This window comes from Rutidosis leptorrhynchoides, chromosome 4, assembly GCF_046630445.1.
Source record: "Rutidosis leptorrhynchoides isolate AG116_Rl617_1_P2 chromosome 4, CSIRO_AGI_Rlap_v1, whole genome shotgun sequence".
In the NCBI taxonomy this organism is placed as follows: Eukaryota; Viridiplantae; Streptophyta; class Magnoliopsida; order Asterales; family Asteraceae; genus Rutidosis; species Rutidosis leptorrhynchoides.
Window position 1 is genome coordinate 588,068,620 of NC_092336.1, and position 72,089 is coordinate 588,140,708.

The 72,089-nt window shown below is 32.8% G+C and overlaps 2 protein-coding genes across 3 annotated transcripts; one reads left to right on the forward strand and one right to left on the reverse strand.

Annotated features, from left to right (window-relative positions):
- The first annotated feature begins 3,054 nt into the window (after positions 1-3,054).
- Positions 3,055-42,966, forward strand: LOC139842896 (beta-glucuronosyltransferase GlcAT14A-like). The gene is made up of 6 exons (XM_071832993.1): positions 3,055-3,441; positions 12,171-12,336; positions 12,429-12,504; positions 12,583-12,620; positions 28,917-28,994; positions 42,467-42,966. The coding sequence occupies exons 1-6, from the start codon at positions 3,055-3,057 to the stop codon at positions 42,964-42,966; spliced, it is 1,245 nt and encodes a 414-aa protein (XP_071689094.1).
- A 167-nt stretch (positions 42,967-43,133) lies between these two features.
- On the reverse strand, positions 43,134-47,716 carry LOC139839749 (protein SPA1-RELATED 4-like). 2 transcript variants are annotated; one of them, XM_071829896.1, is made up of 7 exons: positions 46,642-47,716; positions 46,311-46,468; positions 44,907-45,678; positions 44,036-44,179; positions 43,634-43,945; positions 43,475-43,534; positions 43,134-43,331 (listed from the first exon to the last, which is right to left on the reverse strand). In XM_071829896.1, the coding sequence occupies exons 1-7, from the start codon at positions 47,176-47,178 to the stop codon at positions 43,143-43,145; spliced, it is 2,172 nt and encodes a 723-aa protein (XP_071685997.1). In that variant the 5' UTR covers positions 47,179-47,716; the 3' UTR covers positions 43,134-43,142. The 2 variants fall into 2 exon arrangements, with proteins under 2 accessions (XP_071685997.1, XP_071685998.1); XM_071829897.1 differs by having other exon boundaries at positions 46,311-46,451; positions 46,642-46,783.
- Positions 47,717-72,089: the final 24,373 nt, after the last annotated feature.

A 72,089-nucleotide genomic window follows, 5' to 3' on the forward strand; every position in this document is an offset into this window, starting at 1 on the left:
ATTAATTTCAGTTTCTAGTATTTCAGTTTCAGTATTAGTTTGTAGTTTCATAATTAATTTCAGTTTCTAGTATTTCAGTTTCTACTATTTCAATGCATCTTCATGGTTGATATTGACGCCAGCCTTCCATCATCTAATCCACCACCACCCCATTCATGACCAAATTTGAATGCTTAAATTGTAACCGTGATGTTGTTTTAATAAAAGTGACGTTAAAAAAAATAGTGATTTATATTTGTAATAGTATGAAAAATTTAATAAGGTCTTAATAAATTACATAATCAACAATACACCATAACAATACACCGACACATGCATAACACTGTTACAATACACCGTTACATAACAACGTTACAATCACACTTTATTTCGGGTACAATAATTGGATCATATATTTCCGATACAATAATTGGATCATATATTTCCGGACGACATTGGGTCGTCCGGGAAAACTTTGTGGATCTACTTAAAGAGTAGCCATACACACTCTTTTCATCCATATCCACCCATTCAAGTCTCTCTATCTCTATCTCTACAATCACACTATGAATCAACCAACAAATAATAGACCTATTAGTGAAGGTCGACAAGTCAGACTACAAGATTTTCCAGAGATCGATCGTGAATTCAGAAGAATGGGTTGGCTTCCTTTACTTTTGCTTGATAAGTTTTTTTTCCTGCTGTCGTGCATCAATTCTATTCCAACTTTGAATTCACTAATGAACAATTGGTGAGGTTTCAAATCTATGACAGGCAACACGAGTATACTCTTGAACAATTTGGTATGCTATTGGGCGTACCATTTGAAGGTAAAAATATCTATTTTCCCAGTGAAGACCTCGAAGCTCTTCCTCCGGATATTCCAAAATATGACATGGCTATACTTGTGTGTCGTATTACGGTTCCATTCAGAACCATAGAACGTTCAGGCATCCTTGACGAATACCTTCGTCCGGGAAATATTGCTATAAGAAATGCACTTATTAGGAGTAACATGTGCCACCGCGAACCAAACGTCACTCGATTGTCAATGACCGGAGCATGTCTTCACTGGTGCATAACTCACAACATCCAAGTAAATATTGCTCATTTGGTCGCTTCCCGAATGAATCAACTTCGTTATGCAGAAACAAGACCTCATCTTCTGTACGCAGCATTTCTGAACCGTCTATTTACTAGTATTGGTGCGGTTGAAGGTCTGGTGGGACGACGTCCGATAGCCACGTTACCTATCGACCGGACCTTCATTTCTGAAACATCGGCAGCATCGAGCTCAGGTTCTGAAAGTTCGTCCACTAAATTGGATGCTCGTAGTCATCCTCGGCGTCGTTATTAGTGTGTTTCAATACTAGTAACTTTGTAGTCGTGTGCTTGAAGTGTGTTTAATTCAGTAAGTGTGTTTAAATTTAGTAAGTGTGTTTAATTTTAGTCATGTGCTTGAAGGATATGTAGGACAACGTCTGATAACTAAGTGTATGTTTATTCTAGTAAGTGAGTTTAATTCAGTAAGTGTGTTTAATTCAGTAACTTTGTATTATATTAATTTAATGTTTGTCGTTTGTTGTGTTTAATTCAAAAAAATTCGTTTGTCTACTTAAATATTGCTCTTTATATATAATAACCGATTTATCTACTTACAATCCGTTTTCATTCAAAACAAATGACAACAACATAACAATTTCATTCAACTGAACTAATACAACCGATACAAATACAAACGAGACACAAATACAAATGATACAAATACAAACGATACAATTACAAACGATACAAATCCACCCAAGTTAACTAACTAACTTAACGGAAAGTTAAAAAGTGTTTTCGTCTTCCAAAACCAAATAAAGAGAAATGCGATCAGAACGCCAACTTAGGGTTTCTTTTATACCATTCCACTGATCGTCGGTACGGAGATATGTGGCGGACAATTCCGGAACATAGTCATCTTCACAAAACAAGACGTCCGTGTGTTCGAACAGAACATTTTCTTTCAAAAAGGTTAAAATCTCATCTAAACCAACGTCGCGAACGTCAATGTTTTTGAACGTAGCTTTTGAACCACGCGTATAATCGTAAACTTTCATTTCATTACGGAATTCACTTCCGTAATACACTTCGATTGAGACAATCATCGGCGAAAGGGTCACCATTTTGAGTTTGGAAGTGTGATAGTGCAGTTTAAGTATTGGATGTGTGTTAGATACGTGTTCAATATGTGTTGAGGACGAAGTATAAGTAGGAAAAATCGACCGTCGTCCCTAAAGGGTTTTCCAGACGACAAGTCATCCCCAAAGGTTTTCCAAATGATAAATCGTCCGGGAAAAAAAGCCCGCGAAAACTTTCTTCTTTTTGGAGCCAATTTTTTACGGTACAATAATTGGAGCTTATCTTTCCGGACGACATTCGGTCATCCGGGAAAAGCTGGTCAAACATTCAGGAAAAAGCGAGAAGAAAAAGCAGAAATTTTTGTCGGTATGTGACTTTTTGCAGGAAACTTAAAGTCGTCCGGGAAACCCCTGTCCAGAAAAATCGTTTTTCTTGTAGTGACACGTTACTCACAAGAACCCTTCGTGAAACGAGTGTAAAATATGGGGACCCCGCACGTTACTCACACGAACCCTTTGTGAAATGAGTGAAAATACGATGAGCCATCATGTGAAAAAAAAAAGTTTAGGGACGCTGCATGAAATCTGAGTTAAAACACATGAACGGCTCATGCAGTTTTCTATGTATATTGTAAAACATATTAAATTCTAAGAGATATCACCTAATTGTTTTTTTTTTAATTATAAAAATTGACTCTTAAAACCCAAGCGTTAATCATCACACAATCAACTTTCAATTTCACACTTCGCCATCTTCTATGCATGAATTTGTCACTGCTTTTAGTTTTATGCATGTTTGTTAATGTAATTTAATTATACATTTGCTCTTATCTTTTAAATGAAATGAATGTGAAGGTTTATATGGATTGAACTGCATAATATCTGTTATTGTACTAGCTGGTATTACAAAATTTACAAGATAATTGATCAGTACACGAGTCGAAAAACAACGATGAAACGTCCAGCATCGAAGTTTCTTCCCTCAAAAAGACGATGGCCTTTTCTGATACTTAGAGCTTTAACTGTCACTCTTTTCCTATTTGCCGCATGTTTAAATTTGGGCACTTTATCTTCTTTATACAAGCTCAATTCGACTATATTTGATTCTCGAATTAGTCCATTTATTACACCCGTTGAAGAAAAGAATGAAGTTCCGCGTTTTGCTTATTTGATTTCGGGATCAAAAGGCGATTTAAATAAGTTATGGAGGACACTTAGAGCATTATATCATCCATGGAACTATTATGTTCTTCATCTTGATCTTGAATCATCACTCGAAGAACGAATGGAGCTTGCTTCGCGAGTTGAAAATGATCCCATTTTTGCTACTGTTGGGAATGTTTATATAACAACCCTCACTTTTTGACTTATGAAATTACTGAAATGACCCTAGGGTTTACTGTCTGACTATACGTATTAATTATTTAAGGGTTGTTATATACACAATCAATTTAACGTTGACCAAATAATAAACTTTTATTCAACACTCACTGCTAATTAAAATTTATGCATTTCAATAATATTATTTATAACTATTAATCTATAAGTAATAAATAAAAAGTGACATTTATATAAATAATAAAACAATTGGGAACTAAATAAAAATAAATACAAGTCATGAATTAGTAAAAAGAAAATAATACTTATCATGTAGTAAATGTAAAAATAATAATAAACATAATAATAATAATAATAGTAATAATAATGAGACTAAATAATCTTAAACAATTACATCCTTATGTTGACTAAAAATAAAGTATAAACTAGTACATCCTTATGTTGACTAATTATAAACTAGTACCACCTTTTGTTGATTAAAAATTATAAAACAAAATAAAATCATTAATTAGAACATCCTTATGTTGACTAACACTCTAATACTTGCACTATATAAACACTCCTAGACTCCTAGTTTCTCATTCACAAATCACACCAAAATCCTCTCTCAAAAACAATCTCTCCCTCTCCCTCTCTTGTGGTATTCGGATCTTCAAGCTTGTTCTTCGTGTTCTTCAAGAATCTTCAAGGAGTTCTTCAAGATTTTTAAGGCTTTGATCTTCCATCTTCATCGTGTTCATCTTTTCTTTGTTAATTATCTTGAATCTTCAAAGGTATAACATAAACCCTAAACTATTTACATAAACTTTAATCTTTGTTAATTCATATTCATATTATAAACTTGTTATTCATAAGTATATACATAAACACTCCTAGATTTATATATACATATATACATGTAAAAAAAAAAAAAAATTTATGTATATATACGAATTATATATACATATACATATTAAAACCTTAAACCCTAATACTACTTATACTAGTACTTAACATGTATACACTATTACTATTACTAGCACCTATAACGTACTACTTATATTGTAGCACAAAAACATTTTAGGATATGTATTAGAGATGTATAGATCTTCGAACTTTCTTGATGAATGGTTTCTACGAGATTCTAGGCAGAGGGTTTGGATTTCCGATTTAAAGGGTCCTATGGCTCAAGCCCCTAGATCTAAATTAGCCATTCGAAGGGAAAGGGGTGATTGGAAGCTTATCTAATACGGCAAGTATCCTAAAATGAAAAACACTCATAAAAGTAGAAACTCTCTAGTCATAGAAACTTAGTAAAATAAGAAACTTTCTAAAAATGGAAACTTTATAAAAATAGTAACTTACTAGGAATAGAAACTTAGTAAAACAAACTATACTTAAACACATACTTAAACTTAAACATGGGTAAAACACTTAACTACTCTTAAATGTCAATAGGTTGACTTTCCTGCTCACTCGTTCAACTCTTTATTCCGAGGAATAACTCTCTCTCTACTTACTAAGGTGAATTCATAGCCCCACTCTTTATTGCTAGCAAACTTATTTAATTTATTTGGGGTGAGACACATGCTGCTTTTACTATTTACAATTTAGACACAAGTACCAACTGCTAAAACTATGCTATACCCGGCTATGTCCGACTAAGTCCCTACAGTGATATTTTTAAGTGCTGCGGCATGCTTATTTATTGGGGGTAGGCCTATCGGGAGTAACGTCCCCGATACATTTGACCGCGATGTCTTTGTATTACTTAATAATGATTTAAACATGGTGATAAGGTACTGCCAACTTATCATCGGGGCAACAAAACGAACGTTTAGTCTAAATATCACGCACTGGCATAACTTTTTGATCCTGCGGGAGATCAACGTTACAAACTAAATCTTGTGGTCTAAAACAATGATAACTACTTTTGTTAAACCTATGAATTTCACTCAACCTTTTTGGTTGACACTTTAGCATGTTTTGTCTCAGGTGCTGTTTGATTCAAGCTTTCTTATCTACTACTTATGTGATGCTACTTGGACTTAGGATCAAGAGATATCGCATTTATTACCTCTGCATATGAACAATTACTTTATCGTTATTTCCATTATTGTAACGACATTTCATTTTCCGCTGCGTACTCAATAAAGTTAAATTTTCTCATTTAGTATTGTTCTCGTATTATAATATGTTGGTTTATTTGATATTAGTAACGTTTCTTCCAGACCCTATTGGGAGGACGTTACAGATTGGTATCAGAGCATAACCAGGCTGTTATAGAGAACCAGGATTGCATTTTTATGTGTGCCTTACTTGCTAGCTAGGGTGCTTTAGCAATCTAGGAAACTATAACCTTTCCTGCCTTAGACTTAAAGCATTTAGAATTGCCTTATAATCTTAACAATCATGCTTTACCAAACTTGACTTAAAGATTCTAATCAAAGTCTCTTTCCTAATGTAGGACTACAACTTTCCTTGACCATAGTGCCTTTAATTGTTGCATTTAACTGTTAAATGCTACACTATACTTTAGAAACTTTACTTATCTTAGAATGCCGAGCTAATCTAAGAACTCTGCTCACTTTCCTGAGTACTATCCAATTACACCACCGCATCTAAATGCGACACAATGATTTCAGAAATTCTTGACATTTATAAGTCATCTATCATGGTTATGTGTATTACATATGTATTACATGAAATATTATCCATGATTTTGAAATTCTTATAATTGTTACTACTCACACTCAAACGTATATAACTCTCTGTTATATCACGTACCTATATGCCTTATGCCTTTATGCATCGGTTTGCGAATTGAAAAATGTCATTGGGTTATCACAGTATACGAATTGAAAGTCTTTAATCAAAAGATTATTAGATTACATACTTATCACTTTATAATCTCGACACGTCATACTGCCATTATTAAAGTAAAGACACATCATATCTTATTATATCTTATCGTATCTATCCTAATAGATTTTGTCTAACACTTTTCCTAAATTCCCTCCATAAATTACGGAAATCTTTTTGCTATATACACGTATTCGAGGAGACGAATATATCATCCAGTATTCAAAACTAATCTCATATCAAAAACCCTAATTCCAAACACATAATATGGATTCCTCGAACTCTTCGAGCTCCAATGGCAGCGTAACCGGAATGAACCAACCAATCAGCCATCATCTATTTTGGATGAATTGGGGATGGGTTCGTAGTAAACTTAATCAATGGAGACAAGAAGAAGGTGATCCCTTCCACCAACCGAATTCACCTCTTGGTGAAGAACCTGAAGCACTTACTGGTGAACCCGTTCGGAACACTATTTTCACCCTCATTTCCAGGATATCCAGTCACGAATATATAATATCTAAAATTTTAGATCTTATTCATCCACTTGTCCGAACCGCCAATCATCCCGAAATAATAGAAGAAGTCAACGAGCTTCGCGCTCGAGTAGTGGCTCTGGAGAATATGGTGCGAAACCTACGAACACCAGCAGCAGCACCAGCAGCATAACCAGTACCACTAGTACCATCGGCATCACCACCAACATCACCAGCTTCACCAACGAAAACATCCGCATTCCACGCCTCAACATCACACTCAGTACCTCAAACATCAACATCATACGCCCCATAGATACCAAGGAATATTAGTAATAATGAGTTAAGATGTATTGACTCATTCTTCCTGAAGAATTACATATGTATACTTTATATATATGGATTGGAACAATAATAAATCTTTTCATACTAAGCTATTACGTGTGAATCTTAACTAGTATGTACTACTTGATTAATTCATATCATTAATATGCTATGATGTACATCCTTCGTTAATGACTTAACAATCGTTAATCACTGCTTCAACACAATAAACTCCATTTCATAATAAACCAAGTGTATTACTCAAATACATGATTGATTGTATACTTTCATTTTCGATGTACTCGAAACTTTCTAGAAAACATCACTCGTGCCTTATGAATTTCACAAGAATTCCACGAGCACCAACATCATATACTGAGGTATATCAATAACAATGAACGATGAAGTATTGATTCATAACTTCATTAGCGAAATATTTCGCGACAATTATGAAATCTCTAAGGTTTTGGAGATTATTTATTCTCGTTTCAACCGCAAATCAAATGAGTTTAATATTATATTAACTCATTAAATCTATATTATATCTGAAGAATACATATATGAACGTATATCTTCTCTTTTGTACAAACTGTTAATTGTGAAAATATTTTAATGGGTAGGTAATACCCGAGAAATATTTATATCTCACATTAATATGTTACATTGTACATTCTTCAAATTCTGATTCAATAATCAGTAACTATACTACTTACATCCACATATGTATCCGCGCACCAAACAACAACCATTTTCATTCAAATCAAATTACATATTCTGAATTTGACATATCAGAATTCAAGTAAAGCTATAGCAGATGTTATCTTCCTAAAGATCACTACATTCATGAATTATATTCATTCGTATTCTATGATGAATTATCACATCAAACCACCAAAATTATCATTCATTACTTTTGAAATCAACAACGCCTATTCGTCAACCATTAGATCCATTGACGATTACAATCAGCGTTTAATCATCTAAAAATAAAATTTCTTGAAACCATCTCGGGTTGTCAATCAATGATTCAGATTCGTTAACCTTGAGAATGCTGACGAAGCAGCAAATGCTATAGATGTTCTTAAGGGCTAACAGTTTGATAATAAAGAATGGTACGTTGGAAAAGCCCAAAAGAAAATTTGGAACTGAAAAACGGATTGAGCTAACCATGGAGGAGACCAAGGACAAACACAAGTGCCAAACCCTATATTCAAAGAATCCAGGTAATTTTGGATCCGGTGAAATCTTTAGAGAATATCTTGCTCCGAAGTCATGTTAAAAGCTTGCGGAAAATTTTTCTTCATCAACTTTCGAACTTAGAAATTCCAAAATATCATCATAAATATCCTCTATATTTTGAAAGATATCTTCATAACGATTCATGTCCGCAATTAAGTATCTCTTTGCGATATCTTTATAAAGGAAACTGTTTTAGTTTCTATATTCTGTAAAATTCGAGTTTAAATTATAAATGCTTTGAAGAAGTGTTGGGAATTGAAGCATGAGTTAGTATAATATAATGACGTCAGACCAACGTGATTATATTACAGTAAGTCATGCTAAGTTTTTAATGGAAGATGATGATTCATAGATTTTATAATCATCATTTTCCATGTTACACGACTCTTACATTCTATTTAACCTCTAAACATATCAAGAAAATATTTTTCTTGATGATTCGGTCTTTTCCGGATATTCTGGTAATATGACAAATCAAATCGTGCTATTACCTTTCCTTTCTACTTTATATATTATGATCATTCGAAACTTCATACCTATGAATTCTGGACCATTACTCGCTTGACTTGAAGTCGGGAAGAAGAAACAAAAGCATAAAGCTCCGACATATAAGGGAAAATATAAAGCCCGATAACGACTCCGAAATTACAAACCGTGCATATCAATGCGTATAGCAATATAAAGACACGGGATAATTAAAAACACTATAACCCCAAGAGCATAGTAGAAGTAAACAGATTCCTCTGGCGGTAAAAGAAAAAGAAGAATGACTGCATAGATGGTCAATATAATAACCAGGATCAGAACTGGATTAAGCATTTTCTTAATCTTTTGGAAGTTTGAATTGAGAAAGAAAGTATAGAAGTGGTGAAGATAATGAAACGAAAGAAGCTAATTTATAGCAAAATTCCAAACACATCAATCGAGGCAAATCACCGCATTTAATCAAACAAATCTCAAAATTTCGTAAATACCGGAGAATCAAATCTTATAGATTACGAAGATTTCCTTTAATTCCTTGAATTCTGGAAATCAATCGTGACTACGTCAAAAGTTAAGGCGAACATTTAATTTTCTCATTTCACTCTTTTATGATAGCTTCGTTTATACTCTTCCTATAAACAAATCGTTTTATCCATATTATTCAATAGTGATAAAACTTTATTTTTCAACTTATATTCATCATTAAAATATTCTTGTTGTAAATAATGAAGATCTCTATCAAATTTCATGACTGTGATTTTCACGAACTCCTCTCTGTTTGTCTGCCCTAATATTGTGGCATAAAATGCTCAAGGTTTTAAATGAGCTCAATACCATTCATAACACATTTCATGTATCCAATTTACTGAAATGACTTGTATAACATCATCATTTTGAATGATCTTCGCATTAATGATAAAATGCACTTCGTTGAAGAACCTATAGAAATCATGGAAGGAGAGGTCAAACAAACGCGTAAAAGCAACATACCTATCATTAAAGTCTGTTGGAATTCGCGTAGAGGCCCCGAATATACCTGGGAACGCAAAGACCATATGAAACGGAAATATCCCCATCTCTTCTCAACTGCTGATGCATCCGAGAAGTCTACCTAAAACTTCGGGACGAAGTTTTTATTAACGGGGAGGTACTATAACAACCCTCACTTTTTGACTTATGAAATTACTGAAATGACCCTAGGGTTTACTGTCTGACTATACGTATTAATTATTTAAGGGTTGTTATATACACAATCAATTTAACGTTGACCAAATAATAAACTTTTATTCAACACTCACTGCTAATTAAAATTTATGCATTTCAATAATATTATTTATAACTATTAATCTATAAGTAATAAATAAAAAGTGACATTTATATAAATAATAAAACAATTGGGAACTAAATAAAAATAAATACAAGTCATGAATTAGTAAAAAGAAAATAATACTTATCATGTAGTAAATGTAAAAATAATAATAAACATAATAATAATAATAATAGTAATAATAATGAGACTAAATAATCTTAAACAATTACATCCTTATGTTGACTAAAAATAAAGTATAAACTAGTACATCCTTATGTTGACTAATTATAAACTAGTACCACCTTTTGTTGATTAAAAATTATAAAACAAAATAAAATCATTAATTAGAACATCCTTATGTTGACTAACACTCTAATACTTGCACTATATAAACACTCCTAGACTCCTAGTTTCTCATTCACAAATCACACCAAAATCCTCTCTCAAAAACAATCTCTCCCTCTCCCTCTCTTGTGGTATTCGGATCTTCAAGCTTGTTCTTCGTGTTCTTCAAGAATCTTCAAGGAGTTCTTCAAGATTTTTAAGGCTTTGATCTTCCATCTTCATCGTGTTCATCTTTTCTTTGTTAATTATCTTGAATCTTCAAAGGTATAACATAAACCCTAAACTATTTACATAAACTTTAATCTTTGTTAATTCATATTCATATTATAAACTTGTTATTCATAAGTATATACATAAACACTCCTAGATTTATATATACATATATACATGTAAAAAAAAAAAAAATTTATGTATATATACGAATTATATATACATATACATATTAAAACCTTAAACCCTAATACTACTTATACTAGTACTTAACATGTATACACTATTACTATTACTAGCACCTATAACGTACTACTTATATTGTAGCACAAACACATTTTAGGATATGTATTAGAGATGTATAGATCTTCGAACTTTCTTGATGAATGGTTTCTACGAGATTCTAGGCAGAGGGTTTGGATTTCCGATTTAAAGGGTCCTATGGCTCAAGCCCCTAGATCTAAATTAGCCATTCGAAGGGAAAGGGGTGATTGGAAGCTTATCTAATACGGCAAGTATCCTAAAATGAAAAACACTCATAAAAGTAGAAACTCTCTAGTCATAGAAACTTAGTAAAATAAGAAACTTTCTAAAAATGGAAACTTTATAAAAATAGTAACTTACTAGGAATAGAAACTTAGTAAAACAAACTATACTTAAACACATACTTAAACTTAAACATGGGTAAAACACTTAACTACTCTTAAATGTCAATAGGTTGACTTTCCTGCTCACTCGTTCAACTCTTTATTCCGAGGAATAACTCTCTCTCTACTTACTAAGGTGAATTCATAGCCCCACTCTTTATTGCTAGCAAACTTATTTAATTTATTTGGGGTGAGACACATGCTGCTTTTACTATTTACAATTTAGACACAAGTACCAACTGCTAAAACTATGCTATACCCGGCTATGTCCGACTAAGTCCCTACAGTGATATTTTTAAGTGCTGCGGCATGCTTATTTATTGGGGGTAGGCCTATCGGGAGTAACGTCCCCGATACATTTGACCGCGATGTCTTTGTATTACTTAATAATGATTTAAACATGGTGATAAGGTACTGCCAACTTATCATCGGGGCAACAAAACGAACGTTTAGTCTAAATATCACGCACTGGCATAACTTTTTGATCCTGCGGGAGATCAACGTTACAAACTAAATCTTGTGGTCTAAAACAATGATAACTACTTTTGTTAAACCTATGAATTTCACTCAACCTTTTTGGTTGACACTTTAGCATGTTTTGTCTCAGGTGCTGTTTGATTCAAGCTTTCTTATCTACTACTTATGTGATGCTACTTGGACTTAGGATCAAGAGATATCGCATTTATTACCTCTGCATATGAACAATTACTTTATCGTTATTTCCATTATTGTAACGACATTTCATTTTCCGCTGCGTACTCAATAAAGTTAAATTTTCTCATTTAGTATTGTTCTCGTATTATAATATGTTGGTTTATTTGATATTAGTAACGTTTCTTCCAGACCCTATTGGGAGGACATTACAGTTTATGTGATCCCGAAAGCTAATATGGTTACCTACAGAGGGCCCACAATGGTAGCAAACACACTTCACGCGTGCGCCATCCTTCTAAAAAAATATAAAGATTGGGATTGGTTTATAAACTTAAGTGCATCGGATTATCCTTTAGTGACTCAAGATGGTCCGTTGTTTATCAGCATAATCAAATTATCATATCTGATCCGCTAATTTCGTGTCAATTATGATTAATTTTTTGAATACGTACGCTTGCAAACCTTCTTTTTACGTTTCGTGATTTGAATAGAGATCTGAATTTCATCGAGCATACCAGCCATTTAGAGTGGGTAGAGTAAGCACTGTGTATACTTATAGATTTCAAGACATAGCAACTTTTTTTCCTGTTTCAAGTCCCATTTTGTTGATGCAGGACTAAAAGAGCGATGCCATTGATAGTTGACCCTGGACTATACTGAAAGGACCCGTCCTAATCCATCCGGACGAAGTCCATATCGATTATAAATGATTCACAATAGTTGATTACATCGCGAGGTACTTGACCTCTATATGATACATTTTACAAACATTGCATTCGTTTTTAAAAAGACAATCTTTCATTACATCAAAAGTTGACGGCAGGCATACCATTTCATAATATATCTAACTATAATTAACTTAATAATAATCTTGATGAACGCAACGACTCGAATGCAACGTCTTTTGAAATATGCTATGAATGACTCCAAGTAATATCTATAAAATGAGCAAATGCACAGCGGAAGATTTCTTCGTACCTGAGAATAAACATGCTTTCAAGTGTCAACCAAAAGGTTGGTGAGTTCATTAGTTTAACATAAATAATCATTTCATAATTTTAATAGACCACAAGATTTCATATTTCCATTTCTCATAAACATACGTCCCATGCATAGAGACAAAAATATCATTCATATGGATTGAACACCTGGTAACCGACATTCACAAGATGCATATAAGAATATCCCCATCATTCCGAGATCCTCTTTCGGACATGATATAAATTTCGAAGTACTAAAGCATCCGGTACTTTGGATGGGGCTTGTTGGGCCCGATAGATCTATCTTTAGAGTTCGCGTCAATTAGGGTGTCTGTTCCCTAATTCTTAGATTACCAGACTTAATAAAAAGGGGCATATTCGATTTCAATAATTCAACCATATAATGTAGTTTCGATTACTTGTGTCTATTTCGTAAAACATTTATAAAAATTGCACATGTATTCTGAGCCCAAAAACATAAAAGGGTAAAAAGGCAAATGAAACTCACGCATATAAATATTGTAAAACAGTTAATAAAGCATTTGCATGTATTCTCAGTCCAAAAATGTAATGAGTAAAAAGGGAGCAAATGAACTCACCTAATGTATTTTGTAGTAAAAATACATACCATGACATTGAACAATGCAGGGTTGGCCTCGGATTCACGAACCTATATCATTTGTGTATTCATTAATATATATAATCGTAATCGAATAAATATCTTTATTATTGCTAGTGATATAATTTTTATATTAACAACATATATATATATCATTATTCAATTGAATGTATTCATTTTGTATATAAAAATATTATCATAGTTAAGTTATGTATATTAAATATACTTTTATGTAATTACTCTTTTGTTTACAAAAGACTGGTTATATTAACACTAGAATAATTATACTGATAATAATAATAATTTCATCGGACTAATAATATTTATGATAATATAAATAATAGTTTTTATAAACATATAGATTTAAAGTAACGATACTTTTGGTAATAATTATATTAATTTTCAATAATAATAGTACTTGTTATTGATATTCATGTTAACGAAAGTGGTAATATTAATAGTAATACTTTCGTCAATACTAATAATACTTATAATTTTAAAATGATACTAATACTAATACTAATTCTAGTACTTAATGATAATATTAATAACAAAAAATGATAAGTGTGATAATAACAATAATAATAATAATCATCATAATAATAATAGTAATAATACTTAAATGATAAAATTTACAATAATAACTATATCAATAATACTTATATGACTAATAATAATAATGATAATGGTGATATTACCTATTAATAACTAAAATAATAATAATACTCATACTATAAATTTTAATATAATAATATCAACAATTACTAATAATAATAATAATAATAATAATAATAATAATAATAATAATAATAATAATAATAATTAACATTAATAATAATAAAGTCACTACCTCATTAAAAGGGGATTTAAAAAGAATAGGTGCCAACGCCTAGATTTGAACCCGAGACCTCTCGTATACCTCAACATTCTCCCAACCATTTAACCAAGTCGTTTTTCCTGAACTTAACCCAAATGATATAATTATAACCCGTAGGTTCTGTTTCTTATCTCATCTTCTTCTTCTTCTAAAAAAAACAATCGACTACGGTTATCATTCACAACAAAAAAATAAGTATATCAAAGTAATAATAACGATTAAGTATCCAGTGTTTATAATTACTTAATTTAAAAAAATAATAATAATAACAGCTTAAAAGCTACTGCTGCTGTCACGAAGCTATAAAAAAAAATGGGTTTCACGATTTGATAATGTTTTAGACAAAATTTATAAAACGAAACTCATTACAAATTGATACTAGAAGCTATTGGAAACCTCAATTTAACTTAACTCGAAACAGAACAATCGAATTTGACTCAAGAACAAGAGTTGACTTTTTGAAAATAAAAGTGTGACTCACAAATTCGAACACAATTCGAGAAATTAGAAGATGAGACTTTACAGAAAGTTTATTTAGACGATTCCTAACGGAGCTGCATTTCTACATTTTAAAATTTCTTTGAAAATCAAACCAGTGTACCTTGAGTTCAATAACAGAGTACGGTTGAAGGTTCTTTGTTTATTTTCTGTTGAAAATTCGATTTTTGGGATATGAGATAGTAGTAATTGATGATAGGAGTTGATTGTATTTCATTCGGGTATTTGTAATTGGATTCGTTATATGACAGTGTAAGGGTCGACAGCTTTAATAACCCAGGTACAGAAAATATATAAAAATTAAAAGATGAAAATAACCCTTAACTGATTTTTGGATTGGTCTGCTGAAAAGGAAAAATAATTAGCAGATAGATACAAAAGTTCATATAGGATGATTGTGATATTATACTGAATCCACCATGAAATCCGTTGATTACTCTTTTAAATAAATAATTGTAATTATATTATTAATAATAATTTAAATAATAAAAAATAATACTGATAATAATATTTACTAATAATAATATTAATAATGATATTGATAATAATGATAAAGTTAATAACAACATAATAATAATATTAAGGATAATGATAATAAAATGAATGATAACAATAATCATAATATTTATGATTCTTAATAATAATTATACTTTCAATAATTATAATACAATTATAATAACTGATAATATTTAAATTACCATTATAATATATACATAAAACTATTATTGATAATGATAATATTTACTATAAAATGTATAATAATAATAGTAATAATAATAATAATAATAATAATAATACTATATCAACATATAGAAATTTTCATATATATATTATCTTTTGATAGTATTTATATATAACACTGATAATAATAATAAAAATATTAATTTTATTAAGGGTACTAATAATAATATTAGTTATAATATCATAAATTTTATTAATGATAATAATAATATTAATAATTTATACTTGTCATATTTCATATGTATATATATATATATATATATATATATATATATATATATATATATATATATATATATATATATATATATATATATATATATATATATATATATATATATATATATATATACTGATTTTTAATGATACAAATATTAATAATGAAAGTAATGTTAATAATATTAACATAAAATTTATCCCTTAACATGTATTTATATATTTATATATAAATACATATACATTTATATATATACATTTAATTACACATTAATTGTTCGTGAATCGTTGGAGTTTGGTCGAGGTTAAATGAATACATATCTATAGTGCAACATTTTTGAGATTCAACTTTGTGGACTTTGCTTATCGTGTCGAGATCAGATGAAGTTTAAGTTTAAATTTGGTCGGAAATTCCCGGGTCGTCACAGTACCTACCCGTTAAAGAAATTTCGTCCCGAAATTTAAGTGAGGTGGTCATGGCTAACAATAAAAATATTTTCATGACGAATATGAGTTGATAAATAGAGTTTTATCATTAATGAATAATACGGATAAAATAATTCGATTATTTGAAGAGCACGAATGAGGCTATCACAAAAGAGTGAAATGAATAAATAACGTTTCGTCTTAACTTTTGACGTAGTCAAGTTTGAATTTAGAAAATAAGATGCGTCAAATCTTTTGACGTTGTCTTGGTTGAATTCTGGAATTCAAGGGATTTAAAGAAAAATCTTCGAAATCTGAGAGATTTGATTCTTCGGCGAATAAGGAGATTTAAAATCTCTATAATTAAATACGGTGATCTGCCTCGATTACTCTGTCTGATATTTCCATTATAAATTAAACTCTTTCGTTCCATTAGTTTTCACCACTCCTACACCTTCTTTCTCAGTTCATATACCCAAAAGATTATAGTAATGCTTAATCCAGTTCTAATCCTTGTCCTTATTCTGTCTATCGTATTTGTCATTCTTCTTTTTCAACTCCCACCGGATGAATCTGTTTTCTTCTACTTCGCCCTTGGGGTTATAGTGTTTTTAATTCTCCCGTGTCTTTATGTTGCGATAAACATTGATATACACGGTTTGTAATTTCCGTGTTGTTATTAGGCTTTATATTTTCTTTTATATTTCGGAGCTCCATGCTCTTGTTTTCTCTTCCCGACTCCAAGTCAAGCGAATAATGGTCCAGAATTCATATGTATGAAATTTTGAATGATCATAATATACTAAGTAGAAGAATTGTAATAGCACGATTTGATTGGTTAAATTACCAGAATTACAGAAGATAGAACTATCAAGAATACATTTTCTTTGCTATGTTCGGAGGTTAAGTAGAATGAAAGAGTTATGTAACATGACACATGATGATGGTATGATCTACTGTGAACCATCATCACGTTTCATTAAAAACTCAGCATGACTTACTATAATATAATCACGTTGATCAAGTGTCATTATATTATACTAACTCATGCATCAGTTCCCTACATTACTTCAATACATTTATATTTTAGACTTGAAAGTTTACAGAATATAGAAACTAACAGTTTCTATATGATGTAACACTGATAGCACGAAGAGATTAATGATTTCAGATAAGAATAATTATAAAAATATCTTTAGAAATATGGAGGATATTTATAATGAAAGATACGATAATATCTTTGAATATCTAAGATCAGAGAATGATAGAGACTATTGTCTGCAAGGGTTTAGAGTAACAAGCAAGATATTCGCTAAAGACTTCAGCAGACATTGAATCATTTAGATTCTTTGAAGTCAAACTTATTCTTTGTAATTTGTCCACGGCTTTCTTCATAGTTTGGCATAATCTGCTTTTCGGTACTAAATTTTCTCTTGAATGTTTCCAATATAATGATACACAGGAAGCACGAAGAGGTATATAATTTCGGACTAGAATATTTTTGAAAATATCCTCAGAAATATCGAAGATATTGATGATGATATTTTGGAATTTTTAAGTTCAATGGTTGACGGAGAAAGATTTTCCGCAAGATTTTAACATGACTTTGGAGCAAGATAATCTCTAAAGATTTCATCGGATTCAGAACTACCTGGATTCTTTGAATATAGGGTTTGGTCCTTGTATTTGTCCTTGGTCTCCTTCATGGTTAACTCTATCCGTTTTCCAGTTCCAACGTTTCTGAGCTTTTTCAACATATTATTCTTTATCATCAAACTTCCAGCGACTAAAGTCGTTTACGGTTGCCTACAGTTTCTGCTGCTTCATTCAGTTTTTTTTTTCCAACATTCAGAGTATTGATTTGTAGATTGAGTGCTTTTCAGGATTTCAGAATAAGAGACCATAATTCTAAAAGATAAATGTTATACATATAACTGTTGATGTAGATATGCTGTGCGTTTTCGAAGTACTAATTGTTGATTCCCGATAATTGGCATGGCAGTTCTCGTTACAAGATGCGGATGAGTATATGATAAGGTTTCAATGAATAAATATAATGATTAATCGGAGAGATTTAAACCAAGAAGCAACGAGGTTGCTGGTACGTCTACTTGTAATATGGTAGAATATGAAAGGTTCCTTGGTAACAATAAAAGAGCACGCATATATATCAAGGTTATAATAAGGTTATTTCGAACGAAAAGTCGAAGTTGTCTTGCTGGAGCTGTGACAAAATTCGCTACTTTGAAAAGGGATTGCAAAGTTATTTTCGGTAATAACAACGCCAAAAGAGCTAGCACAGATACGTGTTAAACGTTTACTCAGGGTCCGAGTATTTTTCAGGTGCATAACTATATGCATAAATCTTTCTTCTTGTAGATGAAGTGTGGTTGGTTCATCCTCTCGATTGATGTATTTTCAAGAATCATGAAAGGTTTGAAAGCGGATTTAATCGTTAAGATATACAAATGAGGTTTAAGATGAAATTAAGTGGTAAACTTGAAGAATGTTTAGTTTCATATGTTATAATCGATATTTTAATTCATTTTAATTGTGCAATGTTATTAGTCCACAGTCGATAGTCCACAGTTAACGGTCCAATAATTTCATATATAGTTTATTTTATAATATTCAAATTAATTACTACATATCGTGACCCGTGTACATGTCTCAGACTCGATCACAACTCAAAGTATATATATTATTATAGAATCAACCTCAACCCTATATAGAGAACTCGATCATTACTACATATAGAGTGTCTATGGTGATTCCAAATAATATATATAGATGCGTCGATATGATATGTCAAAAACTTGTATACGTGTCCCGATATTTAAAGTGTGTAAAATAAATACAGAAATTAAATGACGATAAATAAAATGCGTAAAGTAAATAACAGAAATTAAATAACGATATATAAAATTGCAAGAATTAAAATTGCGATAAAATAAATTGCGATAATTAAATTGCGATAATTAAATTGCGATAAATAAAATGTAATATGGAATTAACAGTTAGCTAGGAACAGTTAGCTAGGATTTTGTTAGCGTGGTTTCTTAACAAAATTTCATATTGTCAATTAGTCTGTTTCTAATCAATTTTTATTGTGTCCATTATTTCTTCATTATGCCACTTGTTGGATTCTGATAAATCAAATCCAAATATGAAATTGGATGAATATGGTTATTCTGTGGTGAACGGATTTGTATATCGGTGAATGTAAGTAGGTTAGTAAACGACTGTTGAATCAGCTTCGAAGAATGTACAGTGTAATTTATTAATGTGAAATCTAAATATTCTTCGGGTATTACCTACCCGTTAAAATATTTTCACAATTAACACTTTGTACGAAAGTATTTTTAATTACAATCTTTATGAAAACATATATATTTTCTTCAGATGTAATCATGGATTCATTGAGTTAATATGATATTAAACTCATTTGATTTACCGTTAGAACTAGAATATATAATCTCTAAAACATTGAAGATTACATAATCGTCATGTCGAACGAAGATAAATGATGTAGAACGATTCGCAGATTTTTGATTAAGCTCGAGGTACATAATTAGATGTTGAGGTGTATGATGTGAACTTGAGTTGTTGGTGGTACTGGTATTGATGTTGGTGCTGGTAATGTTGCTGAAGCTGGTACATTTTGCACCATGTTTTCCAAATTGATTACTCGAGCGCGAAGTTCGTTGACTTCTTCTATTATTCCAGGATGATTGTCGGTCGGAACGAGTGAATGAATAAGATTCAGAATTTTGGATATCATATAGTCGTTGCGTGATATCCTGGAAATGAGGGTGAAGATAATGTTTCGAATGGGTTCGCCGGTGAGTGTTTCAGGTTCACCGCCAAGAGGGAAATTTGATTGATGGAAAGCATCGCCTTCTTCTCGTTTCCATTGATTAAGTCGACTACGAACTCATCAGATGAATTGGGGATAGATGATTGGTTGATTCATTCTGGTGACACTGCTTTCGGAGCTTAGGTGAAACTCCATATCGGGATAGTTGTCGGAATCCGAGGAATTCGAACTGGTTAAGGGATTCATCTCGTACGATCAGATAAAGGATTTTCGATAAGAAATAGATTATAGGATGTAGATTAGTACCCTGCAATACATAGTTTACATATGCATATATAATAATAAAATCTCATAAGTTACGGAGGAATATACGGAATCTGTCAGGCAAAGGTAACAATAACAGACACGCTAAGATATGAATTAGCAGATATGTTAAGATATGAATTTTGTCAATACACTAATCATGCAATCAATGCAATAGGATGTGTCTAGACTAAGGATGATAAGCAAGTGATTCTCTAAGAATGATAAGCACGTAATTTTCGACACGAAATGATAAGCAAAACTTTTCACATGCAGACACGGTCGAAGTCCAGACTCACTAATGCATCCTAACGACTATCAGTTAGACACACTAATGCAAGACCCGGTTCGCTAAGACCACCGATCTGATACCAACTGAAAGGACCCGTCCTAATCCATTCGGACGAAGTCCATATCGATTATAAACGATTCACAACAGTTGATTACATCGCGAGGTATTTGACCTCTATATGATACATTTTACAAACATTGCATTCGTTTTTGAAAAGATAATCTTTTATTACATCAAAAGTTGACGGCAGGCATACCATTTCATAATATATCTAACTATAATTATCTTAATAATAATCTTGATGAACGCAATGACTCGAATGCAACGTCTTTTGAAATATGCTATGAATGACTCCAAGTAATATCTATAAAATGAGCAAATGCACAGCGGAAGATTTCTTCGTACCTGAGAATAAACATGCTTTCAAGTGTCAACCAAAAGGTTGGTGAGTTCATTAGTTTAACATAAATAATAATTTCATAATTTTAATAGACTACAAGATTTCATATTTCCATTTATCATAAACATACGTCCCATGCATAGAGACAAAAATATCATTCATATGAATTGAACACCTGGTAACCGACATTCACAAGATGCATATAAGAATATCCCCATCATTCCGGGATCCTCCTTCGGACATGATATAAATTTCAAAGTACTAAAGCATCCGGTACTTTGGATGGGGCTTGTTGGGCCCGATAGATCTATCTTTAGAGTTCACGTCAATTAGGGTGTCTGTTCCCTAATTCTTAGATTACCAGACTTAATAAAAAGGGGCATATTCGATTTCAATAATTCAACCATATAATGTAGTTTCGATTACTTGTGTCTATTTCGTAAAACATTTATAAAAATTGCGCATGTATTCTGAGCCCAAAAACATAAAAGGGTAAAAAGGCAAATGAAACTCACGCACATAAATATTGTAAAACAGTTAATAAAGCATTTGCATGTATTCTCAGCCCAAAAATGTAATGAGTAAAAAGGGAGCAAATGAACTCACCTAATGTATTTTGTAGTAAAAATACATATCATGACATTGAACAATGCAGGGTTGGCCTCGGATTCACGAACCTATATCATTTGTGTATTCATTAATATATATAATTGTAATCGAATAAATATCTTTATTATTGCTAGTGATATAATTTTTATATTAACAACATATATATATGTCATTATTCAATTGAATGTATTCATTTTGTATATAAAAATATTATCATAGTTAAGTTATGTATATTAAATATACTTTTATGTAATTACTCTTTTGTTTGCAAAAGACTGGTTATATTAACACTAGAATAATTATACTGATAATAATAATAATTTCATCGGACTAATAATATTTATGATAATATAAATAATAGTTTTTATAAACATATAGATTTAAAGTAACGATACTTTTGGTAATAATTATATTAATTTTCAATAATAATAGTACTTGTTATTGATATTCATGTTAACGAAAGTGGTAATATTAATAGTAATACTTTCGTCAATACTAATAATACTTATAATTTTAAAATGATACTAATACTAATATTAATTCTAGTACTTAATGATAATAATAATAACAAAAAATGATAAGTGTGATAATAACAATAATAATAATCATCATCATAATAATAATAGTAATAATACTTAAATGATAAAATTTACAATAATAACTATATCAATAATACTTATATGACTAATAATAATAATGATAATGGTGATATTACCTATTAATAACTAAAATAATAATAATACTCATACTATAAATTTTAATATAATAATATCAACAATTACTAATAATAATAATAATAATAATAATAATAATAATAATAATAATAATAATAATAATAATAATAATAATAATAATAATAATAATAATAATAATTAACAATAATAATAATAAAGTCACTACCTCATTAAAAGGGGATTTAAAAAGAATAGGTCCCAACGCCTAGATTTGAACCCGAGACCTCTCGTATACCTCAACACTCTCCCAACCATTTAACCAAGTCATTTTTCCTGAACTTAACCCAAATGATATAATTATAACCCGTAGGTTCTGTTTCTTATCTCATCTTCTTCTTCTTCTAAAAAAAACAATCGACTACGTGTGACGACCCGAAAATTTCCGACCAAATTTAAACTTAATCCTTATATGGTTTCGACTTGATAAACAAAGTCTGTAATGTTGAGTCTCAAAAAGTTTGAACTGTTTCATATAATCATTTGACCTTCGACCAGTTCCGACGATTCACGAACAATTAATTGTAATTTAATATGTATATATATATATATATATATATATATATATATATATATATATATATATATATATAAATATATAAATAATAATTCGAAATATAATTTGAAGTATTATATGTTAATGTTTTTAAAAATTAATAAAATAAAAATAGGATATTATAATAAATAATTATTTAAAATATATCTATTATATTAAAAATAAATATTAAATGATTGTAATACTCGTTTCATGTTTGATTGATATTAAGCAAGTTAAATTCAAACTTATGTAATTTTAAAATAAACGGTGATACGAAAATGAGTTCTATAAACTTTAGGCTTATTAAAAATGTATTTAGGAACTACTTGTTAAATTTTAACACTTTTTATATTTCACCCATAAATGAGAGGGACAGTTGATGAAATTTTAATTTAATAAATTAATAACCAATTTCATACCATAATGATCAGGATAGATAATTATAACTAATATAAAATTTTAGAATTTTTCTGAGACTTTTATACGCCACTGATTATCAACGGAGCACGATTCAATACCCGAATTAAAAATGTTGGTAGAAATAGAGATGAATGCTATATTATTCGAAATTGTAACTGTGTTTGTTCATTTCATAGCCTACGTTTTATTTAGTTTAAAATTAGTCTAATATTTAATTATCACTACATCTTTACTAAATATAATATAATATATATACAGATGGTTAAGAGAATTCAACATTCACGAGATTGGGTACTGTGCATTTTGTTTGTTTCCACCATCAAACTCGTTTTTGAACATATATATATATATATTTACATATATAATATATATTATCAACCTATTGCCCACTTGCAACCATTATTGCTTCTTTTATGGTTGTTTCTGTCGAGCAAGGAATCAACCCAAAACCCCACCATTTAATTTACCTTGCTATTCTACTTTTACTTTTATGTATTTTGAGATATTGAGATGAGATTGAGAATCAACCCACCAGCTCTCTTTATCCCCTATCTATTTCTCTGTACATATTGATTATATTCCTTTTGAAGTTTACAATCTTGCATTCATAATCATACCCATATACATATACATGCATATGCTCGATCAACCCACTTCCCTCATCCATCACCGTCCCCATCTCCCTTCCACTCACTAACTCTCTTCGACAGTTGATACTTTTAGTTTCATCTTCATCAAATCACCACCTTTGGAGACTACAAGCGAGAACGACCATCGGCCAAACCATCCACACTCACCACTACCATCATAAACTAAATCACAACCGCCAACCCTCCAACCTGCAATCAGTCTCGAACTCAATCATCATCAACCCACCGAGCACCACTTTGCAAACCTTAAACAAACACCACCACCTCATTCTTTCTTTCTCTTCTTGACGACACCACACTAACCACCCTACAACAGTCGGTAACCGCCACCATCATAACCCATGATCTCTATAAACCACCTTCGTTAGAACAATAATCAAACCACCATCATAATAACCATCATCATATTTTCCTCGTTCGCAAAACCATCATTACTATCTTCAATATCTTGTTAACTGTTTATGACCAACACCTATCCTCTTTTTCTTGGCCGACAAAACAATATGTTCCACTTGCCAAAACAATTGCTAGTGGGTACATGAGGTGAATATTAGTAAAACAAATGAAACGAGAAGATAAACCGAAGGTTATTATATACCACTGTTACATCGCGATCTCATGATTTTATTTGGGCCACATGATCATATAGACTTTTGATGAGTTAAGAACTAACTCAAGAAACTTTTTGCTTCTGTTTTTATTTTCGAACGAACCCCATAAATCCAAGGATATACGACTGTAATTGTTTCTGGCACTTGAGCTGATACATTTTTTTCTCGGTTGCAAATTGACCAAACCCTCAGACCACTAAATCTGATGCTATACGGAATACCTGATGGTATATATTTTTTTTGGATCAAATCACAACCTATCGAAATGCCCGGTTATGAAACTATAAAATATTAGAATAGGATAAAAAGGATAGAATATGTTTAGTGCTGGCAACTTGATTGTAGGAATTGATAGTGGAACTAATGGATGGCCGACAAGGATTTTTATAAAGTGGCGAGTAATTATTTTTTTTTTGTTAAAGTATGATGATACCTACTACTACACGAATTCGTTGATGAAGATGACTCGATGATGATATGTTCGACGGCTACTACCAGTGGACGTTTGATTATTTTTTTTACTGGATCAATGATGGAGATAAATGTATCACTTAACAAAGTTGGGCTATAATATATGGTTGATTAAATGGGTTTCGTTTATTGGACCTGTTGGGCCGAATTAATCATGGACCGAAACAAGAACGCACTATATCTATTTTTACGGTAATGGTTAAATAAAATTGACCATGAGTTTTATAAGAAAAACAAATTTGATGGAATGGTTAGGAGTGTTATGGGTGAGCAAGAGGTCTCGAGTTCGAGTCCTGTTTGAAGTATTTATTTTTAAGAGGGTATAATCTTTTATTCCTATTTCCATTATTATTATGATTATTATTATCATTATTATTGTTATTGTTATTGTTATTATATGGTTATTAGTACTATTATCTTCTCTAATGAAAGTATAGTTACCATTAATAATTATTATTGAAATTTTGATTACAATGATATATATATTTGTTATTACAAAAATTAATATCATTACTAATATATGTATTATTATTATTATTATTATTATTAACATATTTAGGATTATTATTATTATCATTAATATGAAAACAATAAAATTATTATTATCTTTAATTTGTATCATTTTTATAATTATCATTATTAACGATATCATTATTATTATTAGTATTATCATTATTAATAAGGTTATTATTATTAGAAACTCATTAATATCAAAACTATCATCTTTAGCAAATAAGTATTTTGTATACAAAATGTATTTAGTACATATACTATAACGATATTAATATCTCATATAACTATATATTAACATTATATAGATAAATATTTATATGTATCAAACTATTGATTTTCAAACATAATAATAAATATGTATATATACATACATATATATATATATATATATATATATATATATATATATATATATATATATATATATATATATATATATATATATATATATATGAATATACATATTAATATTACTAAATGAATAGATATTAATTATTTTAAAATATATATACAAAATAAATATATAACATATAATTTGAAATATAATATAAATATTTGTTTTAAATAGAATCTAATATAAACCCTAAATAACTACAAACATATATAAATAATATATATTAATAAATAAAATTATGTGGTTTTCATTATATATTTTAATATATATACAAATGATATAGGTTCGTGAATCCGAGGCCAACCCTGCATTGTTCAATGTCGTCATATGTATTTTTACTACAAAATACAGTATAGTGAGTTTCATTAATCCCTTTTTAAATGCTTTTGCAATATATATTTTTGGGACTGAGAATACATGCGCTGTTTTTATAACTGTTTTACAAAATAGACACAAGTAATTGAAACTACATTATATGGTTGAATGATCGAAATCGGATATGCCCCTTTTTATTAAGTCTGGTAATTTAAGAATTAGGGAACAGACACCCTAATTGACGCGAACTCTAAAGATAGATCTATCGGGCCCAACAAGCCCCATCCAAAGTACCGGATGCTTTAGTACTTCGAAATTTATATCATGTCCGAAGGAGGATCCCGGAATGATGGGGATATTCTTATATGCATATTGTGAATGTCGGTTACCAGGTGTTCAATCCATATGAATGATTATTTTGTCTCTATGCATGAGACGTATGTTTATGAGAAATGGAAATATGAAATCTTGTGGTCTATTAAAATTATGAAATGGTTATTTATGATAAACTAATGAACTCACCAACCTTTTGGTTGACACTTTAAAGCATATTTATTCTCAGGTATGAAAGAAGTCTTCCACTGTGCGATTGTTCATTTTAAAGATATTACTTGGAGTCATTCATGACATATTTCAAAAGACGTTGCATTCGAGTCGTTGAGTTCATCAAGATTATTATTAAGTCAATTATAGTTAGATATATTAATAAATGGTATGCATGCCGTCAACTTTCGATGTAATGAAAGATTGTCTTTTCAAAAATGAATGCAATGCTTGTAAAATGTATCATATAGAGGTCAAGTACCTCGCGATGTAATCAACTGTTGTGAATCGTTTATAATCAATATGGATTTCGTCCGGATGGATTAGGACGGGTCTTTACACTACGGTTATCATTCACAACAAAAAAATAAGTATATCAAAGTAATAATAATGATTAAGTATCCAGTGTTTATAATTACTTAATTTAAAAAAAAAAATAACAGCTCAAAAGCTGCTGCTGCTGTCACGAAGCTAAAAAAAAATGGGTTTCACGATTTGATAATGTTTTAGACAAAATTTATAAAACGAAACTCATTACAAATTGATACTAGAAGCTATTGGAAACCTCAATTTAACTTAACTCGAAACAAAACAATCGAATTTGACTCAAGAACAAGAGTTGACTTTTTGAAAATAAAAGTTTGACTCACAAATTCGAACACAATTCGAGAAATTAGAAGATGAGACTTTACAGAAAGTTTATTTAGACAATTCCTAACGGAGCTGCATTTCTACATTTTAAAATTTCTTTGAAAATCAAACCAGTGTACCTTGAGTTCAATAACAGAGTACGGTTGAAGGTTCTTTGTTTATTTTCTGTTAAAAATTCGATTTTTGGGATATGAGATAGTAGTAATTGATGATAGGAGTTGATTGTATTTCATTCAGGTATTTGTAATTGGATTCGTTATATGACAGTGTAAGGGTCGACAGCTTTAATAACCCAGGTACAGAAAATATATAAAAATTAAAAGATGAAAATAACCCTTAACTGATTTTTGGATTGGTCTGCTGTAAAGGAAAAATAATTAGCAGATAGATACAAAAGTTCATATAGGATAATTGTGATATTATACTGAATCCACCATGAAATCCGTTGATTACTCTTTTAAATAAATAATTGTAATTATATTATTAATAATAATTTAAATAATAAAAAATAATACTGATAATAATATTTACTAATAATAATATTAATAATGATATTGATAATAATGATAAAGTTAATAACAACATAATGATAATATTAAGGATAATGATAATAAAATGAATGATAACAATAATCATAATATTTATGATTCTTAATAATAATTATACTTTCAATAATTATAATACAATTATAATAACTGATAATATTTAAATTACCATTATAATATATACATAAAACTATTATTGTTAATGATAATATTTACTATAAAATGTATAATAATAATAGTATTAATAATAATAATAATACTATATCAACATATAGAAATTTTCATATATATATTATCTTTTGATAGTATTTATATATATAACACTGATAATAATAATAAAAATATTAATTTTATTAAGGGTACTAATAATAATATTAGTTATAATATCATAAATTTTATTAATGATAATAATAATATTAGTTTTATATATATATATATATATATATATATATATATATATATATATATATATATATATATATATATATATATATATACTGATTTTTAATGATACAAATATTAATAATGAAAGTAATGTTAATAATATTAACATAAAATTTATCCCTTAACATGTACTTATATATTTATATATAAATACATATACATTTATATATATACATTTAATTACACATTAATTGTTCGTGAATCGTTGGAGTTTGGTCGAGGTTAAATGAATACATATCTATAGTGCAACATTTTTGAGATTCAACTTTGTGGACTTTTCTTATCGTGTCGAGATCAGATGAAGTTTAAGTTTAAATTTGGTCAGAAATTCCCAGGTCGTCAAATATACCAGAACAAAAAGTCGTATATCTTTTGGGTAGAACCAAAACGGGCTCTCCTAACTACGTTCAAGTTGTTCACAGGTTACGCAGACCTATAATCATCGTTAAGAATGCCAAATTGTAAAGGTTTCCAGCTTACAATTTAGAAGCCCACCTTCTAGATGTTCAAAGTAGCCTTCTTTGAACACCATGTGGAAGTAGCAAAGTTGAAAACGGTGTCGGCCGCCAACCTTCCACGTTCACACGTCACCTTCCTCGTTCAAACCTATCTACCGCTATAAGATCTTAGCTATAAATAGAGGTGCAAACCTCAGTTGTAAATCATCCAAAAATCACTTAGAGAAGTGTAATCACAACCTAGAGAGTGTGTGTGAGTTTGAGAGTTTTTTTTTAAGAGTTTTGTAATACTCTGTAAATCTATTCTTGTAAGTAATAGAGTTATTTTCTCTCAAATTTGTATCTCCCAACGTCCAAGCGATCATCTCTTCCTATCAAGTGGTATCAAGAGCTTGGTTAGAGACGTTGGTTGAGTTTTTGGGTCTTCCGAAGTTTCCTCAAAATCCAATTTTGAGTGTACCATTGGATTCGTCTCGTCGAACCGAGTCCAACGCAAAAAACGGTGACTTAAACGGAGTTATAACGAGCCCAGAAAAAGCGGTCAAAGTTTGGTCAACTCGCCGGAATCTCTCCGGAGAAGCAGTCCTGTAGCAGCTGGCGGCACTGTAGCAAGTTCCTGTAGTAGTACTGTAGCAATTCTGAAATTTTACAATTTGGTCCCTGAAATTTTCAGAATTTCATTTTTGGTCCCTGAAGTTTATAACAAATTATAATTTTGCCCCGTAAGTGAAATTTGAGCCGCAAAGTGTCTATTCCACCATTTTCAACCGTTCTGGACGTAACGGTGATATCTGTTTTCTTAAATTCAACCTCGTTAGTGTTGAAAAATCATTTGTAAGGTGATAATATCCACAGAAGAGTCAACATCATCTTCCGGAGCTATGATTATGCTCACAGACACAAACTACACGCTGTGGAAACCTCGGATGGAAGATCTCCTCAGCTGTAAAGATTTATTCGATCCTATTGAATTGAAGGGTATAAACCCTGATTCCGCCAAAGAGATAGATTGGAAGAAATCAAACCGAAAAACTATTGGTCAGATCCGTCAATGGATTGATCATGGTGTCTTCCACCATGTTGCACAAGAGACAGACGCATATGCCCTCTGGAAAAAGTTGGAGGACATGTACCAGGCCAAGACTGCTCGAAATAAAGCCTTGTTGATGAGGCGTTTAGTCAACATGAAGCTCAAAAGTGGAACTTCAGTTGCCGAGCATACCAGTGATTTTCAGAGCTTGGTCAACCAGTTATCGTCTGTAGAGATGCCTCTTGGCGATGAAGTTCAGGCACTGTTGCTATTTAGTTCTCTTCCTGATAGCTGGGAAACGCTGGTCGTAACACTCAGCAACTCAGCTCCGAATGGCAAACTTACCATGTCAATGGTCAAGGATGCCCTATTCAGTGAAGAGGCAAGGAGAAAGGACATGGGCACAGATCAGACCTATGCCTTTGTCACAGAGAATCGGGGGAGACAACGTATGAGTAGTAAAAACAAATGGAGAGGCAGAAGCAAGAGTAGAGGCGGGTCTGCTGATGACAGAAAACCATTATATAAATGTCATCATTGTGGATTAGAGGGACATATGAAGAAGAACTGCTACAAATTGAAAGAGGAACAACATCAGAGCAGTTCACAGCCGAAGAATAAGAGTGGAGAAACATTAGTGACTATCTCTGGTGAGGTAGCTTATTGTTCAACCCATGATGATACATGCCTTCACGTCTCACGAGAAGACACGAAATGGGTGGTAGATACTGCAGCTTCCTACCACGTGACTCCATAAAGGAATACTTCACAACATACAAAGCTGGTGACTTTGGAGCTGTGAAGATGGGAAATTCCAGTTCCGCTGAGATTGTCAGAATTGGTGATGTCAAGATAAAGACAAGTTCCGGGAGCACAATCACTTTGAAGGATGTCCGCCATGTGCCAGATCTTCGGCTGAATTTACTTTCTGGAGTAGCTCTAGATAAACAAGGCTATGATAGTCATTTCTATAAAGGCACATGGAAATTGTTAAGAGGCGCTATGATAGTCGCTCGAGGACACATTTGTGGCACACTATACAAAACTTATGTGAAGATCAGCACAGAGAGCCTTAATGTTGCAGAAAAGGAGGCTTCACAAAATTTATGGCACCAGAGACTCGGTCACATGAGTGAGAAAGGGTTGTCTACCCTAATAAAGAAGAAGCTTATCAATGTAGACAAGGACGCTGCACTAGATCCTTGCAATCATTGTCTGTTTGGTAAGCAGCATAGAGTCTCGTTTAATTCCTCTTCAATGAGAAAATCAGAGTTACTCAGTCTGGTACACTCTGATGTTTGCGGTCCCTTACAGGTTGAATCAATTGGTGGCAATCGTTATTTTCTGACGTTTATCGATGATACTTCTCGAAAGGTGTGGGTATATTTCTTGCGAACGAAGGACCAGGTGTTCGATTACTTCAAACAGTTCCATGTCATGGTAGAACGTGAGACAGGAAAGAAGTTAAAGTGTCTTCGATCCGACAACAGCGGTGAATACTCTTCCAGGCAGTTCGATGCCTATTGCAGATCATATGGCATCCGACATGAGAAGACAGTTCCACGTACCCCTGAACACAATGGTATAGCAGAAAGAATGAACCGAACAATCATGGAACGTGTTCGGAGTATGCTCAGTATGGCTAAGCTGCCAAAGCCATTCTGGGGAGAAGCAGTCAGAGCCGCATGTTACTTGATCAACCGATCTCCATCAGTACCACTGAATTTTGAAGTTCCGGAGAAACTTTGGTCTGGAAAGGATCCATCATACTCTCACTTAAGAATATTTGGATGTTTGGCATACGCACAAGTATCCAAGGAGCTCAGGCAGAAGCTGGATGCAAGGACCACTCCATGCATATTCATAGGCTATGGAGATGAAGAATTTGGATACAAATTATAGGATCCAAAGGAGAAAAATGTGATCAGAAGTAGGGACGTGGTACAAGAAGATTGACTCGTGCATGGTGAGTCAAGGGTATAAGAAAACTGCAGCAGATGAGTGTATCGACATTCAGAAGTTTTCTGAAGGAAATTTCGTTGCTCTTCTACTATATGTAGACGATATTTTGATATTAGGGAAAGACGCAACGAAGATCAACCAGCTGAAGAAGGAACTCTCGAAGTCTTTTGATATGAAAGACTTAAGACAGGCTCAACAGATTTTGGGAATGCAGATAACCCGAGATAGGAAGAATAAAAGGTTATGGCTATATCAGGAGAAGTATATTGAACGAGTGCTTTCACGTTTCAATATGAACAATGCCAAACCTGTTAGCATTCCATTAGCCAACCATTTCAAGTTAAGCAAGAGTTCTTGTCCCTCATCCAAGGAAGAGATCGGGGAGATGACTTCAGTACCATATTCTTCAGCAGTTGGAAGTTTGATGTATACGATGGTGTGTACAAGGCCCGATATTGCTCATGCAGTGGGAACGGTGAGTCGTTTTCTCTCCAACCCCGGGAAAGAGCATTGGAATGCAGTAAAATGGATTCTCAGATATCTTAAAGGTACAACGAATTTATGTCTTTGTTACGGGGGAGCTGATCCAATCTTGAAAGGCTATACAGATGCAGATATGACTAGAGATCCTGATAGTAGGAAATCTACTTCAGGATTCATTTACACTTTTGCAGGAGGAGCTGTTTCATGGCAGTCAAGACTACAAAAGTGTGTTGCATTATCCACAACTGAAGCAGAGTATATTGCTGCCGCAGAAGCTGGAAAAGAAATGTTGTGGTTAAAGCGTTATCTTCAAGAATTTGGAATCAAGCAAAAGGAGTACAAGGTACATTGTGACAGTCAGAGTGCGCTAGATTTGAGTAAGAACTCCGTGTACCATTCCCGTACAAAACATATTGATATTCACTATCATTGGATACGCGAGGTAATTGATCGACAACTGTTGAGACTAGTGAAGATCCATACAAAGGAGAATCTTGTGGATATGTTGACAAAGGTGGTGACTCGAGAGAAATTGGAGTTATACAGAGACATAACTAGAATGTTCGTGGATTCGACTGGAGGGGGAGAATTGAAGGTTTCCAGCCTACAATCTAGAAGCCCACCTTCTAGATGTTCAAAGTAGCCTTCTTTGAACACCATGTGGAAGTAGCAAAGTTGAAAACTGTAACAACCCTCACTTTTCGACTTCTAAATTACTGAATTAACCCTAGGGTTATATGTCTGACTATATGTATTAAGGGTTGTTATATACAATTAAATATTGACCGAATAGTAATTTTTAGTCAACAATGTACGCTTAAATAAATAATATATTATTAATTTATATAATTTGACATAATTTAACTAAGTATATAAACTTTGTATCACTTTTATTATTTAGTTAATGTATTATATATTTAACTATATAATAAATCCAATTATATATAAATGTAATAATATTTACAAACTTACTAAAACTATAGTTTAATAATTAAAATCATAATTATTATTAAAAATACAAAATACCGAATTATTTATTATTTTTATGCAAAATTTATATTTATTAATTAAATAAAACAAAAATAAAAATAAAATAAAAATAAAATATTATTGACAAATATTCTTGGAAAAATATTAAATAAATTTGTTTATTTACATAAAAAAAATCCTTAAAATAAATAAAAAATAAATAAATAAATAAATTACTTTTTAATTAAAAATTTTAATGGAAAAACTACTTTTATTATTTTATTTTGTGCATTATCCCATGACCTAACATTTAATACTTTTTAATTTTAAAATCCCATTAAGAATTAAATATTTCTTTTTCTTTTAATTATTTTATTCTTTTTACCTAATTTTTTCAAGTATAAATACCCCTCATTTCTCATTCAAACTCACACCAAAATTTCTCTCATTCTCTCTTTGAAGAATTACTACCAGTAAGTATTCTTTTCTTACTTTTTATTTTTTTTACTTTTTACTTTTTACTTCGGTTATTATTTTGACCGAAACATGTAAATAATGTTATAAATTATATGCAATTAAAAATAAAATAAATAACATGTATACACTATTACTATTACTAGCACCTATAACCTACTACTTATATTGTAACATAAAAACATTTTGGGATATGTATTAGAGATGTATAGATCTTCGAACTTTCTTGACGAATGGTTTCTATGAGATTCTAGGCAGAGGGTTTGGATTTCCGATTTAAAAGGTCCTATGGCTCAAGCCCCTAGATCTAAATTAGCCATTCGAAGGGAAAGGGGTGATTGGAAGCTTATCTAATACGACAAGTATCCTAAAATGGAAAACACTGATAAAAGTAGAAAATCTCTAGTCATAGAAACTTAGTAAAATAAGAAACTTTCTAAAAATGGAAACTTTATAAAAATAGTAACTTACTAGGAATAGAAACTTAGTAAAACAAACTATACTTAAACACATACTTAAACTTAAACATGGGCAAAACACTTAACTACTCTTAAATGTCAATAGGTTGACTTTCATGCTCACTCGTTCAACTCTTTATTCCGAGGAATAACTCTCTCTCTATTTACTAAGGTGAATTCATAGCCCCTCTTTATTGCTAGCAAACTTACTTACTTTACTTGGGGTGAGACACATGATGTTTTTACTTTTTACAATTTAGACACAAGTACCAAACTGTTAAACTATGCTATACCCGGCTATGTCCGACTAAGTCCCTACAGTGATATTTTTAATTGCTGCTGCATGCTTAATTATTGGGGGTAGGCCTATCGGGAGTAACGTCCCCGATACATTTGACTAAGTCTTTGTATTACTTAATAATAAAATTAAACCGACAAGGACAGACACAACTTGTCATGGGGCAAACTTGAACGTTTAGTCTAAATATCACGCATTGGCATAACTTTTTGATCCTGCGGGAGATCAACTTTACAAACTAAATCTTGTGGTCTAAAACAACGACAAACTTTTTGTTAAACCTATGAACTTCACTCAACCTTTTTGGTTGACACTTTAGCATGTTTTGTCTCAGGTGCTGTTTGATTCAAGCTCTTATACTTACTGCTTATGTGATGCTACTTGGATGTAGGATCAAGAGATATCGCATTTATTACTTCTGCATGTGAACATTTACGATATTGTTATTCCTGTCATTGTAACGATATTTCATTTTCTGCTGCGTACTCATTAAAGTTAAATTCATCATTTAGTATTGTTCTCGTTTATTATAATATGTTGGTATGTTTTGATATTAGTGACGTTCCTTCCAGACCCTATTGGGAGGACGTTACAGATTGGTATCAGAGCATAACCAGGCTGTTATAGAGAACCATGATTGCATTTTTATGTGTGTCTTACTTGTTAGCTAGGGTGCCTTAGCAATCTAGGAAACTATAACCTTTCCTGCCTTAGACTTTAAAGCACTTAGGATTGCCTTTTAATCTTAAAACATATGTCTTACAATCCTATCCTAAAACTGATCAAAATCTCCTTCCTAATGTTAGGATGTCTAATTATCATCAAACGACCAAAATGAATCTTTTCAAGCCAACCGAAAAAGATACTGAAAGGTCTTCCACAGAAAGACCAATCCAAAGTCCACCTTATGGCTTTGGTGGTCCCCCCTCACCAAATTATAGCCCAAATACTACTCTAAAGTTACATGGGTCTCCTGAATACTATCCAACCCCGAGGAATAAAGACAAGAGGTAATGTCTTGAAGAAACTGGGCCGTCAAAGAAAAGATCCCGATCTCCTTTCTACGATGAAGTTGATGCCAAGTACGAGCTCATGAATCTGCGAAAAACTACCGATGACCTAATTCGCCATATTGCAAGGATTGATTTTCAAATGAAGGAAAAAGACCTAGCGATCAAGAAGCTCATGGAGGAAAATGCTGAACTAAAGAAAGAGATAAAGTTGGTGAAGTATGAAGGTGATAGAAATACCCGATGGGGGAAGCAATCTCTCTCCTACCTAAGAGAAGATGTTGACCTGAAGATGGAGGAAAACAACGTGAATAATCAACTTTCTATAAGGGACCACAAGTACCATGTAATCAACAATGATGTTTCCAATCTTTATGATAACATCGAGTATCTTTATGAGGAACAAAAGGAGAAGAACGACAAGTTTGAGAAGTTTATGAAGGAGGTTGAGGACGAGAAGAAGAAATATGAAGACTACTTTAATCTTAATATTTCCTAGTTATTTTCTATCTATGCAAAGGCTAGGCCTTAAACTATTTCTATCCCCGAATCGTGTAATAAGAAGGCTTGTTTAAAGCCTTGTTCTTAATAAAATAAAGTGTTTCGTTTATATCATATTCATCTTTATTCCACTTAATTTTTTTTCAAACTTATGACCTATCAAGTTTATCAAACTTCTATATGTTATTGAAGATAACGGTTCGTCTACAAGCTCCTGCTACTACTTCAAACACTCACGTATCTTATGCCTTTATGCATCGGTTTGCGAACCGGAAAATATTATTGGGTTATCACAGTATACGAATTGAAATTCTTTAATCAATATCTGGTTACAAATCTCAACACGTCATACCACCATTATTACATAAATGGATGACACATCATATCTTATCATATATTATCATATCTATAAACTTTGTCTACCACTTATCCTAAATTTCCTCCGTAAATTACGAAAATCTTTTTGCTATAAATACGTATTCAAGGAGACGAATATATCATTCGGTATTCAATACCCATTTCATATCAAACCCTATTCCAAACATATAATGTGAATTTCTCAAACTCTTCAAGCTCCCACGGCAGTGTAACCAGAACAAACGAACCAATCAGCCATCATCTATTCTGGATGAATTGGGGATGGGTTCGTAGCCGACTCAATCAATGGAGACAAGAAGAAGGTGATCCCTTCCACCAACCGAATTCACCTCTTGGCGAAGAACCTGAAGCGCTTACCGGCGAACCAGTCTGAAACACCATTTTCTCTCTTCTTTCCAGGGTATCCCGTCACGAATATATAATATCGAAGATTCTAGATCTTATTCACCCCCTTGTTCCAACCACCAATCATCCCAGAATAATAGAAGAAGTCAACGAGCTTCGCGCTCGAGTAGTGGCTCTGGAAAATCTGGTGCGAAACCTACGAACACCAGCAGCAGCAGCAGCAGCATAACCAGCATCACCACCAGTACCATCAACATCACCACTAACAGCATCAGCTTCATCAACAACAACATTCGCATCCCCCGCCTCAACAACACACTCAGTACCTCAAACATCAACATGATACGCCCCATAGATACCAAGGAATATTAGCAATAAAGAGTTAAGATGTATTGACTCATTCTTCGTGAAGAATTATATATGTATACCTTATATATATATATGATTTGGAACAATAATAAATCTTGTCGTACTAAGCAATTACGTGAGAATCTCAACTAGTATGTACTACTTGGTTAATTCATATCACTAATATGCTATGATGTACACCCTTCGCTAATGACTTAACAATTGTTAATCACTGCTTCAGCACAATAAACTCCATTTCATAATAAATCAAGTATAACGATGAATGTATTGATTCATAACTTCATTAGCGAAATATTTCGCAACAATTATGAAATCTCTAAGATTTTGGAGATTATTTACTCTCGTTCCAAACCACAAATCAAATGAGTTTAATATATATTAACTCATTAAATCCATGATTATATCTGAAGAATACATATATGAACGTATATCTTCATAAAGATTGTAAAAACTGTTAATTGTGAAAATATTTTAACGGGTAGGTAATACCCGAGAAATATTTACATCTCACATAAATACACTGTACATTCTTCAATTTCGATTCATAAATCATTAATTATACTCACTGCCTTCACTGTGATACACAATAATTTTCATACAAATTTAATTACACATTCTGAAATTAACATACCAGAATTCAAGTAAAGCTTTAGCAGGTGTTATCTTCCTAAAGATCACTACATTCATGAATTATATTCATTCGTATTCTATGATGAATTATCACATCAAACCACCGAAATTATCATCAACAACGCCTATTTGTTAACCATTAGATCCGTTGACGATTACAATCAGCGTTTAATCATCTAAAAAAATAAAATTTCTTGAAACCATCTCGGATTGATAACCAATGATTCAGATATGGTAGCATTAAATGCAGAGGAAACAAAAGAATTTTCCTCGTCATTGGAACTTAGAAATTCTGAGATATCACTGTATCTTTCATTATAAATATCCTCTATATTTCTGAAGATATCTTTATAACGATTCTTGTCAGCAATTAATTATCTCTTTGCGATATCTTTATCACATCATAAAGGAAACTGTTTTAGTTTCTATATTCTGTAAAGTTCAAGTTTAAATTATGAATGATTTGAAGTAGTGTTGGGAATTGAAGCATGAGTTAGTATAATATAATGACGTCAGGCCAACGTGATTATATTACAGTAAGTCATGCTAAATTTTTAATGGAAGATGATGATTCATAGACTTTATAATCATCATTTGCCATGTTACACGACTCTTATCTATTTAAACTCTAAACATATCAAGAAAATATTTTTTTTGATAATTCGGTCTTTTCCGGATATTCTGGTAATATGACAAATCAAATCGTGCTATTACCTTTCCTTCTTCTTTGAATATCATGATCATTCGAAACTTCATACCTACGAATTCTGGACCGTTACTTGCTTTACAAAAGCATGAAGCTTCGACATATAAGGGAAAATATAAATTCCGATAACAACACTGAAATTACAAACCCTGTATATCAATGCGTATAGCAATATAAAGACACGGGAGAACTAAAAACACAATAAATTCTAGAGCATAGTAGAAATAAACAGACTCCTCTGGTGGGAGTTGGAAAAGAAGGATGATTGTGGCGATAACCAATATAATGTCAAAGACAAGAACTGGATTGAGCATATTAATAAAACTTTTGGAAGTATGAATTGAGAAAGAAAGTATATAAGTGGTGAAGATAATGAAACGGAAGAAGCTAATTTATAGCAAAAATTCCAGACACAGCAATCGAGGCAATTCACCGCCTTTAATTAAAGAAAATCCTAATTTCTGTAATTACCGGAAAATCAAATCTTATAAAGATTTCGAAGATTTCTTTAATTCCTTGAAATCCGGAAATCAATCGTAACTACGTCAAAAGTTAAGGCAAACATTTAATTTTCTCATTTACTCTTTTACGATAGCTTCGTTTATACTCTTTCTATAATCGAATTACTTTATCCATATTATTTAATGTCGATAAAACTCTAATTCATCATTCTTGTTATAAAGAATGACGATCTCTATCAAATTTCATGACTATGATTTTCATGAACTCCTCTCTGTTTTGTCTGCCTAATATTGCAGCATAAACGCTCAAGGTTTTAAATGAGCTCAATATTATTCATAACACATTTCATGTATCCAATTTACTGAAATGACTTGCATAACATCATCATTTTGAATGATCTCTGCATTAATCATAAAATGCACTTCGTAAAAGAACCTATAGAGATTATGGTTTGTATGACTTAAACGCTTGAAACAAAACAATATTCTATCCTTTGAAAAACACGCAAGGCCCCGAACATACCTGGGAACGTGAAGACCAAATGAAACAGAAATATCCCCATCTCTTCTCAACCGCTGATGCATCCGAGAAGTCTACCTAAAACTTCGGGACGAAGTTTTTATTAACGGGGAGGTACTGTAACAACCCTCACTTTTCGACTTCTAAATTACTGAATTAACCCTAGGGTTATATGTCTGACTATATGTATTAAGGGTTGTTATATACAATTAAATATTGACCGAATAGTAATTTTTAGTCAACAATGTACGCTTAAATAAATAATATATTATTAATTTATATAATTTGACATAATTTAACTAAGTATATAAACTTTGTATCACTTTTATTATTTAGTTAATGTATTATATATTTAACTATATAATAAATCCAATTATATATAATTGTAATAATATTTACAAACTTACTAAAACTATAGTTTAATAATTAAAATCATAATTATTATTAAAAATACAAAATACCGAATTATTTATTATTTTTATGCAAAATTTGTATTTATTAATTAAATAAAACAAAAATAAAAATAAAATAAAAATAAAATATTATTGACAAATATTCTTGGAAAAACATTAAATAAATTTGTTTATTTACATAAAAAAAATCCTTAAAATAAATAAAAAATAAATAAATAAATAAATAAATTACTTTTTAATTAAAAATTTTAATGGAAAAACTACTTTTATTATTTTATTTTGTGCATTATCCCATGACCTAACATTTAATACTTTTTAATTTTAAAATCCTATTAAGAATTAAATATTTCCTTTTCTTTTAATTATTTTATTCTTTTTACTTAATTTTTTCAAGTATAAATACCCCTCATTTCTCATTCAAACTCACACCAAAATTTCTCTCATTCTCTCTTTGAAGAATTACTACTAGTAAGTATTCTTTTTTTACTTTTTATTTTTTTTACTTTTTACTTTTTACTTTTTACTTTTTACTTTTTACTTTTTACTTTTTACTTCGGTTATTATTTTTACCGAAACATGTAAATAATGTTATAAATTATATGCAATTAAAAATAAAATAAATAACATGTATACACTATTACTATTACTAGCACCTATAACCTACTACTTATATTGTAACATAAAAACATTTTGGGATATGTATTAGAGATGTATAGATCTTCGAACTTTCTTGACGAATGGTTTCTATGAGATTCTAGGCAGAGGGTTTGGATTTCCGATTTAAAAGGTCCTATGGCTCAAGCCCCTAGATCTAAATTAGCCATTCGAAGGGAAAGGGGTGATTGGAAGCTTATCTAATACGACAAGTATCCTAAAATGGAAAACACTGATAAAAGTAGAAACTCTCTAGTCATAGAAACTTAGTAAAATAAGAAACTTTCTAAAAATGGAAACTTTATAAAAATAGTAACTTACTAGGAATAGAAACTTAGTAAAACAAACTATACTTAAACACATACTTAAACTTAAACATGGGCAAAACACTTAACTACTCTTAAATGTCAATAGGTTGACTTTCCTGCTCACTCGTTCAACTCTTTATTCCGAGGAATAACTCTCTCTCTATTTACTAAGGTGAATTCATAGCCCCTCTTTATTACTAGCAAACTTACTTACTTTACTTGGGGTGAGACACATGCTGTTTTTACTTTTTACAATTTAGACACAAGTACCAAACTGTTAAACTATGCTATACCCGGCTATGTCCGACTAAGTCCCTACAGTGATATTTTTAATTGCTGCTGCATGCTTAATTATTGGGGGTAGGCCTATCGGGAGTAACGTCCCCGATACATTTGACTAAGTCTTTGTATTACTTAATAATGAAATTAAACCGACAAGGACAGACACAACTTGTCATGGGGTAAACTTGAACGTTTAGTCTAAATATCACGCATTGGCATAACTTTTTGATCCTGCGGGAGATCAACTTTACAAACTAAATCTTGTGGTCTAAAACAACGACAAACTTTTTGTTAAACCTATGAACTTCACTCAACCTTTTTGGTTGACACTTTAGCATGTTTTGTCTCAGGTGCTGTTTGATTCAAGCTCTTATACTTACTGCTTATGTGATGCTACTTGGACATAGGATCAAGAGATATCGCATTTATTACTTCTGCATGTGAACATTTACGATATTGTTATTCCTGTCATTGTAACGATATTTCATTTTCCGCTGCGTACTCATTAAAGTTAAATTCATCATTTAGTATTGTTCTCGTTTATTATAATATGTTGGTATGTTTTGATATTAGTGACGTTCCTTCCAGACCCTATTGGGAGGACGTTACAAAAACGGTGACGGCCGCCAACCTTCCACGTTCACACGTCACCTTCCTCGTTCACACCTATCTACCGCTATAAGATCTTAGCTATAAATAGAGGTGCAAACCTCAGTTGTAAATCATCCCAAAATCACTCAGAGAAGTGTAATCACAACCTAGAGAGTGTGTGTGAGTTTGAGAGTTTTTTTTAAGAGTTTTGTAATACTCTGTAAATCTATTCTTGTAAGTAATAGAGTTATTTTCTCTCAAATTTGTATCTCCCAACGTCTAGGCGATCATCTCTTCCTATCAAATTGCTTATGTGTTTCTGCTGTTAAAACTCGTGATAATTATTGTCCCAGTTTGACTTCTGAAGTCAAACTTTTTTAAATTTGACTTTAAATATCTTGGTTTGTTTTACATAACATGTGATGAAAATTATACCAGTGAAAACACATTTAAAACGTAGTCCATCCGTATAAATTTTATCAGGTATTATATAACACAAACAAAATTATTTAAATTCAAAGTTGTGAAAGATTGACTTCAAAAAGTCAAATGAGAAAGTTCATGGAGTATTTAAGAATATTTAATATTTTGCAGGGTCTGCATGGATGATATTGTCACGTTCGTTCGTCGAATATTGTATATGGGGTTGGGATAATCTTCCAAGAACTCTGCTCATGTACTACACAAATTTTGCGTCTTCACCCGAAGGTTACTTTCAAACTGTTATCTGCAATTCACCTGAATACGTTCCAACCGTTGTGAACCACGATATGCACTTCATTTCTTGGGACACACCACCAAAACAACATCCACAAATCCATAACATGAACCACACAGACAAAATGATAGCAAGAGGTGCTCCATTTGCGCGTAAATTTAAGCAAGACAGTTCTATTTTGGACAGAATTGACGTTGAGTTGTTAGACCGTAAGAATGGGAGTTTCACCCCGGGTGGGTGGTGCAAGGATGACCCATTATGTGTCACGGTTGGTGAACCCACACGGATTGAACCGGGCCCAGGAGCTCAAAGGCTTGGTGGACTTGTTGGCAAGTTACTTCAACAGCCTAAGTTTAGTGAAAATCAATGTCAATAGTTTTGCACACATGATTATATACATAAATCTGAACTGCAAAATTTAGTATATATACATATGGATGTATCATATATCACTCTACCAGTTTTTACCATATTCTAATGAATTCTACTCACAAAAATCTGCATAGCCTGTAATCCAAAATCTGTTTACCTAAACTGAAAAGATAAAAAAGACTAAACCATCTCCAAAACTTTTATATTTCCCTTCGAATTAGCAGCAACCAAAGTAGAGGACCGATTACGCCAACATAAGGATGACATGAACTGTTCATTGTCGTCCACTTCATTTCCTGTTATCGGATCTGTGGTGCTGAATTTATACGACAACGCGGGCATGGGGAAAGCCTTGTGGTAGATATAAACCTGTCGACCAAAAAAAAGAATGTTCGCATTCAAGAAGACGATTTTTACCATTGAAACACTACTTCTTAGTTGTTCATAATCAATATATTAAGTACAATAAATTATATAAATAAAATGTTTTAAGAAAGACTAGTTGGAAGTACCTCGTTTGTTTCTGAACCAGTAGCGATATATCCTTCTGATACTGATAAACCAACAAAATTCTGTAACAAGACACAATTTCGAGTCACTTATTGATTCAGTCTAGTACCATTCTAAACTTTGTAAATAAATAAATTAATAAATAATTAATTTATATATACTTTGACATTGGTGTGGCCCGTGAATGACTGAAGCGGGCTGTCAATAACTTGAGACGTAATGGTTGACAAATCCCAAAGCTTGAGTGTGTTATCAGTGGACGACGATACAAGAGTTGTTGAATCGATAAACTTGATGTGGCTAACGGTTTTCTGGTGTCCAATCAGTGTGCAAAGTGGCGTACTCAAATTTCGTAAATCGTAGTAATACACCTGATGATCTGCGGAACCAAATGCAATATAATTACTAGATTCGGAAGGAAACTGAACACAGCACACATTCGCCCTTGATTTAATGGTACCAAGACTGGCTCTCTGCATTTAAAATGATAGAAATTAGTACCAAAATGTTCAAATATCGATCAATGCGATACTTAAATATTTAAATTTGAAGTATATAATTGCCTGATTTATGTTCCAGAGCTTAAGCGAACCATCATCACTTCCACTGGCTAGCAACTTCGGATCTGTTGCAAAATCGACAGACCACGCACGTCTCTCATGCTCTCTCAATTCTACGCATAATCGATTTTGGGTAACATCCCATACCTGGAAATTTTTAAATCAACTGGTCAAACGGGTCAGGCAGGTTGGGTAACTGGTCAAAGGGGTTTGGGTAAAAATGGGCCAGATTGGTTCAGACCTGGTTGGCCTGCAATACTATTTGTATTTGTAATAATTTATCAAGGTGTTAATTATCATTACAGAGGTAGCATGTTTATGTCGTATAGATTAATATTAGGATTTTTTCTAAGAACAACCCTTAAGGTTGTCGTTAACGTGCATAAAAGTGTTGTAAATAGCGATTATGTTGACTTTGAAGTGACGGTTATTGAATAGTACAACACTTTATGCACATTAAAGACAGCCTGTCGTTAGAAATATTCTTTAAACTTATAGAAGTAACATCCCACACCTGAATTTTTTTGAATCAACTTGTCAAACGGATTCAAACGGTGTAGGCAGGTTGGGTAAATGGTCAAACGGGTTTGGGTTGAAATGGGCCAAATTGGTCAAGACCTGGTTGGCCTGCAATATTATTTGTAATGTGATAATTTATTAAGGTGTTAATTATAATTACAGAGGTAACATGTTTACATCGTATATATTAAAATTAGATTTGGGAATTTTTTTTTTTTTTTTTCTTTTTCCTAGCACGTTTGAGATGAAATACCACCCAAGTGCCCAACTCAACCCATTTAATATGGGTCGATATTGCCACATCTATGGTGGACATTCTAATCTAAACAACAAATAGGTGTATGACGTTGATTACCTGCACGACACCTTCAAAATTACATGAAGCAATCTGGCTTTTAATATAAGGATTCCAACAAATACTGCTTATCATTGATCTTGTCGGAACTTCAACTATCGGAAAATGGATATCTTGATTCTCGTTCAAGATCGAATCATATTCAAATACTTTGATCTTCTTATTTACACCAGCAGTTGCAAAAAACTCCCCATCACGATCAAACCTCAACGAATATACAAGGCTTGTAGAGTTTAATAAATCACCTTGTTTTAAGTCAGCTTTGACTTTTAATCTACTGTACGAAAGGTATTTAGACAGTCCCTCCAAAAAGGGATGCATCCCTCGATTACTAAACATCTGTTTGCCGATTGGTATCGAACTCTTGTTCCTGGTCGAAAAGTAAGCCGATTCTAGTTTCTTAAAGTTTTTCATTAATCTAGAACTATTTGTAACAGCGTTTTCTTGATTTTCTTCGGGTGTTCTGTTGCGTTTTCTGTACACCGAGCTTGAAAATTCATCGTTTTGAGAAATATTTATTGAAGATGAAGGTTCAAAACCTCGTTTAATCCTAATAGACGCTTGCAGGTTTGAAACTTCTTGTACATCAGAAGATAAAAGTGAAACATCTCGTTGCAGGTAATGCGCAGCTTCTTGTTTTCGTTTTTGCATCATGAGAAGAAATTCGAGCAACATTTCTTGCTCGACGACTTTTTCTTCAAGCTCGATTGCAACTTGTCGTTCGTCTAAATTTTCTTTAAGTTCATTAAGAAACTCACTTTGTAACACTTCACTGATAACATTTAACAGTAAGTCAGAAAAATATCTATGAAAGGATACGTGTAAGTTTCTGAAAATGTATAAAAATTTGTTGTATCCAACTTTAATAGTTTCAATTCTGTATGTATCAATTCTACTTATTGCTATTGTATGTATCTGTTCTTCATCAGGTAACAGGTATTTTTCTGCTGATGTGGCAGCCATATAAGCTGCCACATCATCATAAACCAGTGATATGTCACAAATTTACTAGTTACAATATGTTACATACATAGCAAATAATAAGTCCCATTAAATACAATAGAAAGTTATAAAATTAGATACATACAATAAAAAAAAGTTCAAAAGATTTTCCCTGTTCGAGTTATCCGGGAGAGTGAGTAATCCAACCGCATACTCTAATGTACGCAACCCATTAGAATTACTTCCTCGTTGTTTTCAACTATTCCCTGGCCAACACAAGATTCAAACATGACACCTCTTGCAAAGATGTCAGGCCCCAACCCTGGACTACACTTATGATGGTTTAGGTACATACAATAAGATTTTGGATAATATTGTTTTGACCCAAATAATTTTGACCCAAAGGAATTATTACAGGAAAATAAACGCTACACGAAAAAAATGATTGTTTTTCCAACTCACTCTATCTTTGGCCTGCTTGTTGGGTCGGGATGCAATGACCGCAGTAAAAGGAAGACTTCTCTCGGCCACTTGAAATGTAATTGCGGCGGAAATATTCGGTGTCTGAGGTTAGACATGGCTGCGTTCTTTTCTTCCGGTGAACTACAAGGGTAATATAACTGTTCATGGAAATAAACCCAATTGGGTTATAGAAGACGATAACTACGTACCCATACTCTAACTTGACGCTTCACACAGTTCTGATTCAAGATTCGCCACAATAATTAAACCAAAAACACACCCATAAAAAGCCATCAAAAATAAATAAATAAATCTTAACACAAATACAAACCTCAAAAAGAAGAACCCCTAAACGATAAACATCAGACGCGCAACAGCTTTGACCACCAGCAGCCTCTTCTGGACTTGTATACCAATTTGTTTCCATTTTTAGTATCTGTTTCATTGGAAACACATGTTTCTGTTCTTCTGTTTGTCCCACGTCAAATTCGGAACGTACGTGTTCTGACACTTTATTAAAAACATTTCCGGATGTTTGGCTGCTGGTTACATCTTGGTAAGAGTCTGAACCAGAATCTGAGCTGGACGCGGATTCTATAAACGAGACGTTATTAAACGATGACATAATAAAGCACGAAGGTCGAATATTATGAACAACATATCCTTGTGAATGTGCTAAGTTCACAATTTTCGCTATCTGCGTAAATATATGTAAGCATTCGAGTGGATTAACGACACGTTTTGTGTCGTCTAACCATTGTCTTAAACTAACTTCTTTCGTTTCTAACGGCCTAACAACCCGTTTGATACCATGATCATGATCATGATCATGGTTAACATGACCATGATCATGAGAAGAGTTATTCATATCACCTATATAATTGTAGCTTCATAAGAAGACAACATTCAGTTACTTATTAGTAGAAATCTATATGGTTGTGTTAAATAAGAACCATAGAATTCAAAATGCTTTTTGTGGATAAAAAGTAAACTGTGGTCCAGAATTTCAGCTGCATAAATAGACAAATAGTATCTGCCTGGAAAACAGTTGAACTTTTTTATTTTTTCAATTAAATTGTTTGTAAATAAACATGTTTCTGAAATGAAATAAATAAAATATCAGTGATGAAAATGAATTAAATAAGACCAGAAATCATATGACGATGATACTGTGTTAACTTGGCAAGTTCTTTTGAAGCCTTAGACTGAAGCATCACTAGTTTCATTCATTATTGCCTTTTGTTTCAAGTTAATCCACGTGGCACAACTTCGCCCATTAACACCACACCCACTTGATTTTAATAAAGTATTTGCCATTATCCTTTATATGAACTCAAAACGTTGTAGTACCAGCAAACTAATGAGTGGTTCATGCTATCGTATAAGGCATTGATGACATATTATAGTAGCTTTGTTTATTTTGTTAAAAGGTTAAAACCCCATAAGGAATGAACCCTAATTAGACCTAATTAATTGTTATAGACCGAGCCCATTTATGAACCGGGTCAAATATTCTACGGAGTATTATAGTTTGTTAGTTCATCAATAAAATTTTGCCTTTGAAAAAAAAAACAATTTTCAGTATATTCAAAATTATCACGAGACCCTTAATTCGTTTACAAAAACTCGACTTACCTAACGAATATAATATACAAATCTTTTCTAACAATCAAACTACAGTTATAATATTTTATGATTTTTTTATTCTTCAAGTCTATCTCAAACCAATGGATCGTACGTATACCGATAATTGATGCGAAATCAAGTGTTGGACACTTGGACCTGTACAAATATGCCAGATATATTTGATAAAATAAAACAAGACAGGAACAGCAAAAAGACGGGGCGAAGCTTGTTACTACTTTCGTCCCATTACAAGTGTCCACTTATTTTTTGCACACAGTTTTAGAAAATCCCACTAACTTCATTCTTCACCAATCAGAAATCTTCTCTCTCCAAAATAACCTCTTATGATTGGTTGAAATCCAAAGTGGACATTTGATATGGGACAACCCAAAATGGAAAGGTGGACATTTGAAGTGGGACGGAGGGAGTAATTATTAAAACAAATACGGAATATTTTTTTAAAAAGGCAAACAAATTTTGTAAATGTAAAAAACAAAAAACGTTTTTTTTTAACAGCGATTGGTATCCCACCTGAGGGGGACAAAACCACCTGTTGCGATCATCTCTCGTTTCGACTATGCCGATACAGCGATAATAACCCCGCCCACATCGTTGCCTGGGAGGAAACCTTGAAACCGATCCAAGGAAACGGCCAAGAAAAACTCCCCTCCCCTTTTACCCCCCCCCCCCCCAGAGCGATATGGGAAATGTATCATGGGTGGATATTTCATGGCAGAGATGAAATTGTGTTTTTAATATGTAGCCAACAGGGTCGAACTCCTGAAACACTAACAAGATGCTAGTAATTACAACAATCAGAAATGACATTCACCGCTGAAATGTCCTGTTCATATTGATTATAAACGTTCCATATTAATTGATTTCGTTGCGAGGTTTTGACCTCTATATGAGACGTTTTTCAAAGACTGCATTCATTTTTAAAACAACCATAACCTTTATTTTATCAATAAAGGTTTCAAAAGCATTACGTAGATTATCAAATAATGATAATCTAAAATATACTGTTTACACTCGACCATTACATAATGGTTTACGATAGAAATATATTACATCGACATATGTTTCTTGAATGCAGTTTTTACACAATATCATACAAACATGGACTTCAAATCTTGTCCTTATTTTAGTATGCAACAGCGGAAACTCTTAGTATTCACCTGAGAATAAACATGCTTTAAACGTCAACAAAAATGTTGTTGAGTTATAGGTTTAACCAATATATATATCAAATCGTAACAATAGACCACAAGATTTCATATTTCAATACGCATCCCATACATAGAGATAAAAATCATTCATATGGTGAACACCTGGTAACCGACATTAACAAGATGCATATATAAGAATATCCCCATCATTCCGGGACACCCTTCGGATATGATATAAATTTCGAAGTACTAAAGCATCCGGTACTTTGGATGGGGTTTGTTAGGCCCAATAGATCTATCTTTAGGATTCGCGTCAATTAGGGTGTCTGTTCCCTAATTCTTAGATTACCAGACTTAATAAAAAGGGGCATATTCGATTTCGATAATTTAACCATAGAAAGTAGTTTCACGTACTTGTGTCTATTTTGTAAATCATTTATAAAACCTGCATGTATTCTCATCCCAAAAATATTAGATTTTAAAAGTGGGACTATAACTCACATTCACAGATTTTTACTTCGTCGGGAAGTAAGACTTGGCCACTGGTCGATTCACGAACCTATAACAAATATGTACATATATATCAAAGTATATTCAAAATATATTTACAACACTTTTAATACATTTTGATGTTTTAAGTTTATTAAGTCAGCTGTCCTCGTTAGTAACCTACAACTAGTTGTCCAACGTTAGATGTACAGAAAAAAAAATTGATATATATTATCTTGAATCAATCCACGACCCAGTGTATACACGTCTCAGGCTAGATCACAACTCAAAGTATATATATTTTTGGAATCAACCTCAACCCTGTATAGCTAACTCCCTCATTACTGCATATAGAGTGTCTATGGTTATTCCAAATAATATATACACGTGGGTCGATATGATATGTCAAAACATTTGCATACGTGCCTATGGTATCCCAAGATTACATAATATATTAGAATACATGTATAATACAATATAAGTTAGCTAGGATATGATTAATATAGATTTGTTACCAATTTTCACGTTGCTACAACAAGAAAAATTATCCAATCTGGTTTTACCCATAACTTCTTCACTTTAAATCCGTTTTAAGTGAATAAAATTGCTATCGTTTCATATTGAACTCTATTTTATGAATCTAAACAGAAAAAGTATAGGTTTATAGTCAGAAATATAAGTTACAAGTCGTTTTTGTAAAGGTAGTCATTTCAATCGAAAGAACGACGTCTAGATGACCATTTTAGAAAACATACTTCCACTTTGAGTTTAACCATGATTTTTGGATATAGTTTCATGTTCATAAGAAAAATCATTTTCCCAGAAGAACAATTTTTAAATCAAAGTTTATCATAGTTTTTAATTAACTAACCCAAAACAGCCCGCGGTGTTACTACGACGGCGTATGTCCGGTTTTACAGTGTTCTTCGTGTTTCCAGGTTTTAAATCATTAAGTTAGCATATCATATAGATATAGAACATGTGTTTAGTTTATTTTAAAAGTCAATTTAGAAGGACTAACTTTTATTTGCGAACAAGTTTAGAATTAACTAAACTATGTTCTAGTGATTACAAGTTTAAACCTTCGAATAAGATAGCTTTATATGTATGAATCGAATGATGTTATGAACATCATTACTACCTCAAGTTTTCTGGATAAAGCTACTGGAAATGAGAAAAATGGATCTAGCTTCAAAGGTGAAATGTCCCGTTCTTATTGATTAAAAACGTTCCATATTAATTGATTTCGTTGCGAGGTTTTGACCTCTATATGAGACGTTTTTCAAAGACTGCATTCATTTTTAAAACAAACCATAACCTTTATTTCATAAATAAAGGTTTAAAAAGCTTTACGTAGATTATCAAATAATGATAATCTAAAATATCCTGTTTACACACGACCATTACATATTGGTTTACAATACAAATATGCTACATCGAAATCAGTTTCTTGAATGCAGTTTTTACACAATATCATACAAACATAGACTCCAAATCTCGTCCTTATTTTAGTATGCGACAGCGGAAGCTCTTAGTATTCACCTGAGAATAAACATGCTTTAAACGTCAACAAAAATGTTGGTGAGTTATAGGTTTAACCTATATATATCAAATCGTAACAATAGACCACAAGATTTCATATTTCAATACACATCCCATACATAGAGATAAAAATCATTCATATGGTGAACACCTGGTAACCGACATTAACAAGATGCATATATAAGAATATCCCCATCATTCCGGGACACCCTTCGGATATGATATAAATTTCGAAGTACTAAAGCATCCGGTACTTTGGATGGGGTTTGTTAGGCCCAATAGATCTATCTTTAGGATTCGCGTCAATTAGGGTGTGTGTTCCCTAATTCTTAGATTACCAGACTTAATAAAAAGGGGCATATTCGATTTTGATAATTCAACCATAGAATGTAGTTTCACGTACTTGTGTCTATTTTGTAAATCATTTATAAAACCTGCATGTATTCTCATCCCAAAAATATTAGATTTTAAAAGTGGGACTATAACTCACTTTCACAGATTTTTACTTCGTCGGGAAGTAAGACTTGGCCGCTGTTGATTCACGAACCTATAACAATATATACATATATATCAAAGTATGTTCAAAATATATTTACAACACTTTTAATATATTTTGATGTTTTAAGTTTATTAAGTCAGCTGTCCTCGTTAGTAACCTACAACTAGTTGTCCACAGTTAGATGTACAGAAATAAATCGATAAATATTATCTTGAATCAATACACGACCCAGTGTATACGTATCTCAGTATTGATCACAACTCAAACTATATATATTTTGGAATCAACCTCAACCCTGTATAGCTAACTCCAACATTCACATATAGAGTGTCTATGGTTGTTCCGAAATATATATAGATGTGTCGACATGATAGGTCGAAACATTGTATACGTGTCTATGGTATCTCAAGATTACATAATATACAATACAAGTTGATTAAGTTATGGTTGGAATAGATTTGTTACCAATTTTCACGTAGCTAAAATGAGAAAAATTATCCAATCTTGTTTTACCCATAACTTCTTCATTTTAAATCCGTTTTGAGTGAATCAAATTGCTATGGTTTCATATTGAACTTTATTTTATGAATCTAAACATAAAAGGTATAGGTTTATAGTTGGAAAAATAAGTTACAAGTCGATTTTGTAAAGGTAGTCATTTCAGTCGAAAGAACGACGTCTAGATGACCATTTTAGAAAACATACTTCCACTTTGAGTTTAATCATAATTTTTGGATATAGTTTCATGTTCATAATAAAAATCATTTTCTCAGAATAACAACTTTTAAATCAAAGTTTATCATAGTTTTTAATTAACTAACCCAAAACAGCCCGCGGTGTTACTACGACGGCGTAAATCCGGTTTTACGGTGTTTTTCGTGTTTCCAGGTTTTAAATCATTAAGTTAGCATATCATATAGATATAGAACATGTGTTTAGTTGATTTTAAAAGTCAAGTTAGAAGGATTAACTTTTGTTTGCGAACAAGTTTAGAATTAACTAAACTATGTTCTAGTGATTACAAGTTTAAACATTCGAATAAGATAGCTTTATATGTATGAATCGAATGATGTTATGAACATCATTACTACCTTAAGTTCCTTGGATAAACCTACTGAAAAAGAGAAAAATGGATCTAGATTCAACGGATCCTTGGATGGCTCGAAGTTCTTGAAGCAGAATCATGACACGAAAACAAGTTCAAGTAAGATCATCACTTGAAATAAGATTGTTATAGTTATAGAAATTGAACCAAAGTTTGAATATGATTATTACCTTGTATTAGAATGATAACCTACTGTAAGAAACAAAGATTTCTTGAGGTTGGATGATCACCTTACAAGATTGGAAGTGAGCTAGCAAACTTGAAAGTATTCTTGATTTTATGTAACTAGAACTTGTAGAATATATGAAGAACACTTAGAACTTGAAGATAGAACTTAAGAGAGATCAATTAGATGAATAAAATTGAAGAATAAAAGTGTTTGTAGGTGTTTTTGGTCGTTGGTGTATGGATTAGATATAAAGGATATGTAATTTTGTTTTCATGTAAAAAAGTCATGAATGATTACTCATATTTTTGTAATTTTATGAGATATTTCATGCTAGTTGCCAAATGATGGTTCCCACATGTGTTAGGTGACTCACATGGGCTGCTAAGAGCTGATCATTGGAGTGTATATACCAATAGTACATACATCTAAAAGTTGTGTATTGTACGAGTACGAATACGGGTGCATACGAGTAGAATTGTTGATGAAACTGAACGAGGATGTAATTGTAAGCATTTTTGTTAAGTAGAAGTATTTTGATAAGTGTATTGAAGTCTTTCAAAAGTGTATAAATACATATTAAAACACTACATGTATATACATTTTAACTGAGTCGTTAAGTCATCGTTAGTCGTTACATGTAAGTGTTGTTTTGAAACCTTTAGGTTAACGATCTTGTTAAATGTTGTTAACCCAATGTTTATAATATCAAATGAGATTTTAAATTATTATATTATCATGATATTATCATGTATGAATATCTCTTAATATGATATATATACATTAAATGTCTTTACAACGATAATCGTTACATATATGTCTCGTTTAAAAATCATTAAGTTAGTAGTCTTGTTTTTACATATGTAGTTCATTGTTAATATACTTAATGATATGTTTAATTATCATAGTATCATGTTAACTATATAAATATCCATATATATGTCATCATATAGTTTTTACAAGTTTTAACGTTCGTGAATCACCGGTCAACTTGGGTGGTCAATTGTCTATATGAAACATATTTCAATTAATCAAGTCTTAACAAGTTTGATTTCTTAACATGTTGTAAACATTTAATCATGTAAATATCAATCTCAATTAATATATATAAACATGGAAAAGTTCGGGTCACTACAGTACCTACCCGTTAAATAAATTTCGTCCCGAAATTTTAAGCTGTTGAAGGTGTTGACGAATCTTCTGGAAATAGATGCGGGTATTTCTTCTTCATCTGATCTTCACGCTCCCAAGTGAACTCGGGTCCTCTACGAGCAATCCATCGAACCTTAACAATTGGTATCTTGTTTTGCTTAAGTCTTTTAACCTCACGATCCATTATTTCGACGGGTTCTTCGATGAATTGAAGTTTTTTGTTGATTTGGATTTCATCTAACGGAATAGTGAGATCTTCTTTAGCAAAACATTTCTTCAAATTTGAGACGTGGAAAGTGTTATGTACAGCCGCGAGTTGTTGAGGTAACTCAAGTCGGTAAGCTACTGGTCCGACACGATCAATAATCTTGAATGGTCCAATATACCTTGGATTTAATTTCCCTCGTTTACCAAATCGAACAACGCCTTTCCAAGGTGCAACTTTAAGCATGACCATCTCTCCAATTTCAAATTCTATATCTTTTCTTTTAATGTCAGCGTAGCTCTTTTGTCGACTTTGGGCGGTTTTCAACCGTTGTTGAATTTGGATGATCTTCTCGGTAGTTTCTTGTATAATCTCCGGACCCGTAATCTGTCTATCCCCCACTTCACTCCAACAAATCGGAGACCTGCACTTTCTACCATAAAGTGCTTCAAACGGCGCCATCTCAATGCTTGAATGGTAGCTGTTGTTGTAGGAAAATTCTGCTAACGGTAGATGTCGATCCCAACTGTTTCCGAAATCAATAACACATGCTCGTAGCATGTCTTCAAGCGTTTGTATCGTCCTTTCGCTCTGCCCATCAGTTTGTGGATGATAGGCAGTACTCATGTCTAGACGAGTTCCTAATGCTTGCTGTAATGTCTGCCAGAATCTTGAAATAAATCTGCCATCCCTATCAGAGATAATAGAGATTGGTATTCCATGTCTGGAGACGACTTCCTTCAAATACAGTCGTGCTAACTTCTCCATCTTGTCATCTTCTCTTATTGGCAGGAAGTGTGCTGATTTGGTGAGACGATCAACTATTACCCAAATAGTATCAAAACCACTTGTAGTCCTTGGCAATTTAGTGATGAAATCCATGGTAATGTTTTCCCATTTCTATTCCGGGATTTCGGGTTATTGAAGTAGACCTTATGGTTTCTGATGCTCAGCTTTGACCTTAGAACACGTCAAACATTCTCCTACGTATTTAGCAACATCGGCTTTCATACCCGGCCACCAAAAATGTTTCTTGAGATCCTTGTACATCTTCCCCGTTCCAGGATGTATTGAGTATCTGGTTTTATGAGCTTCTCTAAGTACCATTTCTCTCATATCTCCAAATTTTGGTACCCAAATTCTTTCAGCCCTATACCGGGTTCCGTCTTCCCGAATATTAAGATGCTTCTCCGATACTTTGGGTATTTCATCCTTTAAATTTCCCTCTTTTAAAACTCCTTGTTGCACCTCCTTTATTTGAGTAGTAAGGTTAGTATGAATCATTATATTCATAAATTTTACTCGAATGGGTCCTCTGTCCTTTCTGATCAAGGCGTCGGCTACCACATTTGCCTTCCCCGGGTGGTAACAAATCTCAAGGTCGTAATCATTCAACAATTCAATCCACCTACGCTGCCTCATATTCAGTTGTTTCTGATTAAATATGTGTTGAAGACTTTTGTGGTCGGTATATATAATACTTTTGACCCCATATAAGTAGTGCCTCCAAGTCTTTAATGCAAAAACAACCGCGCCTAATTCCAAATCATGCGTCGTATAATTTTGTTCGTGAATCTTCAATTGTCTAGATGCATAAGCAATCACCTTCGTTCGTTGCATTAATACACAACCGAGACCTTGCTTTGATGCGTCACAATAAATCACAAAATCATCATTCCCTTCAGGCAATGACAATATAGGTGCCGTAGTTAGCTTTTTCTTCAATAACTGAAACGCTTTCTCTTGTTCATCATTCCATTCAAATTTCTTCCCTTTATGCGTTAATGCAGTCAAGGGTTTTGCTATTCTGGAAAAGTCTTGGATGAACCTTCTGTAGTAACCAGCTAGTCCTAAAAACTGGCGTATGTGTTTCGGAGTTTTCGGGGTTTCCCACTTTTCAACAGTTTCTATCTTTGCCGGATCCACCTTAATACCTTCTTTGTTCACTATCTGACCGAGGAATTGAACTTCTTCCAACCAAAATGCACACTTTGAAAACTTAGCGTACAATTCTTCCTTCCTCAATACTTCTAACACCTTTCTCAAATGTTCACCGTGTTCTTGGTCATTCTTTGAGTAAATAAGTATGTCATCAATGAAAACAATGACAAACTTGTCAAGGTATGGTCCACACACTTGGTTCATAAGGTCCATGAACACAGCTGGTGCATTAGTTAAACCAAACGGCATGACCATAAACTCGTAATGACCGTAACGTGTTCTGAAAGCAGTCTTTGGAATATCATCTTCTTTCACCCGCATTTGATGATACCCGGAACGTAAGTCAATCTTTGAATAAACAGACGAGCCTTGTAGTTGATCAAATAAGTCGTCGATTCTCGGTAGTGGGTAGCGGTTCTTGATGGTAAGTTTGTTCAACTCTCGGTAGTCGATACACAACCTGAATGTACCATCTTTCTTCTTGACAAACAAAACAGGAGCTCCCCATAGTGATGTGCTTGGTCGAATGAAGCCACGCTCTAAAAGTTCTTATAATTGGCTTTGCAGTTCTTTCATCTCGCTGGGTGCGAGTCTGTAAGGAGCACGAGCTATTGGTGCAGCTCCTGGTACAAGATCTATTTGAAATTCAACTGATCGATGTGGGGGTAATCCCGGTAATTCTTTCGAAAATACATCGGGAAATTCTTTTGCAACGGGAACATCATTGATGCTCTTTTCTTCAGTTTGTACTTTCTCGACGTGTGCTAGAACAGCATAGCAACCTTTTCTTATTAGTTTTTGTGCCTTCAAATTACTAATAAGATGTAGCTTCACGTTGCCCTTTTCTCCGTACACCATTAAGGGTTTTCCTTTTTCTCGTATAATGCGAATTGCATTTTTGTAACAAACGATCTCTGCTTTCACTTCTTTCAACCAGTCCATACCGATTATCACATCAAAACTCCCTAACTCTACTGGTATCAAATCAATCTTAAATGTTTCGCTAACCAGTTTAATTTCTCGATTCCGACATATATTATCTGCTGAAATTAATTTACCATTTGCTAATTCGAGTAAAAATTTACTATCCAAAGGCGTCAATGGACAACTTAATTTAGCACAAAAATCTCTACTCATATAGCTTCTATCCGCACCCGAATCAAATAAAGCGTAAGCAAATTTATTGTCAATAAGAAACGTACCCGTAACAAGCTCCGGGTCTTCCTGTGCCTCTGCCGCATTAATATTGAAAACTCTTCCGCGGCCTTGTCCATTCGTGTTCTCCTGGTTCGGGCAATTTCTAATAATGTGGCCCGGTTTTCCACATTTATAACAAACTACATTGGCATAACTTGCTCCGACACTACTTGCTCCGCCATTACTCGTTCCGACACCATTTGTTCCTTTCGTTCTATTAACCCCTGGTCCGTAGACCTCACACTTCACCGCGCTATGACCATTTCTTTTACACTTGTTGCAAAATTTGGTGCAGAACTCCGAGTGATACTTTTCACACCTTTGGCATAGCTGCTTCTGATTGTTGTTGTTGTTGTTGCGGTTATTATTGTTGTTGGGATGATTGTTGTAGTTGCTGTTGTTGTTGTTGTTGTTGTTGTTGTTGTTGTTGTTGGGCCATTTGTTGTAGTTGCGATTGATGTTGCGATTGTTGGGATAATTATTGCGATTATTGTTGTAATTGCTGTTGTTGTTGTATTGGTGGTTCTTATCACCGTTTTCCTCCCACTTTCTTTTGACTTGCTTCACATTGGCCTCTTCAGCAGTCTGTTCTTTAATTCTTTCTTCAATCTGGTTCACTAGTTTGTGAGCCATTCTACATGCCTGTTGTATGGAGGCGGGCTCGTGTGAACTTATATCTTCTTGGATTCTTTCCGGTAATCCTTTCACAAACGCGTCGATCTTCTCTTCCTCATCTTTGAATGCTCCCGGACACAATAGGCACAATTCTGTGAATCGTCTTTCGTACGTGGTAATATCAAATCCTTGGGTTCGTAACCCTCTAAGTTCTGTCTTGTGCTTATTGACCTCGGTTCTGGGACGGTACTTCTCGTTCATCAAGTGCTTGAATGCTGACCACGGTAGTGCGTACGCATCGTCTTGTCCCACTTGCTCTAGATAGGTATTCCACCATGTTAACGCAGAACCTGTGAAGGTATGCGTAGCGTACTTCACTTTGTCCTCTTCAGTACACTTACTTATGGCAAACACCGATTCGACCTTCTCGGTCCACCGTTTCAATCCGATCAGTCCTTCGGTTCCATCAAATTCCAAAGGTTTGCAGGCAGTAAATTCTTTGTAGGTGCATCCTACACGATTTCCTGTACTGCTAGATCCAAGGTTATTATTGGTATGTAGCGCAGCCTGTATTGCGGCTATGTTTGAAGCTAGAAAAGTACGGAATTCCTCTTCATTCATATTCACGGTGTGTCTAGTAGTCGGTGCCATTTCCTTCAAAATAGTCAAATGGAACAAGTTAATCATACAGAATATTAAGAGTAGTTAATAGTATTTCGTAGCATAATATGAACTCATTTATAAAAGCCTTTTCTTCATATTAGCGTTTTATAAGTTTAAATTCGGGTAGTACCTACCCGTTAAGTTCATACTTAGTAGCTAATATACAATTCAACTACTACAATTCTATATGAAAAACTGATTATAATAATATTTCGCGTTCAAACTTTTACACAATATTTTACAAACTTACAATACCGCTTATTTTACATATAGCATGAAATATAGCACACAATAAATTTGATACAAGATGGTTGTGAAGATAATTCTAGCTAGTACACAAGTCGTTCAGCAAAGGCAATAAAGACACGTAATTCATACGTCCAGAAACACGTCATGCATTCTGGTTTTACTAGGATTACTTCCCATCCTTGGTCTTGTGGAACATAACCGTTATGGCCGTTGATAAGACAGCGTGTTGTAACGTTGTCAAAGGGACGAGGGTTACGTAATGTCCAACAGTCCCGTAACAATCTAAAAACCTCATTTCTTACCCCAATTACCGACTCCGTCACTTGTGGGAACGTTTTGTTTAATCGTTGTAGCCCGATTTTCTTGTTCTCACTTTGGTGAGAAGCGAACATTACTAATCTGTAAGCATAACATGCTTCTTTATGTTGCATGTTAGCCGCTTTTTCTAAATCACGAAGTCCAATATTCGGATATATTGAGTCAAAATAATTTCTTAACCCATTGCGTAAAATAGCATTTGGGTTCCCCGCAATATATGCGTCAAAGTAAACACATCGTAACTTATGGATTTCCCAATGTGATATCCCCCATCTTTCGAACGAAAGCCTTTTATAAACCAAGACATTCTTGGAACGTTCTTCGAATGTCTTACAAACTGATCTCGCCTTAAATAGTTGTGCCGAAGAATTCTGACCGACTCTAGACAAGATTTCATCAATCATGTCTCCGGGTAGGTCTCTTAAAATATTGGGTTGTCTATCCATTTTGTGTTTTTATACTGTAAAATAGACAAGAGTTAGATTCATAAAACAAAATACTTATTAATACAAGCAATTTTTACATATATCATAAAGCATAAGCACACTATATTACATATATTACACCACACGAATACAACTATCTTATTCCGACTCGCTTGTTTCTTCTTCTTCGGTTTTGGTTCGTTTTGCCAAGTTCCTAGGGATATATGATGTTCCCCTAATACGAGCCGTCATTTTCCACATTGGTTTAGAAAAACCTGGTGGTTTAGAGGTTCCCGGGTCATTGTTACAACTTAAGGACTTCGGGGGTTGACGATACATATAAAGTTCATCGGGGTTGGAATTAGATTTCTCTATTTTTATGCCCTTTCCCTTATTATTTTCTTTTGCCTTTTTAAATTCAGTTGGGGTAATTTCTATAACATCATCGGAATTCTCGTCGGAATCCGATTCATCGGAGAATTGGTAATCCTCCCAATATTTTGCTTCCTTAGCGGAAACACCATTGACCATAATTAACCTTGGTCGGTTGGTTGAGAATTTTCTTTTACTTAATCGTTTTATTATTTCCCCCATCGGTTCTATTTCTTCATCCGGTTCCGATTCTTCTTCCGGTTCCGATTCTTCTTCCGGTTCCGACTCTTCTTCCGGTTCCTCTTCGGGAACTTGTGAATCAGTCCACGAATCATTCCAATTTACATTTGACTCTTCATTATTATTAGGTGAGTCAATGGGACTTGTTCTAGAGGTAGACATCTATCACATAATATCAAACGCGTTAAGAGATTAATATATCACATAATATTCACATGTTAAAAATATATAGTTTCCAACAAAATTTGTTAAGCAATCATTTTTCAAGTAAACACGGTCGAAGTCCAGACTCACTAATGCATCCTAACAAACTCGATAAGACACACTAATGCAAAATTCTGATTCTCTAAGACCAACGCTCTGATACCAACTGAAATGTCCCGTTCTTATTGATTAAAAACGTTCCATATTAATTGATTTCGTTGCGAGGTTTTGACCTCTATATGAGACATTTTTCAAAGACTGCATTCATTTTTAAAACAAATCATAACCTTTATTTCATAAATAAAGGTTTAAAAAGCTTTACGTAGATTATCAAATAATGATAATCTAAAATATCCTGTTTACACACGACCATTACATATTGGTTTACAATACAAATATGCTACATCGAAATCAGTTTCTTGAATGCAGTTTTTACACAATATCATACAAACATAGACTCCAAATCTCGTCCTTATTTTAGTATGCGACAGCGGAAGCTCTTAGTATTCACCTGAGAATAGACATGCTTTAAACGTCAACAAAAATGTTGGTGAGTTATAGGTTTAACCTATATATATCAAATCGTAACAATAGACCACAAGATTTCATATTTCAATACACATCCCATACATAGAGATGAAAATCATTCATATGGTGAACACCTGGTAACCGACATTAACAAGATGCATATATAAGAATATCCCCATCATTCCGGAACACCCTTCGGATATGATATAAATTTCGAAGTACTAAAGCATCCGGTACTTTGGATGGGGTTTGTTAGGCCCAATAGATCTATCTTTAGGATTCGCGTCAATTAGGGTGTCTGTTCCCTAATTCTTAGATTACCAGACTTAATAAAAAGGGGCATATTCGATTTTGATAATTCAACCATAGAATGTAGTTTCACCTACTTGTGTCTATTTTGTAAATCATTTATAAAACCTGCATGTATTCTCATCCCAAAAATATTAGATTTTAAAAGTGGGACTATAACTCACTTTTACAGATTTTTACTTCGTCGGGAAGTAAGACTTGGCCACTGGTTGATTCACGAACCTATAACAATATATACATATATATCAAAGTATGTTCAAAATATATTTACAACACTTTTAATATATTTTGATGTTTTAAATTTATTAAGTCAGCTGTCCTCGTTAGTAACCTACAACTAGTTGTCCACAGTTAGATGTACAGAAATAAATCGATAAATATTATCTTGAATCAATCCACGACCCAGTGTATACGTATCTCAGTATTGATCACAACTCAAACTATATATATTTTGGAATCAACCTCAACCCTGTATAGCTAACTCCAACATTCACATATAGAGTGTCTATGGTTGTTCCGAAATATATATAGATGTGTCGACATGATAGGTTGAAACATTGTATACGTGTCTATGGTATCTCAAGATTACATAATATACAATACAAGTTGATTAAGTTATGGTTGGAATAGATTTGTTACCAATTTTCACGTAGCTAAAATGAGAAAAATTATCCAATCTTGTTTTACCCATAACTTCTTCATTTTAAATCCGTTTTGAGTGAATCAAATTGCTATGGTTTCATATTGAACTCTATTTTATGAATCTAAACAGAAAAAGTATAAGTTTATAGTCGGAAAAATAAGTTACAAATCGTTTTTGTAAAGGTAGTCACTTCAGTCGAAAGAACGACGTCTAGATGACCATTTTAGAAAACATACTTCCACTTTGAGTTTAACCATAATTTTTGGATATAGTTTCATGTTCATAATAAAAATCATTTTCCCAGAATAACAACTTTTAAATCAAAGTTTATCATAGTTTTTAATTAACTAACCCAAAACAGCCCGCGGTGTTACTACGATGGCGTAAATCCGGTTTTACGGTGTTTTTCGTGTTTCCAGGTTTTAAATCATTAAGTTAGCATATCATATAGATATAGAACATGTATTTAGTTGATTTTAAAAGTCAAGTTAGAAGGATTAACTTTTGTTTGCGAACAAGTTTAGAATTAACTAAACTATGTTCTAGTGATTACAAGTTTAAACCTTCGAATAAGATAGCTTTATATGTATGAATCGAATGATGTTATGAACATCATTACTACCTTAAGTTCCTTGGATAAACCTACTGGAAAAGAGAAAAATGGATCTAGCTTCAACGGATCCTTGGATGGCTCGAAGTTCTTGAAGCAGAATCATGACACGAAAACAAGTTCAAGTAAGATCATCACTTGAAATAAGATTGTTATAGTTATAGAAATTGAACCAAAGTTTGAATATGATTATTACCTTGTATTAGAATGATAACCTACTGTAATAAATAAAGATTTCTTGAGGTTGGATGATCACCTTACAAGATTGGAAGTGAGCTAGCAAACTTGAAAGTATTCTTGATTTTATGTAACTAGAACTTGTAGAATATATGAAGAACACTTAGAATTTGAAGATAGAACTTGAGAGAGATCAATTAGATGAAGAAAATTGAAGAATAAAAGTGTTTGTAGGTGTTTTTGGTCGTTGGTGTATGGATTAGATATAAAGGATATGTAATTTTGTTTTCATGTAAAAAAGTCATGAATGATTACTCATATTTTTGTAATTTTATGAGATATTTCATGCTAGTTGCCAAATGATGGTTCCCACATGTGTTAGGTGACTCACATGGGCTGCTAAGAGCTGATCATTGGAGTGTATATACCAATAGTACATACATCTAAAAGCTGTGTATTGTACGAATACGAATACGGGTGCATACGAGTAGAATTGTTGATGAAACTGAACGAGGATGTAATTGTAAGCATTTTTGTTAAGTAGAAGTATTTTGATAAGTGTATTGAAGTCTTTCAAAAGTGTATAAATACATATTAAAACACTACATGTATATACATTTTAACTGAGTCGTTAAGTCATCGTTAGTCGTTACATGTAAGTGTTGTTTTGAAACCTTTAGGTTAACGATCTTGTTAAATGTTGTTAACCCAATGTTTATAATATCAAATGAGATTTTAAATTATTATATTATCATGATATTATCATGTATGAATATCTCTTAATATGATATATATACATTAAATGTCTTTACAACGATAATCGTTACATATATGTCTCGTTTAAAAATCATTAAGTTAGTAGTCTTGTTTTTACATATGTAGTTCATTGTTAATATACTTAATGATATGTTTACTTATCATAGTATCATGTTAACTATATAAATATCCATATATATGTCATCATATAGTTTTTACAAGTTTTAACGTTCGTGAATCACCGGTCAACTTGGGTGGTCAATTGTCTATATGGAACATATTTCAATTAATCAAGTCTTAACAAGTTTGATTGCTTAACATGTTGGAAACATTTAATCATGTAAATATCAATCTCAATTAATATATATAAACATGGAAAAGTTCGGGTCACTACAAAAGGATCCTTGGATGGCTTGAAAGTTCTTTAAGCAGAATCATGACACGAAAAACAAGTTCAAGTAAGATTTCCACTCGAAATAAGATTGTTATAGTTATAGAAATTGAATCAAAGTTTGAATATGAGTATTACCTTGTATTTGAAAGATATCTTACTGTAAATAAGAAATATTTCTTGAGGTTGGATGATCACTCTACAAGATTGGAAGTAAGCCAGCAAACTTGGAAGTATTCTTGATTTTATGAAACTAGAACTTGTAAAATTTATGAAGAACGCTTAGAACTTGAAGATAGAACTTGAGAGAGATCAATTAGATGAAGAAAATTGAAGAATGAAAGTGTTTGTAGGTGTTTTTGGTCGTTGGTGTATGGATTAGATATAAAGGATATGTAATTTTGTTTTCATGTAAATAAGTCATGAATGATTACTCATATTTTTGTAATTTTATGAGATATTTCATGTTAGTTGCCAAATGATGGTTCTCACATGTGTTAGGTAACTCACATGGGCTGCTAAGAGCTGATCATTGGAGTGTATATACCAATAGTACATACATCTAAAAGGTGTGTATTGTACGAGTACGAATACGGGTGCATACGAGTAGAATTGTTGATGAAACTGAACGAGGATGTAATTGTAAGCATTTTTGTTAAGTAGAAGTATTTTGATAAGTGTCTTGAAGTCTTTCAAAAGTGTATGAATACATATTAAAACACTACATGTATATACATTTTAACTGAGTCGTTAAGTCATCGTTAGTCGTTACATGTAAGTGTTGTTTTGAAACCTTTAGGTTAACGATCTTGTTAAATGTTGTTAACCCAATGTTTATAATATCAAATGAGATTTTAAATTATTATATTATCATGATAATATGATGTATGAATATCTCTTAATATGATATATATACATTAAATGTCGTTACAACGATAATCGTTACATATATGTCTCGTTTCAAAATCATTAAGTTAGTAGTCTTGCTTTTACATATGTAGTTCATTGTTAATATACTTAATGATATGTTTACTTATCATAATATCATGTTAACTATATATATATCCATATATATGTCATCATATAGTTTTTACAAGTTTTAACGTTCGTGAATCACCGGTCAACTTGGGTGGTCAATTGTCTATATGAAACCTATTTCAATTAATGTAGTCTTAACAAGTTTAATTGCTTAACATGTTGGAAACACTTAATCATGTAAATAACAATTTCATTTAATATATATATAAACATGGAAAATTTCGGGTCACTACAGTACCTACCCGTTAAATAAATTTCGTCCCGAAATTTTAAGCAGTTGGAGGTGTTGACGTATCTTCTGGAAATAAATGCGGGTATTTCTTCTTCATCTGATCTTCACGCTCCTAGGTGAACTCGGGTCCTCTACGAGCATTCCATCGAACCTTAACAATCGGTATCTTGTTTTGTTTAAGTCTCTTAACCTCACGATCCATTATTTCGACGGGTTCTTCAATGAATTGAAGTTTTTCATTGATTTGGATTTCGTCCAACGGAATAGTGAGATCTTCTTTAGCAAAATATTTCTTCAAATTCGAGACGTGGAAAGTGTTATGTACATTCGCAAGTTGTTGAGGTGACTCAAGTCGGTAAGCTACTGGTCCGACACGATCAATAATCTTGAATGGTCCAATATACCTTGGATTTAATTTCCCTCGTTTACCAAATCGAACAACACCTTTCCAAGGTGCAACCTTAAGCATGACCATCTCTCCAATTTCAAATTCTATGTCTTTTCTTTTAATGTCGGCGTAGCTCTTTTGTCGACTTTGGGCGGTTTTCAACCGTTGTTGAATTTGGATGATCTTCTCGGTAGTTTCTTGTATTATCTCCGGACCCGTAATCTGTCTATCCCCCACTTCACTCCAACAAATTGGAGACCTGCACTTTCTACCATAAAGTGCTTCAAACGGCGCCATCTCAATGCTTGAATGATAGCTGTTGTTGTAGGAAAATTCTGCTAACGGTAGATGTCGATCCCAACTATTTTCGAAATCAATAACACATGCTCGTAGCATGTCTTCAAGCGTTTGTATCGTCCTTTCACTCTGCCCATCAGTTTGTGGATGATAGGCAGTACTCATGTCTAGACGAGTTCCTAATGCTTGCTGTAATGTCTGCCAGAATCTTGAAATAAATCTGCCATCCCTATCAGAGATAATAAGATTGGTATTCCATGTCTGGAGACGACTTGCTTCAAATACAGTCGTGTTAACTTCTCCATCTTGTCATCTTCTCTTATTGGCAGGAAGTGTGCTGACTTGGTGAGACGATCAACTATTACCCAAATAGTATCATAACCACTTGAAGTCCTTGGCAATTTAGTAATGAAATCCATGGTAATGTTTTCCCATTTCCATTCCGGAATTTCAGGTTGTTGTAGTAGACCTGATGGTTTCTGATGTTCAGCTTTGACCTTAGAACACGTCAAACATTCTCCTACATATTTAGCAATATCGGCTTTCATACCTGGCCACCAAAAATGTTTCTTAAGATCCTTGTACATCTTCCCCGTTCCAGGATGTATTGAGTATCTGGTTTTATGAGCTTCTCTAAGTACCATTTCTCTCATATCTCCAAATTTTGGTACCCAAATTCTTTCAGCCCTATACCGGGTTCCGTCTTCCCGAATATTAAGATGCTTCTCCGATCCTTTGGGTATTTCATCCTTTAAATTTCCCTCTTTTAAAACTCCTTGTTACGCCTCTTTTATTTGAGTAGTAAGGTTAGTGTGAATCATTATATTCATAGATTTTACTCGAATGGGTTCTCTGTCCTTTCTGCTCAAGGCGTCGGCTACCACATTTGCCTTCCCCGGGTGGTAACGAATCTCAAAGTCGTAATCATTCAACAATTCAATCCACCTACGCTGCCTCATATTCAGTTGTTTCTGATTAAATATATGTTGAAGACTTTTGTGGTCGGTATATATAATACTTTTGACCCCATATAAGTAGTGCCTCCAAGTCTTTAATGCAAAAACAACCGCGCCAAATTCCAAATCATGCGTCGTATAATTTTGCTCATGAATCTTCAATTGTCTAGACGCATAAGAAATCACCTTCGTTCGTTGCATTAATACACAACCGAGACCTTGCTTTGATGCGTCACAATAAATCACAAAATCATCATTCCCTTCAGGCAATGACAATATAGGTGTCGTAGTTAGCTTTTTCTTCAATAATTGAAAAGCCTTCTCTTGTTCATCCTTCCATTCAAATTTTTTCCCTTTATGCGTTAATGCAGTCAAGGGTTTTGCTATTTTGGAGAAATCTTGGATGAATCTTCTATAGTAACCAGCCAATCCTAAAAATTAACGTATATGCTTCGGAGTTTTTGGGGTTTCCCACTTTTCAACGGTTTCGATCTTTGCCGGGTCCACCTGGATACCTTCTTTGTTCACTATGTGACCGAGGAATTGAACTTCTTCCAACCAAAATGCACACTTTAAAAATTTAGCGTACAGTTTTTCTTTCCTCAATACTTCTAGCACTATTCTCAAATGTTCTTCGTGCTCTTGATCATTCTTTGAGTAAATAAGTATATCATCGATGAAAACAATGACAAACTTGTCAAGATATGGCCCACACACTCGGTTCATAAGGTCCATGAACACAGCTGGTGCGTTAGTCAATCCAAACGGCATAACCATAAACTCGTAATGACCATAACGCATCCTAAAAGCAGTTTTTGGAATATCATCCTCCTTTACTCGCATTTGATGATATCCAGAACGTAAATCGATCTTCGAATAAACCGACGAGCCTTGTAGTTGATCAAATAAGTCGTCAATTCTCGACAGTGGATAACGGTTTTTGATGGTAAGTTTGTTCAACTCTCTGTAGTCAATACACAACCTAAATGTACCATCCTTCTTCTTGATAAACAAAACAGGAGCTCCCCATGGTGATGTGCTTGGTCGAATGAAACCACGTTCTAATAGTTCTTGCAGTTGGCTTTGTAGTTCTTTCATCTCGCTGGGTGCGAGTCTATAAGGAGCACGAGCTATTGGTGCAGCTCCTGGTACAAAATCTATTTGAAATTCAACAGATCGATGTGGAGGTAGTCCCGGTAATTCTTTCAGAAATACATCGGGAAATTCTTTTGCGACGGGAACATCATTGATGCTCTTTTCTTCAGTTTGTACTTTCTCGACGTGTGCTAGAACAGCATAGCAACCTTTTCTTATCAGTTTTTGTGCCTTCAAATTACTAATAAGATGTAGCTTCGTGTTGCCCTTTTCTCCGTACACCATTAAGGGTTCTCCTTCTTCTCGTACAATGCGAATTGCATTTTTATAACATACGATCTCTGCTTTCACCTTCTTCAGCCAGTCCATGCCAACTATTACATCAAAACTCCCTAACTCTACTGGTATCAAATCAATCTTAAATATTTCGCTACCCAGTTTAATTTCTCGATTCCGGCATATATAATCTGCTGAAATTAATTTACCGTTTGCTAATTCGAGTAAAAATTTACTATCCAACGGCGTCAATGGACAACTTAATTTAGCACAAAAATCTCTACTCATATAGCTTCTATCCGCACCAGAATCAAATAAAACGTAAGTAGATTTATTGTCAATAAGAAACGTACCCGTAACAAGCTCCAGGTCTTCCTGTGCCTCTGCCGTATTAATATTGAAAACTCTTCCGCGGCCTTGTCCATTTGTGTTCTCCTGGTTCGGGCAATTTCTAATAATGTGGCCCGGTTTTCCACATTTATAACAAACTACATTGGCATAACTTGTTTTGACACTACTTGCTCCGCCATTACTCGTTCCGACACCATTTTTTCCTTTCGTTCTGTTAACCCCTGGTCCGTAGACCTCACACTTTGCCGCGCTATGACCATTTCTTTTACACTTGTTGCAAAATTTGGTGCAGAACCCCGAGTGATACTTTTCACACCTTTGGCACAGCTGCTTCTGATTGTTGTTGTTGTTGCGGTTGTTATTGTTGTTGGGATGATTGTTGTAGTTACTGTTGTTGTTGTTGTTGTTGTTGTTGTTGTTGGGCCGTTTGTTGTAGTTGCGATTGATGTTGCGATTGTTGGGATAGTTGTTGCGATTATTGTTGTAATTGCTGTTGTTATTGTATTGGTGATTCTTATCACCGTTTTCCTCCCACTTTCTTTTGACTTGCTTCACATTGGCCTCTTCAGCCACCTGTTCTTTAATTCTTTCCTCAATCTGGTTCACTAGTTTGTGATCCATTCTACATGCATGTTGTATGGAGGCGGCCTCGTGTGAACTTATATCTTCTTGGATTCTTTCCGGTAATCCTTTCACAAACGCGTCGATCTTCTCTTCCTCATCTTCGAACGCTCTCGGACACAATAGGCACAATTCTGTGAATCATCTTTCGTACGTGGTAATATCAAATCCTTGGGTTCGTAACCCTCTAAGTTCTGTCTTGAGCTTATTGACCTCGGTTCTGGGACGGTACTTCTCGTTCATCAAGTTCAACTTCTAAACAATCCTTAATAGCATTAAAGTTCATACTTGATTCATTAAAATGAACTTGCAAAAAAAAAAAAAAAAATTAACAAATTTAGGCTAAAATTAAAAATCACAAAGTCAAACAATCAAAATCATGTTCAAAAGTTCTAACTACTAACAAAACACTCAAAATCAACTAATTACAATCAAAATAACACACCTCAGTATCAATTTCCTAATTTTCCCCAATTTTGTATAAACCCTAATTTTCAATAACCAATTAAACATCATTTTTTTATTCTAATCGGGTTTATTATCCTACTAACAACATAGATATAGCATTAATCAAGCAAAATTCAACAAAAACATGCATATAAATCGGATTAAAGCTATAAAGAAAAATAATGAAAAACTTGAAGAACACTAAGTAAAATGGGTTTAAAATCCTTACCAATCTAGGCATGTTGAAAGATTGAAGAATTGGGGAAGATTGGAATTGTTAATTTAAGTTTTTGGGTGTGATTTTCGGGTTTTTGTGTTTTCTTCTCGTCCACAGCAGAAAAAAATAAAATTTAGAGTGTGAAAACAGGTCTGCTGCCCGATCTGTTATGTTCAGCTATTTTTGACCTTACGCGTTTCGCGTAGGTCTACGCGATTCGCGTAAGCTTTGTATTCCACGCGTTTCGTGTAGGTCTACACGATTCGCGTATGCTTTGTCTGTTTTTTTTTTTTTTTTTTTAACTTAAAATCAATTGAATTTAAAAATATCTTTTATAAATTTATATTTGTAACGGAAATTCGGTTGTTAGACCTGATCTTAATCCGTTTATAAATTTTTAATTTCAATACATGTTTCAATAATTTCAATTTATAAAATTCAATCCATTAAAAGTTAAAGTTTTTAATGTTTTTCGAAAACAAATTTAAAATAAAATAAAAACACTCTATTTTTGTGTTAAAAAGATTAACGTTTTTTAATTTTGAAAACAAGTACATGAAAAATAAAAATTAAATGAATTAAAATACACTCTATTTTTGTTGTATACCCTTAAATCAACTAATTTTCAAACTTAAAACTTTGTTTCCTATCGACTAGGTAGAGATAAATTCGGTCGTCAAACCTATCATTATCCACGACAAAGATTTACAAGTTATATATTTTTACGGTTATTGATAAAAAGGTATATTTTTTTTCAATCTACTATAGACTTTTAGAATTTAACAACAACAAAAAATTTTGTGCAATTTGAAGAATGAAAATTCAGTTGTGACACCTAAACATTTTCATTTTCAAAGAAACAAGTTAAACTCAAGGCGTTTCACCTTCAATTTAGTAGAAAGGAAATTTTTTTTTTTTTTGTGGTTTACTATTTAACAGATATCTTATGAATCCAATAAGAAATTTCATGCAATTTGAAAAACGATAATTCAGTTGCAACACTTAACATTTATCGTTTTTAATGAAAACATATTGAACTCAAGGTTCATCACTTTTAAATGGTAGACCGTTTTAATAGAACATACAACAAACAAAAACAAACCAAACACACCAAAACATTACACACAAAAATGCACAGACACACAATTGGCGAGAAAAAGATTTAAAGAGTGAAGCCTCGTTGGCTCGCTTCGTAGTGGAGTCGCATTATTTCGCTCCCCATTGCTTCGTAGGCGTAACCTCGCTGGTTTAAGAGGTTTTCTTCTGCACATTTTAAAGGCCCTTCTCGGCATAAGGTTACGTACTCGTAATTAGAGTCCGTTTGGTTCTTTGGGCAATCTCCGGAGTGAGTCGGTTTTCCACATTTCACACATTTACCCAAATGACGTGCTCTACGCCTTTTAGCTGATTTAGATTTTCCTCTTGCATAGTTTGTCTCATTTAGTTTCTGTCTTTCTTCTTTCCTCGCCTTATCGCATCTTTTCTTAATATCTAACACCACATCCCTCGGTAAAATCTTATCGCACTTTAAAATGAAATGGTTGTAGATATACTGACTGCGCATCTTGAAATTACACAATAAAAACAAAAAGAAATTAAAAAGGTAGAATGGAGGGAGAAGACTAGTTCTTTAGGGTCTGCTAGGGAAAGACCAATCTAACCCCACTCTTAAAGATAAGAATAAAAATCGAGAATGGAGTTTAAAACCTTAGAGTTACCCTGAATTTATTTGTCCTTAGGGTAGAAGGTGGTTTCGTCTCTTTCCGTAGTATTGATTTCTTCAAAGTATAACTTGAGTCTGTGTCCGTTCACTTTGAAAGTTCCACCGTCTTTACCATACAACTCTGCATATCCAGATGGAAAAACCTGTTTTATTATATATGGCCCATTCCATCGGGATCTAAGTTTACCAGGTGAAAACTTGAAACGTGATTGGAATACCAATACTTTATCCCCTTGTTCAAATTCTTTCTTTTTTAATCGTGCATCGTGCCATACTTTAGTTTTTTCTTTATATGTTTTAGAATTTTCGTAGGCTTGTAATCTTAATTCATCTAGTTCGTTAAGTTGTGATAACCTATTTTCTCCGGCTTGTACAAGGTCAGTATTACATTCTCTCATAGCCCAGTATGCCTTGTGTTCAACTTCAACAGGTAGATGACACGCTTTACCATATACAAGTCTAAATGGTGTGGTACCTATTGGTGTTTTATACGCAGTCCTAAAAGCCCACAACGCGTCATCTAACTTGCGTTGCCAGATTTTAGGGT

Excerpts from the sequence above, each read along its gene's own strand:
- LOC139842896 (XM_071832993.1), top strand. The coding sequence starts at position 3,055 with ATGAAACGTCCAGCATCGAAGTTTCTTCCCTCAAAAAGACGATGGCCT. Across the intron at positions 12,505-12,582 it reads AGCCATTTAGAGTGGGTAGA|GACTAAAAGAGCGATGCCAT; the intron begins GTAAGCACTGTG and ends TTGTTGATGCAG. Across the intron at positions 28,995-42,466 it reads TACGTTCAAGTTGTTCACAG|GGTCTGCATGGATGATATTG; the intron begins GTTACGCAGACC and ends AATATTTTGCAG.
- LOC139839749 (XM_071829896.1), bottom strand. The coding sequence starts at position 47,178 with ATGAATAACTCTTCTCATGATCATGGTCATGTTAACCATGATCATGAT. Across the intron at positions 43,535-43,633 it reads CGGGCCACACCAATGTCAAA|AATTTTGTTGGTTTATCAGT; the intron begins GTATATATAAAT and ends GTCTTGTTACAG. Across the intron at positions 43,332-43,474 it reads CTGGTTCAGAAACAAACGAG|GTTTATATCTACCACAAGGC; the intron begins GTACTTCCAACT and ends TTTGGTCGACAG.